This window comes from Lepisosteus oculatus, unplaced genomic scaffold (assembly GCF_040954835.1).
Source record: "Lepisosteus oculatus isolate fLepOcu1 unplaced genomic scaffold, fLepOcu1.hap2 HAP2_SCAFFOLD_90, whole genome shotgun sequence".
Taxonomy (NCBI): domain Eukaryota; kingdom Metazoa; phylum Chordata; class Actinopteri; order Semionotiformes; family Lepisosteidae; genus Lepisosteus; species Lepisosteus oculatus.
Window position 1 is genome coordinate 8,058 of NW_027168428.1, and position 70,814 is coordinate 78,871.

The window sequence follows — 70,814 nt, forward strand, 5'->3', positions numbered from 1 at the left end:
ACGAAGGACGCTTTGCCGCTGGACACAGATACCGATGCTTTTCTACAACGAGCTTTCCAGCTGAATTTTCTCGGCAGCTCCGTACTGAACCTGTTCTCCATTGCAACATAGCGGAGGCTCGTCACGTCTATAGCAAGGCTGTGTAGGACCGCATACGCCACAGTGACTTGTACACAGACCACATGAAAGGCAAGCAAAATACACTTTTAAAATTCCGAAGACTCACAAGGTCAGAGGAACAGCGATGACCTGAACAGATCTGTTACAGAAGTCTAGGTTGACCTTTTTAGAGCTGTAATTGCATTTTTGTTTAATAGAAGATCAAATCTACTCGCATGTACCAGCACCTTACAGTTTATTGATGTTAATTCTGTTTAAGTAATAAGATTGCTAACGATGTTGGACTTTAGCCGGTGTTTTTTAGAACAAATTGCTTACACTTCTGTAAGGAATACGCAGTACGTGCCTTTGTCAGTCATTGCTCACCATACCTGTAACTTTCTTATCTAACTCACTTCCTCAAATGGTGAAGGTCCACAAACATAAATGAAAAAAAAACCCTTGTTGTAGATGAGGTGCACAAAAAAGCAGCCCCTGATAGTGTATAACACATTTGTACTATTGCAGAGACACATGTAACATATATGTATACTGTATATATTTATATATGAAACAGAAATAGAAACAGAAACAGGAATCGCTTACTCACCTGGAGAATCTCTGTAGGAATATCTAGCATTTATCAATGGAAATAAAAGCTGCTTTAATACAGTGCATGTTCAAACTCAAACCCTCAGCTGCTGTTCTTGTTTGTTTTTGGACAAATTGCAACTGAGCATCGCATGAGCCGTTACGTACCCTTATCTGTTAGGGAATTTCAAGGGAGGAGTTAGGTCAGAATGGGTAGGCTGCAAAACAACAAGTAAAGATTTATTCCAAGATGAAACGTTGTGGCGGTTTTCTTATCTTTTCAGCATGGACTAAACTTTTACGTGTTCCTTATATGCTATATATGTATATATTAGCACCAATGTCGTTCTTAAAAACTAACATGAAATTGTCAGGGACATTCAGCTATATACAAAGACGAGACAGACAAAGTAATAATTCTGTATTAACGTGGCCTACATATTGACGCAATGATCGAACTAACTGACATGTTCTGATTCAGATCCCCTGCAGTTCATGCCAATTAGAACAATAGCAATGCTGAGTCCTCCTCACCCTACCGAGCACAAATTCAGCTGCTCTCCAGTTCTGTTCTGCATGTTTTTTCATTGCAATTGAGCTCGGAGCTGGAGATGATCTCCATACAGTTCTGTGTTCACTAGCCCGCACTTGCGTGCTAATTTACGGGTTGTGGCAAATGCTTTTCTATAGTTTATATACATGACGGCAACCTGTTACCGAGGAACCTGAGAGGTTTAAAAGCCTCACGAGCCAGGCAGGACTCGAACCTACAATCTTCTGATCCAAAGTCAGACGCGTTATCCATTACGCCACTGGCCCATAGAACATGCACTTGCACTCCACCACAGAGAGCTCTACACTGCTACTAGTAGTACACTTCCCCATCTAAATTTTCACAGCGAGAAACTTGTGTTTCCTACTATTTTTATCAGGTTTAAAATATCATCTCCTTAAAACAGAAAAAGTGTTGATGTGTCGTGCTGAAATTCCGATTGATTTTGAATTCAAAGAAAAAAGGTTTTCTTCCAAAACACCATGAAATTGTCACATCTTGCAGACAATAGGTGTATTCCATGTTGAAAAGAGAAGAAAGAAAACCATGGAGCCTTTTACAGGTGTGAGGCTTCTTCAGGTGTGAGAAGACCTCACAGTCAAAACGCTGTGTTTCCGTTCTTCTCTTTTCAGCATGCAATAAACCTAGTACTTGTTCCTTTGCAGCCGAGGCATGCTGACGTAGCTACCCAGCTGAACATCTTGCAGACTCTACAGTACTTCTCTCCTGTAGAAGTAAAGCAGGGCTTGCTGGGTGAGCTTTTGCTCCGGTAAATTAGGTCACGTGTCATGTTAAATCACTTCTTCTAAACACAACATTTGCTGGTGCTAGCTTTCCCCATGAAAAGAGACATTTCCCTTACAGTACATGACATATAGTTTTTATTCTATCAATAAGTATAGAAATTAAACAAAAGAAAAAATGGTGTCGCCAAAGAATGCACAGCTCTGTCGCCTTGGGGAGGTGTCAAGGGCATTGAGCTCCTTGGACATGAAAAGTGCCCGATAAATGCCATTTCTCATCATTTCTCTTGGCGTCAGTTCTGCTATTAAATGGGACGGAGGCAACGGGCTCAGAGAGCAGGTTAAGTGCACACCGAACGCAGATGTGTCCAAGTGTCTGTAAAAGCGCGGTGCTCCGCTGGCGCTGTTCCCTAGTGGCTTAAAGTGCCCGCCTAGTAAGCAGGCGATCCTGGGTCTGAATACCAGCGGTGCCTCTCTACGTGTCTTGTTGTGCCGAATGTCTCATTTCAGACAAACATGTACAGCTTGGTTCAGTTTAATGCAAGAATTCATTTCCTTTCTGGAATAACTTGTTTTTGAAGAAATCCATACAGCTTGTGAAAGATGAAATCCATTTCTTGGTTGTCAGTGGAAAAAGATTGCCGGCTGCAAGAAGCGCAAGTGATTGTTTTCTTTGACCATAAACCTGCAAATGTAGGGAGCACAAGTGGCTGTCAGTCTCTGTGGCGCAATCGGTTAGCGCGTTCGGCTGTTAACCGAAAGGTTGGTGGTTCAAGCCCACCCAGGGACGCATGTCTCAGTTTTTCCAATGTAAACATCATCACCGCTAAAGAAAATGGCGCAGAAGGCTCCACAGTCGAAACGTTGTGCTTCTTTTCTTCTCTTTTCAGCATGGAGTAAACCTTTGCTTGATCCTTTGCAGCCTACGCATGCTGACACAGCTACCTTTCTCTTAACGCGCCTCAATCATTATTCACCAAAACCATCAGCAGAATGTGTCGCCTCTGTGGTGATGTCATTCCTCTGCTTCACAAATGTCCTTAGTGATGGACCATTTCTTTCTGCCATTTTTCCGTAGCGGTTATTGATTGCTCCATCATTTCCCTCATACTTTCCATCCCTAGACTGAGAAAAAAAACAGAAACAGGCTGACAGGACGACAATCAAATTGCAAAAACTCATCAAAGCACTCAATAGAGTATTTGAATCCACAAGTAGCTACGAGCAACCTTGTCCTGGCTTACATGAAAGTCGGAAAATGTCAAAAAGAAAAAGATGGTGGCTTTTTCATATTTGTTCTTTCATTTTTAGTTCGTTGGCTCTTCTGTCCATTGTCCTCCTGCCTGGCTCTTGACCTGTGACTGTCTGAACGCACACCTTAGACTTTCAGGCGGGGGATTTGTCCTGAGCCTCTGTGAAAGACCCACCCACCCCCATAAATAACTGCTCTAGAAACACATGAATGCAAAACTAAACCACAGCTTAAAGAGGAGCTCCAACTCAGTGCCATACTAATGTAAACGAAGTAATACTAAGACATGTTCTTATGGATTTGTCTTACCTTCAGATATGTAATTGGATTTCAGGATTAACTTCCTCATTCAATGTAGTGGTGATTCTTTGCCTGGTCAGTACCTGGGTGGGAGACCTCCAGCGAACAATTAAGCTTGCTGCTGGAAGTGGTGTTAAGAGACTCTTAGGATCTTCCAGAGGTCTCTGTCCAATAGCACTAGTTGCCTTAGAGCTGGCTCAAACATTGCTCAAGAGTCTACCTTTCACAGATGCGCAAAGATGAATGATGGGGGTGCACGCTTCAAGGAGCCTTCCAACTGTAGGGACCGATTAGAGACGATCCGTAGCATGTGTTCGTTTCCATATACGCCCCGTGTCTCAACGGTAGGACAGAGTCAAATACTGCCTCGACACGTAACAGCGTTATATTAAACCGCAGGACTTGAGGGCTGTTTTGTTTGAATGTTCAAGGCATTGGTAAGAGCGTAGGTCAAGGGCCATTGGTGCATCTCCTGTAACTGGAGCAAAAATGCTATTCAAAGTGCAGTGACTAAAATCGTCGTCCACATGTCTCCGTTGTTGATTGCTTTCTGTCTAAGAACGTTCTGTTTTCATGTCCGAACGGGGAGACTTTATCATTCCAACTTGAAGCCACCCTTAAGTCCTCTGAGGTGTGTGTGTGTGTGGTTGCACGTATGGCGTAAAAGGTTTCTTAAACGGAGAGCGAACTTGAAAAAAGTTGCCTCCGCTGCCGCCGCCTCGCACTCCCTGTTCGATTGTAGCAAGAAGGCAGCGGCCGCAGCGCTCGCTGTAATCGTGGCCGAGTGGTTAAGGTGACAGACTTGAAATCCGTTGGGGTCTCCCCGCGCCGGTTCAAATCCTGCCGACTAAGGCGTCCTTTGCATTTGGTTGCGTGCGTGCGTGTAAAAGGACCAGCGCCGTTTCGTTTTCGCTGGGACCTTTAACACTCTAAATCGCCTGGACCCGCAGCCTGTGAAATCGATTCTTCGGCACCCACGAAGGACGCTTTGCCGCTGGACACAGATACCGATGCTTTTCTGCAACGAGCTTTCCAGCTGAATTTTCTCGGCAGCTCCGTACTAAACCTGTTCTCCATTGCAACATAGCGGAGGCTCATCACGTCTATAGCAAGGCTGTGTAGGACCGCATATGCCACAGTGACTTGTACACAGACCACATGAAAGGCAAGCAAAATACACTTTTAAAATTCCAAAGACTCACAAGGTCAGAGGAACAGCGATGACCTGAACAGATCTGTTACAGAAGTCTAGGTTGACCTTTTTAGAGCTGTAATTGCATTTTTGTTTAATAGAAGATCAAATCTACTCGCATGTACCAGCACCTTACAGTTTATTGATGTTAATTCTGTTTAAGTAATACGATTGCTAACGATGTTGGACTTTAGCCGGTGTTTTTTAGAACAAATTGCTTACACTTCTGTAAGGAATACGCAGTACGTGCCTTTGTCAGTCATTGCTCACCATACCTGTAACTTTCTTATCTAACTCACTTCCTCAAATGGTGAAGGTCCACAAACATAAATGAAAAAAAAAACCCTTGATGTAGATGAGGTGCACAAAAAAGCAGCCCCTGATAGTGTATAACACATTTATACTATTGCAGAGACACATGTAACATATATATATACTGTATATATATATGAAACAGAAATAGAAACAGAAACAGGAATCGCTTACTCACCTGGAGAATCTCTGTAGGAATATCTAGCATTTATCAATGGAAATAAAAGCTGCTTTAATACAGTGCATGTTCAAACTCAAACCCTCAGCTGCTGTTCTTGTTTGTTTTGGGACAAATTGCAACTGAGCATCGCATGAGCCGTTACATACCCTTATCTGTTAGGGAATTTCAAGGGAGGAGTTAGGTCAGAATGGGTAGGCTGCAAAACAACAAGTAAAGATTTATATTCCAAGATGAAACGTTGTGGCGGTTTTCTTATCTTTTCAGCATGGACTAAACTTTTACGTGTTCCTTATATGCTATATGTGTATATATTAGCACCAATGTCGTTCTTAAAAACTAACATGAAATTGTCAGGGACATTCAGCTATATACAAAGACGAGACAGACAAAGTAATAATTCTGTATTAACGTGGCCTACATATTGACGCAATGATCGAACTAACTGACATGTTCTGATTCAGATCCCCTGCAGTTCATGCCAATTAGAACAATAGCAATGCTGAGTCCTCCCCACCCTACCGAGCACAAATTCAGCTGCTCTCCAGTTCTGTTCTGCATGTTTTTTCATTGCAATTGAGCTCGGAGCTGGAGATGATCTCCATACAGTTCTGTGTTCACTAGCCCGCACTTGCGTGCTAATTTACGGGTTGTGGCAAATGCTTTTCTATAGTTCATATACATGACGGCAACCTGTTACCGAGGAACCTTAGAGGTTTAAAAGCCTCACGAGCCAGGCAGGACTCGAACCCACAATCTTCTGATCCCAAGTCAAACGCGTTATCCATTACGCCACTGGCCCATAGAACATGCACTTGCACTCCACCACAGAGAGCTCTACACTGCTACTAGTAGTACACTTCCCCATCTAAATTTTCACAGCAAGAAACTTGTGTTTCCTACTATTTTTATCAGGTTTAAAATATCATCTCCTTAAAACAGAAAAAGTGTTGATGTGTCGTGCTGAAATTCCGATTGATTTTGAATTCAAAGAAAAAAGGTTTTCTTCCAAAACACCATGAAATTGTCACATCTTGCAGACAATAGGTGTATTCCATGTTGAAAAGAGAAGAAAGAAAACCATGGAGCCTTTTACAGGTGTGAGAAGACCTCACAGTCGAAACGCTGTTTCCGTTCTTCTCTTTTCAGCATGCAATAAACCTATTGCTTGTTCCTTTGCAGCCGAGGCATGCTGACGTAGCTACCCAGCTGAACATCTTGCAGACTCTACAGTACTTCTCTCCTGTAGAAGTAAAGCAGGGCTTGCTGGGTGAGCTTTTGCTCCGGTAAATTAGGTCACGTGTCATGTTAAATCACTTCTTCTAAACACAACATTTGCTGGTGCTAGCTTTCCCCATTAAAAAAAAGAGACATTTCCCTTACAGTACATGACATATCGTTTTTATTCTATCAATAAGTATAGAAATTAAACAAAAGAAAAAATGTTGTCGCCAAAGAATGCACAGCTTGGACATGAAAAGTGCCCGATAAATGCCATTTCTCATCATTTCTCTTGGCGTCAGTTCTGCTATTAAATGGGACGGAGGCAACGGGCTCAGAGAGCAGGTTAAGTGCACACCGAACGCAGATGTGTCCAAGTGTCTGTAAAAGCGCGGTGCTCCGCTGGCGCTGTTCCCTAGTGGCTTAAAGTGCCCGCCTAGTAAGCAGGCGATCCTGGGTCTGAATACCAGCGGTGCCTCTCTCCGTGTCTTGTTGTGCCGAATGTATCATTTCAGACAAACATGTACAGCTTGGTTCAGTTTAATGCAAGAATTCATTTCCTTTCTGGAATAACTTGTTTTTGAAGAAATCCATACAGCTTGTGAAAGATGAAATCCATTTCTTGGTTGTCAGTGGAAAAAGATTGCCGGCTGCAAGAAGCGCAAGTGATTGTTTTCTTTGACCATAAACCTGCAAATGTAGGGAGCACAAGCGGCTGTCAGTCTCTGTGGCGCAATCGGTTAGCGCGTTCGGCTGTTAACCGAAAGGTTGGTGGTTCAAGCCCACCCAGGGACGCATGTCTTAGTTTTTCCAATGTAAACATCATCACAGCTAAAGAAGATGGCGCAGAAGGCTCCACAGTCGGAACGTTGTGCTTCTTTTCTTCTCTTTTCAGCATGGAGTAAACCTTTGCTTGATCCTTTGCAGCCTAAGCATGCTGACGCAGCTACCTTTCTCTTAACGCGCCTCAATCATTATTCACCAAAACGATCAGCAGAATAAGTCACTTTGTGGTGATGTCACTCCTCTGCTTCACAAATGTCCTTAGTGACGGGCCATTTCTTTCTGCCATTTTTACGGAGCGGTTATGGATTGCTCCATCATTTCCCTCTTACTTTCCATCACTAGATTGAAAAAAAAACAGAAACAGGCTGACAGGACGACAATCAAATTGCAAAAACTCATCAAAGCACTCGATAGAGTATTTGAATCCACAAGTAGCTACAGATGCAGCCATTCAAAATGGGTGAGGTATTTCACGGCATACCGCGACACGCCCACCGGGGTATCACGCGGTATCACGTGTGTCACGTGACTAGCTATCCGGCGTCGCCTTGTAAAACCGCCAGGGGGAGCTTAACCTCTCATGTACAGCATTCGAGCCTTTAATTTTGAACTGTGTATCACAGCATGTTAATCATCAGTCATTCAAATGTTGGTATATTTTATGAAAGCAAGATTGCTCAGTTGGACAAAAGTACACAACCTACCTTTATCAGAAATATTTATGCATCAAAGCCTTTACTGAAGATATTACTAATAGTATTAATAATGGATGACTTTGGACAAGCTGTATACTCAAAGTATAATTTCTTTAGCACATTTGTACAAGCACTTGGAATCTGTCCAAGCCATACTTTGTCAGGCATTTTGTTTTACTTCAACGGGGCATAAAAACTTCCTTGCTTTTAACAGGGCGTTTCATAATTTCTACTACGAGAATGATTTAAAATGCGACACCTATCATTCAACTAGAGCTTAAAATATCACAAGGAAAAATACACACCGGTATTCCATTTCTCCCTAAACATTGTAAGCTTCGAAGTCTTTAACTAACGTGATACCGGATACGTCAACAAGCATACTTTTAGAATTTGATTAAAAGGGAATATAATATGGAATCGCGTATCTCAAGAATTTAATAACGGTATGATTATATCCGTGTACTGCGGCAGAACTGTGTAGGGCTGTTTCGCCTGCCTGATCATGCGAGCTGTCTTGTAGCTTACTGGTCTAGGTGCGTGACTACCAACTGGTAGGTTGTGTGTTTGAATCCAGCTGCTGCTGGACTTTTCATTTTTATTTATTTATTTTTTAATCGCGTAACATAAACATATTACCGTATGCAAACTGTACTGTATACAGTATGTATATGTATATTTAATGTCTTAACTGTGCCCGTTTAATTGAATTAAAAAAAAATTATTTAACACGAACATTAAGCTGTTTACATCTTCCGCCTGAGAACAGTCACCCGTTGCTACCCAACGCAGAATGGTGATTGGCTGACACTATCTGACACCAGACGTGCTGGTGTGCTATACCAGGAAGAGGATTTCTTTCTATTCAAAACGTGTATTTTAAAAGTTTAAGAAGTAAAAACCTTACAGCGTACACAGATTTCTAAACTGATCAGGATCGTTATCTTTGTCTTATGCATAATAATGTTCACCGCTCTGTCCAGCAAATTAATAATAAACTTTATTTTATATAGCGTTTTAAACGAATAAGTAATTAGATTGCTCATAAACCTAATCACTTGCTTTTTCTTTTTATTTAGGCTCAGATTTCAACTATAGATCGTATTATTAATAACCATAATAACAACCAACCAACAAAAACAACCATATAAACATAATGGTGGTGCTGGACCTTCCAGTTTTATTTATTTATTTTTTAATCGCGTAACATAAACATATTACCGTATGCAAACTGTACTGTATACAATATGTATATGTATATTTAATGTCTTAACTGTGCCCGTTTAAGTATTGAATATTCATATCTAATTTTACCACTGAAGGGAAATCTTAACATAAACATACAGTATATGGCTGGTCTCGGTACTTTAAAGAAAAAAATACACACCAGTATTCCATTTCTCCCTAAACATTGTAAGCTTCGAATGAAACCACTAAATAAAGACATAAATATAGAAATCTTAAGATTTGTTTTATTTAATGTTGGTAGCAGGATGAACTGTCAGAGTGTATATTTTGTCGCAAAGTTGCTACAAGATGTTAACAGTGAAAAAGGTATTTAGAAATGAGTTATTTCAAGATGAAAAAGAAAACATACACGAAACATGGTTTCATTATGACCAGAATCGGTCTTGAGATATTTTTAACTTGATTTACAGTATTTGAGAGGTATGTCTTAACACCGATACTACAGTACTTAAGTACTGCTCACGTATATGTTTCTAGGTTTATATTATGCATTTCATACGGTCAAATTACTTTTGAGCAACTAATAAGAAGCGCGAAACGGTATGCGTTTTAGTTTCGTTTTGTGCTGGAACCCGTGGATTGATTAGAGATATCAAGTACATACAAGTCATTTTTTAAATGTTGTAGTTCGTCTTGAAAAAATGTTATGAGTACATCATCTATCAACAATTACACAGGTTCTGTTTCCATATTGCGGATTTTGGTTAGGTACAGTATTATCAAATCCAGTGGCGCTGTGTGTTACTTTACTGAGTCCCAATCTGTGATTGAAACCTGTAAAACCGGTTTAATTCGTCACAGCCAGCACTCTTCAGGTGTGAGGGTCTTCTGCTCAGAATGAAACGCTAAAATGTTTGTGTATATTCTAATGGTAGTGGGGGCAGGGTGTGTGGGAACAGGTTTGTTCTTCACACCTGAAACATTTTCTCTGAAAGGATTTTCTTCGAAGTTTAACCGATCTTGTTACAGCATGTTACAGTTTACTATTATTAACCATATTAATTTTAAATGCTTAATGTAAAATCTTGTAAAAATATATTTTCATTGTTCAAATATACATTAATATACATTAAGTCTGACTATCATATAATAAGTTAAATACAAAACTAAAGAAAAAATAGGGTTAAATATAATTCAAAATATTTTGCTAACAATGTTAACTGTTTATGAATAATAAAATGTATTAACTAAGGAGTAGGATGGCACAGTTGTTAGTATGTTTTTTGTTTTGTTTCTTTTTCATAAATACAACAGTAGTACCTGATGTCTCAGTGGCTTTCAAAATTAAATTATGCATGTAAACCTGTGAACTAGAAAGATAACTAAGATTTTAATACTAATTAAATGACCGCGGGCACTTCCCACCCCCTCTACATTCTCAGAGTAGAACAGACTAACCTTCTAATGAAAGACGGTCCACCCCCCACGGACAGGAAAAGTGCCCACAGGCACTTAAACTTAATATGGTCAGTAACGGTAAACAGTAACATGGTAAGAAGGAGCACGTACAAACGTTTTCGAAATAACCACATGTAAGACTCTGATCCTAAAAATGTTTAGGGAGAAAGTGGAATACTGGTGTGCTTCCAGAAGAATCAGTATGGCTCAGAGATTAAATAAAACTTCACAGACATTAACGAAGAGCATAACGCGTGTACTGTATACACTGCAAGTACTGTACAACCCAACTCTCTGCAGGAGTGCTGGCTGTGACGAATTGAACCGGTTTCACGGGTATTTTCAAAGTAGGAGGCGAGATTTCCAGCGAAAGACACCCCCTCAAAAACCCAGTAAATACAGTACTTACTAGTTAAAGGCTAGGCTCCCGACTACGGCGAAAGGAACCCTTCTTTCATTAGAAGACAATGAACATATTTTAGCCCTGAATGAATTAATAGCAAACATGGTTTACATAAAAGACATTTTTCCAAGAAAGTTTAGCCTTTGTCACTAATGAAACCACTAAATAAAGACATAAAAAGAAAAATCTTAAGATTTTTAAAATACATGACTTTGCTAAAATTTATTTGAAAATAAAAACAATTACAACCGCCAGGGGAAAGAGAGAACAGGGGAGGGATGTTGGTTTTGCATAAGGGGCGGGGCTATGGAAAGTAGGTATGTTTGGGAATGTGTAGTTACATGTTCTGGCTGTTTGTGAATTATCGTTGTTGAGTATGGAGTGTTGAGGTATTGATTTTGTGTAATGCTTTATGTTGAAAATTGAGGTGGATTTTGTTTATGATAAACAGGATAAACTGGGATGGGAGGAAGGTTTGGTTTTGCATAAGGGGCGGGATTATGATAATTGGAGGACTTTGCGAGTGTAAAATGGTTTGATTATTTGATTTTGTATTGTGGTCGTTATCTATGTTTTTGGTTGGTATTATGTTTATATGGTTGTTTTTGTTGGTTGGTTGTTATTATGGTTATTAATAATACGATCTATAGTTGAAATCTGAGCCTAAATAAAAAGAAAAAGCAAGTGATTAGGTTTATGAGCAATCTAATTACTTATTCATTTAAAAAGCTATATAAAATAAAGTTTATTATTAATTTGCTGGACAGAGCGGTGAACATTATTATGCATAAGACAAAGATAACGATCCTGATCAGTTTAGAAATCTGTGTACGCTGTAAGGTTTTTACTTCTTAAACTTTTAAAATACACGTTTTGAATAGAAAGAAATCCTCTTCCTGGTATAGCGCACCAGCACGTCTTTTTTCTCCAATCAGAGGGGTGTCAGATGGTGTCAGCCAATCACCATTCTGCGTTGGGTAGCAACGGGTGACTGTTCTCAGGCGGAAGATGTAAACAGCTTAATGTTCGTGTTAAATATTTTTTTTTAATTCAATTAAACGGGCACAGTTAAGACATTAAATATACATATACATACTGTATACAGTACAGTTTGCATACGGTAATATGTTTATGTTACGCGATTAAAAAATAAATAAATAAAAATGAAAAGTCCAGCAGCAGCTGGATTCAAACACACAACCTGCCAGAAGGTAGTCACGCACCTAGACCAGTAGGCTACAAGAAAGCTCGCATGATCAGGCAGGCGAAACAGCCCTACATAGCTCTGCCGCAGTACACGGATATAATCATACCGTTATTAAATTCTTTAGATACGCGATTCCATATTATATTCCCTTTTAATCAAATTCTAAAAGTATGCTTGTTGACTCCGGTATCACGTTAGTTAAAGACTTCGAAGCTTACAATGTTTAGGGAGAAATGGAATACTGGTGTGTATTTTTTTCTTTAAAGTACCAAGACCAGCTATATACTGTATGTTTACGTTCCAAAATTAATATCGTTTATGGCCTTCACACGCGTTACAGTATGCTCCTATTCTTTTTATGCTCAGCTACTAAGATTTCCCTTCAGTGGTAAAATTCAATATCTACAACGGGCACAGTAAAGACGTTTACAGTAAGTCTTTCTACGACAGACCAACGGACCACGAGTGCCCATGTCGGTCAACCAATCACGCACCGCGGTATCGCGTGTCATCTTACCTGCGGTACGTGTCTGTACCGCTTACTTTGAATGGCTGCATCTGTACGAGCAACTTTGTCCTGGCTTGCATGAAAGTCGGAAAATGTCAAAAAGAAAAAGATGGTGGCTTTTTCATATTCGTTCTTTTATTTTTAGTTCGTTGGCTCTTCTGTCCATTGTCCTCCTGCCTGGCTCTTGACCTGTGACTGTCTGAACGCACACAGTAAAATTTCATGTGGGGGATTTGTCCTGAGCCTCTGTGAAAGACCCACCCACCCCTATAAATAACTGCTCTAGAAACACATGAATGCAAAACTAAACCACAGCTTAAAGAGGAGCTTGTCATGACCGCCAGGCAGTTAAGACCAACTCATAAGCGATCTAATCAGCACCAGCAGTGGGTGATTATTAACAAACGCCGCCGCACGAGTTTACCCACCTGCACACACTCCACCTTGCGGTACGCAGTGCTATTTTTACCATCTTTACCTGCTTCCCGCTGCTCGGTATTGAGTCTGCTCCTTGAGAGCTCTACCTGGCGTTTTTCCATTACCTCGTTTATTCTGGATATTGGACTCCCCTTCTGCCTTTTCAACTTTGGACCTCGCCTCTCACCTCGGACTGTTTGCCACCAGTGTTCTCCCTGGATTACGACTTACCTTACGCCTCTTGACCACGAAACAAAGCAAAGCAGAGCAAAACAAAACGAACAAACGAAAACCCTCACATCCCGCACTTGCATATAACGCCGTTACGTGCCCAAGCGGTATTGTATGTCATCCTAGCACTGCACCCCGGGGCGTACGGTATATGGGAACGAGCACACGCCACGAATCGTTTCGAATCACTCCCTACAGCTGTAAGGAGCTTTGAAGCGTGCACCCCCAACATTCTTCTTTGCGCATCTGTGAAAGGTAAACTCTTGAGCAAACTCTGAACCAGCTCTAAGGAAACTAATCCGATTAGACGTTACTTTGACTCATCCTTTAAGGGACCCTTGTTAATTGGAGAAATCAATGATTTCGAATGAATTCTGTATGCGTTAAAAGACAGCTATACACAGAAAACATGCAGGACACTGCTCATGATGTTTCCCGAGCCGAAACACAGTGCGTTTTTCCAAGCCATTTGACAAAGCCCGCCCACTGAAAACTGCAGCAGATCGTGCAAAGGCGTTCAACTTTGTAACTACTGCACGCACAGGAAGCAGAATAAATTCCTCTTTTCAAACTGTCAAAGGTTTGCTGCAGGACATCGCACAATCTCTTTTGAACGGGGACAAACGATTTCTTATGGGGCGCAGTAAGTACAGACGTTTATAAAGCTCCACTCATGCCGACGATACAGCATGAAGAAGCGCAACCTAACGTTTGACAGACAAAAGCCGGGCGCCGCTACAAGCAATATGAAATCAAACTGACAGCACACGGCGTTTCGCGCTGACTCAAAAGTGATCTCGACAGACGCTGTTCTCTGCATAACGCTGAAAGAGCTAAAGAGCGTTTCTGTTGAAACGTAACAAGCTCGTTTCTTTCTATCATGATGTCACCATGACAAAATCTGTCTTTAAACACCTTGCTCAGTCTCTGACGAGACTGTCAAAAATTGCTTTCGCCGATTGTATTGCAAACCGGCGGAAGGGGGGTATTGGGAAAAGTTTTCAACTAGTAATAATCGCGCCTCGGCTAAACCTCACAGGCTACGATACTGCCACTGCGCAAAGCTGACGGTTGCCAGGCAACCGCGGGGATCCTACGGAAATCGTTATCAATCGTCTCATGGCATGTCGTTGCTGTAACGCTTCATATTTGTCGTCTTCTTCTTCTAGCTTGAGGTTTTGAAGAATTTCATGACAGACAAGGGCTCCGTCGGGAACAAAGGGCGTTGTGAGAAAACCGTTGCTTATTTTCAGCAGCAGAAATACAACCCTTTAAATACAAGATGACAGAACAATGACGAAGGGCATGCCGGGAGGAACTCATGCACTACAGAGGAAAGGGGGCGGGCACGTACAGTTCACATTCAAGCCACAAGTACTCTTCTCGGATGTTGCATAAACAAATCCTAACGTCCTGAAAGCATTGCAGCATGTTTGTGTCCCACTTCCCGTGGTTGCAGGACTGACACGAACGGACAAACACAATTTGTGGCGTTTAGCGTGACATAGTCTTGCAGGCATCGTGCTGTCTCACTGCAATACTATACCGCTGGAGGAAACAGCCCGGGTTCGATGAGCCTTGGAATGTGACTAGGAAAGTGAAGCCTTTTGAAAGAGGTAAAACACTGCTCAAAGGAACTGAGGGAGAATCTTACAGGGGATTCTGAGCGGTGTCTAAATAAATAAATTCTTCAGTGTCCGCGGATGGCATTTTGCAGCTTGAAACAGATGTCGACGCTTTTTGAACAGAGCACCAAAAAAGCGTCTTTTTTGAAGGTACAGGTATTGAGCATTGGTGGTTCAGTGGAAGAATTCTTGCCTGCCAAGTAAGAGGCTCGGGTTCGATTCCTGGCCAATGCAGTGGCTTTTGCATGCTCACCACTATACCACCAACACACGCCCACAGGATCCCAGCAGGACACCACCAGAGAATGCTCACGATTTCGGAAGCTGTCTCCGGGATGTTCTGATTCCACACATCCTGAATAAATCATGATATTGTTAGTTGCTGTAGCTAGACGTTCAAATGAGTTTCATGGCCAGATGGACTGTTTCCTCCAGTGGTATAGTATTGCAGTGAGACAGCACGATGCCTGCAAGACTATGTCACGCTAAACGCCACAGATTGTGTTTGTCCAAATTTGAACTTTCACAAAAGCATGCTAGCAGACAAATGCGCCTCAGAGGACTTAAGGCTGGCTGTTATATGCTGGAATTACCTTTTTTTGACGCTCTTACGAATGCGATGTCAACGAAAACAGAACAAAGCACAATAAAACCCTCAAGCCCTGCAGTTGGATAGAATGCCGTTACACGTCCAAGCCGTATTTGACTTCATCCTACCATTGCAACACGGGGCGTATATGGAAACGAACACACGCTACGAATTGTCTCTAATCAGTCCCTACAGTTGTAAGGCGCCTGGAAGCATGCACCCCCATCATTAATCTTTGCGCATCTGTGCAAGGTAAACTCTGGAGCAGTCTTTGAAACGGCTCAAAGGAAACACGTGATTGATTCCATTTGCATCTGGGGTTCATATCTTATTTACATTTAATTCAAGGGAAAGGCTTGGGTCAGTTTCAGACGGCCTCCAACAGCGAGATTCAAGCGCCCCACCTTCAGCCCAATCTGCGCCACCAGAACGCCAACGGCTCCTCTGCGCTCCGGGGTGCGGTTGTGACCCCGTAACCTAAAGTGTTGGTGGCAGACAAATGGAGACTAACAGGTGACGTCCTAGGACATGACTACATTGTGACACTCGGTGGGGATGGTGACCATTGCTTGGAAAAGAGTGCGAGGCCTCTTTAGAAAAACATTTTGTTAACAGGCATTCTGCCTCAGCCTAAACACCTATAGCTTGAAAAGCGCATGCTATTAGACAGGCACCTCTGCAAGACCTTAAGAGTCTCTTAAACTAGTGATAGTAAGGTGTTCCCAATGGGCGATGTTCGGCTTTCAAATCATCTCTCCTTGGAAGCGCCGAGATGCAGCTGTTTAAGGCTTAGAAGCACCTGACTGTTTCACTACCTAGCTGATCACTGTCAGTCAGGGAGCTCAGAGGTGAAAAGCCTGTCTGAGAGACAATTCGCCGTCGATCAGTTCAATATGTTCCGTACCAGCTCGGCGCACCTGAGATCATCTTGGTAGCCGTGTAGCTCAGATGATTGAGAGCGTGTGTGTGTGTACCACCGTGATTGGATGCCGGTCCTTCTCAGGTCACAGTAAACCTTCTGCTGCCTAACTTCCCTTATTTTTGGGGATCCCTTTGAAAAAGCAAAGGAAAAAAAAACTGGCTCTTCATCAGCGTGATCAACCTCACCCAGTGTGGCGCAGTGGCCTAATGGCTAAGGCACTGGCACTCTAAGCCAGGGATTGTGGGTTCGAGTCCCATCTGGGGTGCTCCTGTCCCCTTTTGAGAGTACAAATGTCCTTGCAATTTGCGAAGCTACAACCCCACCTTACTCAGTGAGCGGCTCTGCTTTTCTCTCACATACAGTTGGAAGAAAAACTTTTGTAAACAGCCCTTCGGAATGATGTGGATTTCTGCATGAATGGCTCCTAACATGTGATCTTATCTTTATCTAAGTCATAATAATCAATAAAGAGAGTCTGATTTAACAAACAACACACGCCCAACATTTGACATTGCTGTTTTAACAAATGTTTTAAACAATCAAGGTCATTGATGGAAAAAGTACGTGAACCCTTATATTAAGGAGCTAGTGGAACCTCCTTTATTGACAAAAACCTCAACCCCCACTTTCTGTAGCGGCTGGTCAGACCTGAGCAGCGGTTAGGAGGTATTTTGGCCTATTCCTCTATGCAAAACTGTTTCAGTTCATGTATATTTTTGGGATGTCTTGCGCTGAACGGCCTGCTTCAGATCATGCCACAGCACTTCAATGGGATTGGGGTCAGGACTCTTACTTGGCCATCCCAAAATACGGAATTTCTTCTGTTTCAGCCACTCTGTTGTTGATGTACTCCTTTATTTTTGTCATGCTGCATGACCCAGCGTCTTTCGAGTTTTAGATCACAGGCAGACACCCTGACATTCTGCTGTAGAATTTCCTGATACATCTTGGAATTCATCGGTCCCTCGATGATTGCAAGCCGTACAGCCTCCGCCATGCTTCCCAGGTGGGATGAGGTTTTGGAGTTGGTATGCAGTGTTTTGTTATCTCCAAACATAACGCTGTGCACATTTACCAACAAGTTCAACTTTTGTCACGTCTGTCCACAGAACATTGTTCCAGGAGTTGCTGTGGAACATCCATGTGGTCTTTAGCAAACTTGAGAGGGGCAGTGGTGGTTTTTTTGTTGGGGAGAGCAGTGGTTTCCTCCGTGGTGACCTCGGATGATCACCACTCCTGTTCAGATTTCTTCTTATGGTGGACTCATGAACACAGACGTAAGACAAAGTCAACCACCTGTTCGCTAGATCCCATCCCCACTCAGCTAGTCAAAGATTCCCTCGAAGGACTGGCAGGACCTATAATTAGTATGATGAATGCATCGCTTGCGTCAGGCGTTGTACCTGATCAATTTAAGGTAGCAGTTGTTAGACCGCTCCTTAAGAAGTCAAATTTGGATCCACAAGTTCTTAACAACTACAGGCCTGTCTCAAAGGTCCCATTTCAATCTAAAAGTCTTGAGAGAATAGTTGTTGCCCAACGTCAATCGTATCTGGATTCAAATAATATAATTGAGAAATTTCAGTCTGGTTTCTGAAACTGCATTAACGAGAGTCGTAAATGATATTCTCTTAGCTACTGATGCGGGGAATGCAACAGTGCTTGTGCTTCTAGATCTTAGAGCTGCCTTTGACACGGTTGACCTCTCTGTTTTGTTACACAGGCTTGAGTTTGAGGTTGGCTTATCTGGAACCGTCCTTCAGTGGTTTACTTCACATTTTACTCATCGTTTTCATTATGTTCAAATATCTTATAATTGTACTGCTTCATCAACGTCACCAGTTCAATTTGGGGTACCAGACGGATCAGTGCCGGGACCAATATTGCTCTCTCTCTCTACATGCTGCTGCTAGGTAGGATAATAAGAAAAAATAATATGAACTTTCATTCATATGCTGATGACACTCAAATAAACATTTTGTTTCCACCAAATGACAACTCTTCTATTATCACTTTAGTTAAATGCATTAATGAAGGAAAGACTTGGATGTGTGAAAACTTTTTGTAACTCAACTCTGAGAAAACTGAGGATCTGTTGATCGGAGGCAACAATACTGATAGGACTACTATAACTTCAGCACTTAACTCAGAGGATTTAAACATTTGCCTCAAAGAGACAGCACGTAACCTAGGCGGCATATTAGACACAAGGCTCTTAACAACTTGCATTGTTAAGTGCCTTGGGACAACCTTGTTGTGAAAGGCGCTATATAGAAATACATTGATTTGAACTGAATTGACAATGTAAAATGTTGTGTGTTGTTTGTTAAACAAGACTGTCTTTATTTATTATTATGCGTCAGATGAAGATCAGATCACATTTTAAGAGCCATTCATGTAGAAATCCAGATCATTCGTGTTTTAAAAGTCGCGGGAAAAGCGAAACGGGTGCTTTTCCTTTGTTGCGCAGACACACGACGACACCGTAGGCGGCAGGACTCGAAGCTTCGCAGGGAGACCCCGACGGCTTTCTAAGCCATCACCCTAACCACTCGGCCACGGCTGCAGCACGCGCTGCTTTCTTGATACAGTCTAACATAGAGTGCCGGGCGGCGGTGGAAACCTTTTTCAAAGTCGCTTTTGGTTTAACAACAACAAAAAAAAATTTCACAAAATGCATGCTAGCAGACAAATGCGCCTCGGAGAACTTAAGGCTGGCTTCAAGTTGGAATGATAGTCTCCCCGTCCGGTCAGGAAAAGGGAACTTTGTTAGACAGAAAGAAGGAAGTAACAATAACGGAGAATTGTGTGCAAGGATTTTAGAAGCTGCGCAGCCCTGCAGTTTCAATAGCCCTTTTATTCGTGTTAGATGCTGGAATTGCCTTTTTTTGACGCTCTTACGAATGCGATGTCAACGAAAACAGAACAAAGCACAAAAAACCCTCAAGTCCTGCAGTTGGATAGTTGGATAGAATGCCGTTACGCGTCCAAGCCGTATTTTCAAGACGTGATTCCCTGAGTCCCAAAAATTTGTAAGTTCTTTGGATGATCTGTGGACCGATCTTTCATGATGAAGAATTCCTTAAGAAGAATAGATCTCGGCCCACCATCCCAATGCCTCCATCTCAAAACAGCAACCTCCCACTGCCCTTAGTCTGCAAGGCAGTCCTTTCAAGTGCGATGATGACGCCGGGACCTTCGTTGCCTATTGTACGAGCTGAACTTTTGTGCTCATCAATTCAACGCTCTTTCCATCAACTCATCTTGTCTTTTGACGCTTCGTGTTTTGTGCTCCTTTGACTATCGGCATATCGGGTGACTGCAAACACTGAAGTTCTTGCTTACGGAGTGTGGAACAGTGTTTTCAAGTGATCGCTGTTCTGTCATGTTGACGCCGAGTGAATCTTTCTTTGGCAACATGGGCAGGCTGACAGCAAAAGTAATGGCAAATTTCTTGACTTATTTCTGAATATGAATGTTCTTTAGAAAAGGGATGCGGCGTTGCTTCTCCCCCGTGTAAAGGTCACGCATTCCAGACGTGGTTATGAGCGAACAGTTGCCGCAAGTGTTTGAAAAGAGCAAGCAGCCATGCCCCGTGTGAGGATCAAACTCAGGACCTTCAGATAAAGAGACTGATGCGCTACCAACTAAGCCAACGAGGCCAGCTGCAGTGCACAGCCGGAAAGTTTGCCTCATATGGATTTCAGTCGCCCGTTCCCTAATCTTCAGACGCCCTCTGCTGGATGTTGCATTTGCCTTTTGATCTCACCGATACTTTTTTGGTCTGTTTCTGTTGCGAGTCTGTTTTTCAGATCTCACCTAGCACAAGTCTCTCTGGCTGAAGTGGCCTCTCTGCTTCAGCATCGTGCCCTCACTCAGCCATTAAAAACGTCACTCGGACTTCTGACATGCTGACATGAAATGTCAAGAGAGAGTGGCGGAGACGCTTAAGGCAGAGAGAAGATGAAGAGGGGGCGTGGCTGTGAAATGATTGACAGCTGCATGACGCTCTCCATGCAAGGTGTGACCACAGGCTAAAGGACACCTTTCGGCACATCAAGCTCTAAGCACACACCTGGAGGACGTGGGAAACGATCCCGCTACCTCTCGCATGCAAAGCGAGCGCCGTACCATGCAAGCTAACCCCCCTCGCTGGGGCTCATGCCTCGGTGTCGCCTAGTGCCGCTTGTTCCCCTCTTACCGGGTGCAGTTCACTGCCCTTCGTCTGCAAGGCAGTCGTGTAATTGCGGCTTTCTTGACTTATTGATGAAGGTCTGACTGGACGAGCGAATGACGCCTCTCCCCCGTCCTCAAGCTCGCTGACAGGATAAAATAGAAAGTGCTGCCGTGGCTCATTGGTTTAGGGGTATGATTCTCACTTAGGGTGTGGGAGGTCCCGGGTTCAACTCCCGGCTGAGCCCTTGTGTGCTCTTTTTGTCCTCGTGACTGGGAACTGATATCCACATCACCTTGCAGCATCTGCTTATGGCAAATGATGGAATGTGACTAATGACTGAACGAGCCTGGTGAATACTCATCACGTGGCACAATGAGAGCGTGCAGTCAGCTGTCCAAGGCAGCAACCTCATTGCTCGTTCAAAAGAACACGTACTGAAAACTCATCACCACTATGTCGTAAATGAGCACCGCAATTGCTTGTTGTCATGCGTCCTTACTTGGGAAATGCAGAAGCAAAAACTGCCCTCTCTCAGCCACCGAAACGTGTGCGGCTCGCCTTGCACTCTCTGCGCCTCGCATATTTATGGAGCTGTCTGCTCTTCTTTCTGTTGAAGTACGCAAGTTACGGGGCGTACTGCAGACTATGATGTGCTCAATGACAGCTTTCAAGATTTGAAAACTATGAGCTTGATGGCTCAAGTCGAACGAATGTGGTTGTTACGCAATTGATGATCAAACGCACATATTCTAACGATTCGTGAGAGTATGTTCTAAAGATCCTTGGCTCGATCCCGGGTTTCGGCATTTTGTTTCATCGCTCCCTTTGTTCCTCTCTCCAGCGCCCCCTGCCTAAAATGACGCGTCCCTTTCTCAGCCCGAAACGCAAGCGATACACCAGCAGCAAACACTACAGGTTTCCGTAGTGTAGTGGTTATCACGTTCGCCTAACACGCGAAAGGTCCCCGGTTCGAGACCGGGCGGAAACAGCCTCGATTTGCACGCTCCTGTACTTCACAGAGGTATTGAGCGACCGGTCATTTGTTCCCAATGTATTTCAGGTGCCTTCATGCACTCTTGAACCAAACGCACGTTCCTTCTGTACGCGGAGCCGATCATTTGCAATTGGGCTGTGCCGACAGACCAGGACGAGCTCTGTCGGCTCAAAAGCAGCGCAGGACCTGCAAGAACAACAGAAAGATTAGCATCCAGCGGGGGCTTCTTAGTGAGCCCAAGATCTCATCAAGAATCGGCTCCAGCAACAGGGCTGGGCGCATTGTTCCATTCTCCGACCACTCTCGGTGTAAACAAGTCCCTCCTGGTCTCTGCTTGAATTGCACTTTCCTGCGTTTGCTTTGGTGTAACTGGCTTCCCCTGCATGGGCGAATGTGAAGAAGATCCTTAGTAAGTCATTGAAGAAACCCGAGAAGAGGTCGGAGTGGCCTCTGTCGTTCATCAACGATCCAGTCAGGCAGTACTCCTCTGTAAAGCGCCGTTCGTTCACATCGATTGGCTTTTTTTTGCCTTCATTCGTGCAAGTAGTAAAAGCAGACGCCCCTATTCTGCCGTGACCCCGATTCGAACCGGGGTTGTTGCGGCCACAACGCAAAGTACTGACCACTATACGATCACGGCGAGTTACCGATACACACGTGGCAGGGCGGAAAAGGCTGTGCTCTCTTCATGTGACATAATTCGGAAAAGTCCTGACGTTGCATTTCAACTGAGCCCCAGTATACATCGACCCTTCGACACTCTGAGTGACAACTCTCTTGCGTGTTTTCTAATATTTCTGTAGTTTGCTTGCATGATGCCCGGAACAGCAGGGTTGTGCGCTCCTATATGGTCTAGCGGTTAGGATTCCTGGTTTTCACCCAGGCGGCCAGAGCTGACCATCGCTGCAGGAGGTGGGAGGGTTACTCTGGTAGACAGGGCTGACCTTTGGCAATAGGATTTATACTCTCCAAGATGATATTTGCACTTTCTGGAGAGGCGATTTTCTCCACTTCAGTAGCCCGATTTCGTCGATTGCGTGGAGAGGGCTGTAGAATGTGGCGCCGCCTTTCCTGCTCCGTCCATGACAGGCGTGCTGGACTCTGGAGAGAGAGCACGGTCCATCAGCGCACACCAATAAAGGCACTGGAAGCCGCTGAATCGCATTGGCGAAGCTCAGCACTGGGCCGCTGGGCACATCTGACCACTGTTTCCGTAGTGTAGTGGTTATCACGTTCGCCTCACACGCGAAAGGTCCCCGGGTGGAAACGGACTTCAGACTTCTTTTGTCGCCACGCACAAAAGGGGATTGGGGATTCGCCTAGTGCTGTGATCGAACAGACCCACTCACCTCTTAGTGTGGCGGGATCTGCACAGTGCATGTCGCAGCGCATCCTGCTTTCACTTCAATGCGCGTCCTGATGTACCCCGGTCTCCCGCGTGACAGGTGGGGACAGGTGACAGGTCCTATACTAACGAGGAAGACATCGCTCTCTCCGACCCCCGGCATCGTGTCCCGACCCACCGTGCTGGAAAACGATGTGTGCTGTGATTCCTTTACGGAGCAGAAATGACAACCGAGGAGCCGAGAGATCATTTCAGCATTTCGCGTCTGAACGGAAAACACAAATGACCAACTCAGAATGACTTGCCTTTGACGCTTTTCAAAGCGTTCTTTGTGCACGACGACTGCGCCGCCTAGCAGATACAAATGGGTTGTACAACTTTGAACTAGCAAATGGAAGAGGGGCTAAGCCCCCTCTCTTTTAGCCCAGGTTCGATCTGTCTCCCAGAATCACCAGGGCGCACACACACACACCCGTGCCGTTGAAGTGCTCTGCTTCATTTCTAAGGGCAACTCAACATTCACTCCTACCCCGTGCAGAAAAGACAGTGTCTGCAGCAACAGCAGTCTCTGCACAGGAGCTAAGCTGCCCCCATCTCCTCTGCTCTGCGGCTCCTGCGGAGTGGAGTCCTGCCTGGAGCTGTGTTTGCAGGCGGCGGCTCCCCGCGCCCTGTCTGTGCGTCGTGAAATTAATTAATAAATTTATAAAGTTAATTTATAAATTTATAAAGTTAATAAAGTTATAAATTAGAAATTAATAACGATATAATTATATTCATGTACCGCAACACAAGAATAGTACACACTGTACATTGTCTGTCGATAATGTTTCTGTAGTGCTTTTTCAGCACTCAGCATGTGACTGTGCTGGTGGCGCTGTGGGTTAGGTTCCTGACTTCTATGTCACATGGTCTATGATTGAATCCCATGGAACTATGACTTTATTTTTTAACAAACATTTCTTTGAAAAAATGAAACGTTTCCCTTGGTCAGAGATTAAATAAAACCTCACTTTTTTTGAGGTTTTACTGTGCAGAGTGAGGTTTTACCTCACTTTTTTTTAGCAGAAGGTTTACTGTTACCTGAGAAGGGCCGGCATCCAATCACGGTGGTACACACACACGCTCTCACTCATATGAGCTACACGGCTACCAAGATGATCTCGGGTGCGCCGAGCTGGTACGGAACATATTGAACTGATCGACGGCGAATTGTCTCTCAGACAGGCTTTTCACCTCTAAGCTCCCTGACTGACAGTGATCAGCTAGGTAGTGAAACAGTCAGCTGCTTCTAAGCCTTAAACAGCTGCATCTCGGCGCTTCCACGGAGAGATGATTTGAAAGCCGAACATCGCCCATTGGGAACACCTTACTATCACTAGTTTAAGAGACTCTTAAGGTCTTGCAGAGGTGCCTGTCTAATAGCATGCACTTTGCAAGCTATAGGTGTTTAGGCTGAGGCAGAATGCCTGTTAACAAAATGTTTTTCTAAAGGTGTGTCCAAGTGGCTGCAAAAGGACAACACTCCTGGGGCGCCGTGGCTCAGCTCCTGCACTTGATTATAATGCCGATACGTGTCAAAGCAGTAATTTACGTCATCCTACCACTGCAACACGGGGAATAGAAAGAAATGAGCACACGCTACGAATCGTCTCAATCACTCCCTAGAGTCGTAAGGCGCATTGAAGGGTGCACCCCCATCATTAATCGTTGCGCCTCTGTGAAAGGAAAGCTCTTGGGCAGTCTTTGAAACAGCTCGGATGAAACACTTGATTGCTTCCATGTGCATCTGGAGCCCACTTCTTATTTTCACTTCACGCCGCCCAAAGCATTTCTAAAACAGGAGATTCGCGTTTGGGAATGCGCCCTGCCCTACAAATAAAACAGGTCTACGGGTCTGAAACCTGCTCCACGGAAAACAGCTCTGTTGCGCTTTTGATCAAAGGGAGATTCGCTGTTCTTACTTTTTGATGACATAACACCCAAAGGGGCTTCTTTGGAGCTGGATTCCAACCAGCAACCTTAAGTTTCTTGGCGGTATCCTTTACAGTCCTCTGTTCGGTCAACAAGGGACTGAAGGGGGCAGCTTTCCTCACACATACAGTGCAATGTACTGTATTGTTCCCCTTCATTGAATTCGCAGTTCTGCATCAGACCTCTAACTCGTTTCCTTAGCTTGGATTTAAGCCACGAAGCAGGCTTCTACTGTAGAAACGTCTAGAGGAATCACAAACTATTTGAGAGGCCACCATCCCAGGGGGAACTGACAAAGTCTATCCCTAAACACCTAGTGCAGTCTCTCAAGAGACTGTCAAAAACCGCTTTCTCCGTTTGCGTTGCGAGTAAGTGAAACCGCAGTCTCAACCCAGAGCCACTTGGCAGCAGCGGCACGTAAATACCGTTACTGTTACTGCTCGAGACTGACGTTAGCCTTCTATACCATGTTCAGCCACCGCTAGAAAATGTACGGCTCTAGAACCTGAGCAAACGACAGGAGTGCCAACGCTGAACGGGCACACGTGTCAGACATGGAGAACGACGAGGATGGGATTCGAACCCATGCGTGCAGAGCACAATGGATTAGTAGTCCATCGCCTTAACCACTCGGCCACCTCATCAACGACACTGGGCTGTCCGGACATGGGTTGGCGCACTCCAAATGATCTTTTTCTTTTTTTTCCCTCATACTCGAGGGTCATTTTCCTGTTCCACATGCGATTTCAACATTTTCCTTGGGAGATGTCAAGCCAGCAAGCCACTGCTGTGGTTCAGTGGCCAGTGTGGAGTTCAGTGGCCCTGTTGTACACAGAAAGCACATTGAGCTCCTTGGACATGAAAAGTTCCAGATAAAAGCCATTTGTCACCCTTTCTCTTGGTGTTGATGTTGCTATTGTATGTAAAGGTGGCAACTTGCTCAGCGAGCAGGCGGAGCACACACCGAATGCAGATGTGTCTGAGTGGTGTGTCCAAGTGGCTGCAAAAGGACAGCTCTCCTGGGACGCCGTGGCTTAGTTGCTTAAGGCGCCTGTCTAGTAAACAGGAAACCCTAGTTCAGAATCCCAGCGGTGCCTTTTTTGTTCTGTCTTCTCGAACAGAACTGGTCATTATGGACAACTGCCTACGGCTAGACTTAATTAAATGCAAGCATTCATTTCCTGTCTTGAACGACTTGTTTTTCTTAAAATGGATGCAACTTGCAAAACATGAAATACAAACCTTCCTAATCAGCGCTTGCGGCTGGCAAAAAAAAAAAGAAGTCAGCAATGTTTTTTTCTTTAACCTTAACCCTGCTAATGGAGAAGAGTTAAACGACCGAGTCTATGCAGCTTAAACGGTCCGCACGTCGGGTTCTTAGCTGAAAGGGTGGTAAATCACGCTCACCCCAGTCCTTAATCTTTTAAAGAGGATACAAAATTGAACCTAGTCGCCACATCACATACATCCTGTTCAACGATAAAAAGGTAACGTCTATCCTCGCTCCAGAGTAAATCTCACGTTGAGGGCATATTTTTTTCCACTTTACCATGAGTCCGGCTCGGCTGCACAGAGGCGAGAGCAGAGCAATGAGGTCACGGGGACAGGGGAGTCACACGCTGGCTGTTTGAACACGCGGAAGATCACTGAGGGATCCACAGTATGTGGACCCTCCGTGCGCCATCAGTCCGCACTCCGGACTCTGAATCCTGCCATCCGAGTTAAGATCTCGGCGGAACCTGAAGCGCAGTTCCTTCTTAAAATGTAATCTGGTGAGCATTTCTAGAATCGTACTTGTATAGATGCAGCCTTTAATGTGTTGCTAGGTTAAAATTGATGACTTCTTGAACTTCAGTAGGCAACTGCCCTCTTGGTTTCGGATTTAATGTCTTTATTACAGGGGCGCTTTTATGAAGACAGAGTCATGTTCAGGTACTTTGCTTGATGGAGGAAGCTCATTTCGGACTCTGTGATCTGCTCACCTGGAAAGGTCTGCTGTACTACTACAAGAGAGAAGTAGAGTCTGGAAGAAGGGACAATTTTATGATGCTTTGGAAGATATTGTTTTTTTTTCTTTGAAATCGAAATGAATCAGAATATCAGTGCAAAAGACAAACTCTTGGTTTGGTTTAAAGAGATATGGTTTTAAAACAGACAAAATGAAGAAAACAGGTGTTTCTCACTTTTAGAAAAGAATGAACCGGGGGTAATATTTTACTAGTTGCAGTGCTGATCTCACTGGGTTACAGTCCTGCAATGTCACACCAGGGCCAGTGGCGCAATGGATAACGCGTCTGACTACGGATCAGGAGATTGTAGGTTCGACTCCTGCCTGGCTCGGGTTGTTTTTAAACGCATCGGGCTACTCCCTAAGCAGTCTGTGCTACTTACGGGCCTTCAAAAAAGACGCTTTTTTGGTGCTCTGTGCAAAAAGCGTCGACATCTGCTTCCAGCTGTAAAATGCCATTCGCGGACGCTGAAGAACTTATTTGCAAGGGAGCGGGTACAAGCAATTTGGCATTTTAAAACCACCAGGAACACCGAACAGGGGCGCTTCTTTGCTTGCGCCGAAACACAACGACAGGAGGTGGACAACGTAGTTGGCAGGATTCGAACCTCTTTCTGTCTATTATATACTAAATGTTCTCTTGTCTGTCTCTTGTTTGTATAGAACTGAATGTCCCTGACAATGTACTGTTAGTTTTAATTGAAGAACGGCATTTGTGTTCAAATATATCAGACAAGTTTACGTAACTGCTCATGCGACACTCAGTTGTAATTAGTCAAGAAATAAAGTCGAACAACAGCTGCGGGTTTGATTCTGAACGTATGAGATTTCAGCGCCTTTTACTTCCATTGACAAATGATAGAGATTCGAAGAGAGATCCTTCAGACCAGCAAGCAAACCCACGGCTATTTCGGTTTTCTATCTAGGCAACGTTGGTGTCTGCAATAGCATACATGAAAGCGTGATGCAATTTCTGTGGCTACATTTGTTGCATGTCATGCACAGTAAGAGTGTTTCTAACACCAAATAAAAAGTCAACAATTAGCGATCACGCCTTCTCCTCAGTTAACCCACTGAAACCCTTGCTGTTAACAGTTCTTTACTGCGTGGTTTACGAGCACCTACATATCGTGTCGGTTCTTTCAGCTTTATTCATTAGGTTTTCAAAGGCATAAGCCACCAGAGGTGCGAACGCAAAATGTGTGGTTATCTGAAGAATTGCTTTCAATGGCAGCGGGTCCAAGCGATTTAGCGTTTTTATAGTACCGGGAAAGGAGAAACGGCACTTTGCCTTTGCCGCGCAGGCACAAGGCGACGTGCGGCAGACGCCGGAGTCGGCAAATTCCGAACCTGCGCGGGGAGTCCCCAACGCACTTAACCACTCGGCCACGACAAAAGCGAGCTCGCTGCCGCCGCATTCCTCCTATAATCTAACACGGAGTGCGAGGTGGCTGCGGAAACCTTTTTAAAGTCGCTCTCCGTTAAAAAAAAAATACCTTTCACAAGATTCGTGCCGGCAGACAGACACGCCTCAGAGGGTTTAAGGCTGGCTTCACGTTCAAATGATAAAGTCCCCCAGTCCGGATGTCAAAATGCAACTTTGGCAGACAGAAAAAACATCAACAAACCACAAATGGTTTTTACAAGCTGCACCACACTGCACTTTCAAAAGCATTTACATTCGTGTTAGACGCAGGAATTGCCTTTGATTTGCGCGCTTACGAACGCCATGGAAAACGAAACAAAACTAAAGCCCTCAGCTCCTGCACTTGATTATATTGCCGTTACGTGTCGAAGCAGGAATTTATGTCATCCTACCACTGCAACACGGGGAATAGAGAGAAATGAGTACACGCTACGAATTGTCTCTAATCAGTCCCTACAGTTGTAAGGCGCCTGGAAGCGTGCACCCCCGTCATTAATCTTTGCGCATCTGTGCAAGGTAAACTCTGGAGCAGTCTTTGAAACGGCTCAAAGGAAACACGTGATTGATTCCATGTGCATCTGGGGTTCATTTCTTATTTACATTTAATTCAAGGGAAAGGCTTGGGTCAGTTTCAGACGGCCTCCAACAGCGAGATTCAAGCGCCCCACCTTCAGCCCAATCTGCGCAGCCAGAACGCCAACGGCTCCTATGCTCTCCGGGGTGCGGTTGTGACCCCGTAACCTAAAATGTTGGTGGCAGACAAATGGAGACTAACAGGTGACGTCCTAGGACATGACTACATTGTGGGGATGGTGACCATTGCTTGGAAAAGAGTGCGAGGCCCCTTTAGAAAAACATTTTGTTAACAGGCATTCTGCCTCAGCCTAAACACCTATAGCTTGCAAAGCGCATGCTATTAGACAGGCACCTCTGCAAGACCTTAAGAGTCTCTTAAACTAGTGATAGTAAGGTGTTCCCAATGGGTGATGTTCGGCTTTAAAATCATCTCTCCGTGGAAGCGCCGAGATGCAGCTGTTTAAGGCTTAGAAGCAGCTGACTGTTTCACTACCTAGCTGATCACTGTCAGTCAGGGAGCTTAGAGGTGAAAAGCCTGTCTGAGAGACAATTCGCCATCGATCAGTTCAATATGTTCCGTACCAGCTCGGCGCACCCGAGATCATCTTGGTAGCCGTGTAGCTCAGATGAGTGAGAGCTTGTGTGTATTTACCACCGTGATTGGATGCCGGCCCTTCTCAGGTCACAGTAAACCTTCTGCTCAAAAAAAGTGAGGTAAAACCTCACTCTGCACAGTAAAACCTAAAAAAGTGAGGTTTTATTTAATCTCTGACCAAGGGAAACGTTTCATTTTTTCAAAGAAATGTTTGTTAAAAAATAAAGTCATAGTTCCATGGGATTCAATCATAGACCGTGTGACATGGAAGTCAGGAACCTAACCCACTAAAGCACTACAGAAACATTATCGACAGACAATGTACAGCGTGTACTATTCTTGTGTTGCGGTACATGAATATAATTATATCGTTATTAATTTCTAATTTATAACTTTATTAACTTTATAAATTTATTAACGTTATTAATTAATTTCACGACAGAGGAGATGGGGGCAGCTTAGCTCCTGTGCAGAGACCTGAGCTGTTGTTGCTGCGGACGCTGTCTTTTCTGCACTCGGGGTAGGAGTGAATGTTGAGTTGCCCTTAGAAATGAAGCAGAGCACTTCAACGGCACGGGTGTGTGTGTGTGCGCCCTGGTGATTCTGGGAGACAGATTGAACCTGGGCTAAAAGAGAGGGGGCTTAGCCCTCTTCCATTTACTAGTTCAAAGTTGTACAACCCATTTGTATCTGCTAGGCGGCGCAGTCGTCGTGCACAAAGAACGCTTTGAAAAGCGTCAAAGGCAAGTCATTCTGAGTTGGTCGTTTGTGTTTTCCGTTCAGACGCGAAATGCTGAAATGATCTCTCGGCTCCTCGGTTGTCATTTCTGCTCCGTAAAGGAATCACAGCACGCGTCAGCTTCCAGCACGGTGGGTCGGGACACGATGCCGGGGGGTCGGAGAGAGCGATGTCTTCCTCGTTAGTATAGGACCTGTCACCTGTCCCCACCTGTCACGCGGGAGACCGGGGTACATCAGGACGCGCATTGAAGTGAAAGAAGGATGCGCTGCAACATGCACTGTGCAGATCCCGCCACACTAAGAGGTGAGTGGGTCTGTTCGATCACAGCGCTAGGCGAATCCCCAATCCCCTTTTGTGCGTGGCGACAAAAGAAGTCTGTTTTCGCCCGGTTTCAAACCGGGGACCTTTCGCGTGTGAGGCGAACGTGATAACCACTACACTACGGAAACGGTGGTAAAACATGCCCAGCGGCCCAGTGCTGAGCTTCGCCAATGCGATTCAGCTGCTTCCAGTGCCTTTATTGGAGTGCGCTGATGGACCGTGCTCTCTCTCCAGAGACCAGCACGCCTGTCATGGACGGAGCAGGAAAGGCGGCGTCACATTCTACAGCCCTCTCCACGCAATCGACGAAATCGGGCTGCTGACGTGGAGAAAATCGCCTCTCCAGAAAGTGCAAATATCATCTTGGAGAGTATAGATCCTATTGCTGAAGGTCAGCCCTGTCTACCAGAGTAACCCTCCCACCTCCTGCAGCGATGGTCAGCTGGTCTCACACGCGAGAAGTTTCGGCTGGAAACAAGCGCCCCCTCTTCTCGCACGTTTTGCACGTTCGAGTAGTTTTAATGCGGCTCCTTCGTACACGGTGCTGATCTTTTGGAAAGCAGGAGGCAAAACTGACACGTTCCCATACCGGGAGTCGAACCAGGGCCGCCTGGGTGAAAACCAGGAATCCTAACCACTAGACCATATGGCAGCGAACAGCCCTCCTGTTCCGGGCATCATGCAAGCAAACTACATAAATATGAGAAAACGCAAGAGAGTTGTCACTCAAAGTGTCGAAGGGTCGATGTATACTGGGACTCAGTTGAAATGCAACGTCAGGACTTTTCCGTTTATGTCACACGAAGAGAGCACAGCCTTTTCCGCCCTGCCACATGTGTATCGGTAACTCGCCGTGATCGTATAGTGGTCAGTACTTTGCGTTGTGGCCGCAACAACCCTGGTTCAAATCTGGGGCACGGCAGAATAGGGGCGTCTGCTTTTACTACTTGCATGAATGAAGGCAAAAAAAAGCCAATCGATGTGAACGAACGGCGCTTTACAGAGGAGTACTGCCTGACTGGATCGTTGATGAACGACAGAGGCCACTCCGACCTCTTCTCGGGTTTCTTCAATGACTTACTAAGGATCTTCTTCACATTCGCCCATGCAGGGGAAGCCAGTTACACCAAAGCAAACGCAGGAAAGTGCATTTCATGCAGAGACCAGGAGGGACCTGTTTACACCAAGAGTGGTCGGAGTATGGAACAATGCGCCCAGCCCTGTTGCTGGAGTCGATTCTTGATTAGATTTTGGGCTCACTAAGAGGCCCCCGCTGGGTACTAATCTTTCTGTTGTTCTCGCAGGTGTTGCGCTGCTTTTGAGCCGACAGCTCGTCTTGGTCTGTCGGGACAGCCCAATTGCAAATGATCGGCTCCAGGTACAGAAAAAACGTGCGTTTGGTACAAGAGTGCATGAACGCACCAGAAATACATTGGGAACAAATGACTGGTGGTTCAAGACCTCTGTGAAGTGCAGGAGCGTGCAAGAAGAGGCTGTTTGCACCCAGTCTTGAACCTGGGACCTTTCGCATGTTAGGCCAACATGATAACCACTACACTACGGAAACCTGTACGGTTTGTTGCTGGTGTATCGCTTGCGTTTCGGGCTGAGAAAGGGACGCGTCATTTTAGGCAGGGGGCGCTGGAGAGAGGAACAAAGGGAGCGATGAAACAAAATGCCGAAACCCGGGATCGAGCCAGGGACCTTTAGAACATACTCTCACGAATCGTTAGAATATGTGCGTTTGATCATCAATTGCGTAACAACCACATTCGTTCGACTTGAGCCATCAAGCTCATAGTTTTCAAATCTTGAAAGCTGTCATTGAGCACATCATAGTCTGCAGTACGCCCCGTAACTTGCGTACTTCAACAGAAAGAAGAGCAGACAGCTCCATAAATATGCGAGGCGCAGAGAGTGCAAGGCGAGCCGCACACGTTTCGGTGGCTGAGAGAGGGCAGTTTTTGCTTCTGCATTTCCCAAGTAAGGACGCATGACAACAAGCGATTGCGGTGCTCATTTACGACATAGTGGTGATGAGTTTTCAGTACGTGTTCTTTTGAACGAGCAATGAGGTTGCTGCCTTGGACAGCTGACTGCACGCTCTCATTGTGCCACGTGATGAGTATTCACCAGGCTCGTTCAGTCATTAGTCACATTCCATCGTTTGCCATAAGCAGATGCTGCAAGGTGATGTGGATATCAGTTCTCAGTCTTGTGGACGAGGACAAAAAGAGCACACAAGGGCTCAGCCGGGAGTTGAACCCGGGACCTCCTACACCCTAAGCGAGAATCATACCCCTAAACCAATGAGCCACGGCAGCACTTTCTATTTTATCCTGTCAGCGAGCTTGAGGACGGGGGAGAGGCGTCATTCGCTCGTCCAGTCAGACCTTTAGCTTGCATGGTACAGCGCTCGCTTTGCATGCGAGAGGTAGCGGGATCGTTTCCCACGTCCTCCAGGTGTGTGCTTAGAGCTTGATGTGCTGAAAGGTGTCCTTTAGCCTGTGGTCACACCTTGCATGGAGAGCGTCATGCAGCTGTCAATCATTTCGCAGCCACGCCCCCTCTTCATCTTCTCTCTGCCTTAAGCGTCTCCGCCACTCTCTCTTGACATTTCATGTCAGCATGTCAGAAGTCCGAGTGACGTTTTTAATGGCTGAGTGAGGGCACGATGCTGAAGCAGAGAGGCCACTTCAGCCAGAGAGACTTGTGCTAGGTGAGATCTGAAAAACGGACTCGCAACAGAAACAGACCAAAAAAGTATCGGTGAGATCAAAAGGCAAATGCAACATCCAGCAGAGGGCGTCTGAAGATTAGGGAACGGGCGACTGAAATCCATATGAGGCAAACTTTCCGGCTGTGCACTGCAGCTGGCCTCGTTGGCGTAGTTGGTAGCGCGTCAGTCTCTTTATCTGAAGGTCCTGAGTTTGATCCTCACACGGGGCATGGCTGCTTGCTCTTTTCAAACACTTGCGGCAACTGTTCGCTCATAACCACGTCTGGAATGCGTGACCTTTACACGGGGGAGAAGCAACGCCGCATCCCTTTTCTAAAGAACATTCATATTCAGAAATAAGTCAAGAAATTTGCCATTACTTTTGCTGTCAGCCTGCCCATGTTGCCAAAGAAAGATTCACTCGGCGTCAACATGACAGAACAGCGATCACTTGAAAACACTGTTCCACACTCCGTAAGCAAGAACTTCAGTGTTTGCAGTCACCCGATATGCCGATAGTCAAAGGAGCACAAAACACGAAGCGTCAAAAGACAAGATGAGTTGATGGAAAGACCGTTGAATTGATGAGCACAAAAGTTCAGCTCGTACAATAGGCAACGAAGGTCCCGGCGTCATCATCGCACTTGAAAGGACTGCCTTGCAGACTAAGGGCAGTGGGAGGTTGCTGTTTTGAGATGGAGGCATTGGGATGGTGGGCCGAGATCTATTCTTCTTAAGGAATTCTTCATCATGAAAGATCGGTCCACAGATCATCCAAAGAACTTACAAATTTTTGGGACTCAGGGAATCACGTCTTGAAAATACGGCTTGGACGCGTAACGGCATTCTATCCAACTATCCAACTGCAGGACTTGAGGGTTCTTTGTGCTTTGTTCTGTTCTCGTTGACATCGCATTCGTAAGAGCGTCAAAAAAAGGCAATTCCAGCATCTAACACGAATAAAAGGGCTATTGAAACTGCAGGGCTGCGCAGCTTCTAAAATCCTTGCACACAATTCTCCGTTATTGTTACTTCCTTCTTTCTGTCTAACAAAGTTCCCTTTTCCTAACCGGACGGGGAGACTTTATCATTCCAACTTGAAGCCAGCCTTAAGTCCTCTGAGGCGCATTTGTCTGCTAGCATGCTTTTGTGAAAGTTCAAATTTGGACAAACACAATCTGTGGCGTTTAGCGTGACATAGTCTTGCAGGCATCGTGCTGTCTCACTGCAATACTATACCGCTGGAGGAAACAGTCCATCTGGCCATGAAACTCATTTGAACGTCTAGCTACAGCAACTAAGAATATCATGATTTATTCAGGATGTGTGGAATCAGCACGTCCCGGAGACAGCTTCCGAAATCGTGAGCATTCTCTGGTGGTGTCCTGCTGGGATCCTGTGGGCGTGTGTTGGTGGTATAGTGGTGAGCATGCAAAAGCCACTGCATTGGTCAGGAATCGAACCCAAGCCTCTTACTTGGCAGGCAAGAATTCTTCCACTGAACCACCAATGCTCAATACCTGTACCTTCAAAAAAGACGCTTTTTTGGTGCTCTGTTCAAAAAGCGTCGACATCTGTTTCCAGCTGCAAAATGCCATCCGCGGACGCTGAAGAATTTATTTATTTAGACACCGCTCAGAATCCCCTGTAAGATTCTCCCTCAGTTCCTTTGAGCAGTGTTTTACCTCTTTCAAAAGGCTTCACTTTCCTAGTCACATTCCAAGGCTCATCGAACCCGGGCTGTTTCCTCCAGCGGTATAGTATTGCAGTGAGACAGCAAGATGCCTGCAAGACTATGTCACGCTAAACGCCACAGATTGTGTTTGTCCGTTCGTGTCAGTCGTCCTGCAACCACGGGAAGTGGGACACAAACATGCTGCAATGCTTTCAGGACGTTAGGATTTGTTTATGCAACATCCGAGAAGAGTACTTGTGGCTTGAATGTGAACTGTACGTGCCCGCCCCCTTTCCTCTGTAGTGCATGAGTTCCTCCCGGCATGCCCTTCGTCATTGTTCTGTCATCTTGTATTTAAAGGGTTGTATTCCTGCAGCTGAAAATAAGCAACGGTTTTCTCACAACGCCCTTTGTTTCCGACGGAGCCCTTGTCTGTCATGAAATTCTTCAAAACCTCAAACTAGAAGAAGACGACAAATATGAAGCGTTACAGCAACGACATGCCATGAGACGATTGATAACGTTTCCGTAGGATCCCCGCGGTTGCCTGGCAACCGTCAGCTTTGCGCAGTGGCAGTATCATAGCCTGTGAGGTTTAGCCGAGGCGCGATTATTACTAGTTGAAAACTTTTCCCAATACCCCCCTTCCGCCGGTTTGCAATACAATCGGCGAAAGCAATTTTTGATAGTCTCGTCAGAGACTGAGCAAGGTGTTTAAAGACAGATTTTGTCATGGTGACATCATGATAGAAAGAAACGAGCTTGTTACGTTTCAACAGAAACGCTCTTTAGCTCTTTCAGCGTTATGCAGAGAACAGCGTCTGTCGAGATCACTTTTGAGTCAGCGCGAAACGCCGTGTGCTGTCAGTTTGATTTCATATTGCTTGTAGCGGCGCCCGGCTTTTGTCTGTCAAACGTTAGGTTGCGCTTCTTCATGCTGCATCGTCGGCATGAGTGGAGCTTTATAAACGTCTGTACTTACTGCGCCCCATAAGAAATCGTTTGTCCCCGTTCAAAAGAGATTGTGCGATGTCCTGCAGCAAACCTTTGACAGTTTGAAAAGAGGAATTTATTCTGCTTCCTGTGCGTGCAGTAGTTACAAAGTTGAACGCCTTTACACGATCTGCTGCAGTTTTCAGTGGGCGGGCTTTGTCAAATGGCTTGGAAAAACGCACTGTGTTTCGGCTCGGGAAACATCATGAGCAGTGTCCTGCATGTTTTCTGTGTATAGCTGTCTTTTAACGCATACAGAATTCATTCGAAATCATTGATTTCTCCTATTAACAAGGGTCCCTTTTTGAACCTGCCAGAAGCATTCTTTCAATGTAACAGATTTACTCCGGGGAAAGGCAGCATGACATTGAGAGTAGCTCAAGCTTTCAGCACCCGTATCGGACTGCGTGTATGCAGACACCGCTCAGAATCCCCTGTAAGATTCTCCTTCAATTCCGTTTTGCTCTTTCAAAAGGCTTCGCTTTGCTAGTCACAATCCAAGGCTCATGACAGCATTTGGAACCAATCGCCACTGCGTTGGCCGGGAATCGAACCCGGGTCAACTGCTTGGAAGGCAGCTATGCTCACCACTATACCACCAACGCACGCCCACAGGCACCCTGCAGGACACCACCAGAGAATGCTCACGATTTCGGAAGCTGTCTCCGGGACGTGCTGATTCCACACATCCTGAATAAATCATGATATTGTTAGTTGCTGTAGCTAGACGTTCAAATGAGTTTCATGGCCAGATGGACTGTTTCCTCCAGCGGTATAGTATTGCAGTGAGACAGCACGATGCCTGCAAGACTATGTCACGCTAAACGCCACAGATTGTGTTTGTCCGTTCGTGTCAGTCGTCCTGCAGCCACGGGAAGTGGGACACAAACATGCTGCAATGCTTTCAAGACGTTAGGATTTGTTTGTGTAACATCCGAGAAGAGTACTTGTGGCTTGAATGTGAACTGTACGTGCCCGCCCCCTTTCCTCTGTAGTGCATGAGTTCCTCCCGGCACGCCCTTCGTCATTGTTCTGTCATCTTGTATTTAAAGGCTTGTATTTCTGCTGCTGAAAATAAGCAACGGTTTTCTCACAACGCCCTTTGTTCCCAACGGAGCCCTTGTCTGTCATGAAATTCTTCAAAACCTCAAGCTAGAAGAAGAAGACGACAAATATGAAGCGTTACCGCAACGACATGCCATGAGACGATCGATAACGATTTCCATAGGATCCCCGCGGTTGCCTGGCAACCGTCAGCTTTGCGCAGTGGCAGTATCGTAGCCTGTGAGGTTTAGCCGAGGCGCGATTATTGCTAGTTGAAAACTTTTCCCAATACCCCGCTTCCGCCGGTTTGCAATACAATCGGCGAAAGCAATTTTTGACAGTCTCGTCAGAGACTGAGCAAGGTGTTTAAAGACAGATTTGGTCATGGTGACATCATGGTAGAAAGAAACGAGCTTGTTACGTCTCAACAGAAACGCTCTTTAGCTCTTTCAGCGTTATGCAGAGAACAGCGTCTGTCGAGATCACTTTTGAGTCAGCGCGAAACGCCGTGTGCTGTCAGTTTGATTTCATATTGCTCGTAGCGGCGCCCGGCTTTTGTCTGTCAAACGTTAGGTTGCGCTTCTTCATGCTGCATCGTCGGCATGAGTGGAGCTTTTTAAACGTCTGTACTTACTGCGCCCCATAAGAAATGGTTTGTCCCCGTTCAAAAGAGATTGTGCGATGTCCTGCAGCGTTCGCAAAGCAAACCTTTGACAGTTTGAAAAGAGGAATTTATTCTGCTTCCTGTGCGTGCAGTAGTTACAAAGTTGAACGTCTTTACACGATGTGCTGCAGTTTTCAGTGGGCGGGCTTTGTCAGATGGCTTGGAAAAACGCACTGAGACATCATGAGCAGTGTCCGGCATGTTTTCTGTGTATAGCTGTCTTTTAACGCATACAGAATTCATTCGAAATCATTGATTTCTCCTATTAACAAGGGTCCCTTTTTGAACCTGCCAGAAGCATTCTTTCAATGTAACAGATTTACTCCGGGGAAAGGCAGCATGACATTGAGAGTAGCTCAAGCTTTCAGCACCCGTATCGGACTGCGTGTATGCAGACACCGCTCAGAATCCCCTGTAAGATTCTCCTTCAATTCCGTTTTGCTCTTTCAAAAGGCTTCGCTTTGCTAGTCACAATCCAAGGCTCATGGCAGCATTTGGAACCAATCGGCACTGCGTTGGCCGGGAATCGAACCCGGGTCAACTGCTTGGAAGGCAGCTATGCTCACCACTATACCACCAACGCACGCCCACAGGCGCCCTGCAGGACACCACCAGAGAATGCTCACGATTTCGGAAGCTGTCTCCGGGACGTGCTGATTCCACACATCCTGAATAAATCATGATATTGTTAGTTGCTGTAGCTAGACGTTCAAATGAGTTTCATGGCCAGATGGACTGTTTCCTCCAGCGGTATAGTATTGCAGTGAGACAGCACGATGCCTGCAAGACTATGTCACGCTAAACGCCACAGATTGTGTTTGTCCGTTCGTGTCAGTCGTCCTGCAGCCACGGGAAGTGGGACACAAACATGCTGCAATGCTTTCAAGACGTTAGGATTTGTTTGTGTAACATCCGAGAAGAGTACTTGTGGCTTGAATGTGAACTGTACGTGCCCGCCCCCTTTCCTCTGTAGTGCATGAGTTCCTCCCGGCACGCCCTTCGTCATTGTTCTGTCATCTTGTATTTAAAGGCTTGTATTTCTGCTGCTGAAAATAAGCAACGGTTTTCTCACAACGCCCTTTGTTCCCAACGGAGCCCTTGTCTGTCATGAAATTCTTCAAAACCTCAAGCTAGAAGAAGAAGACGACAAATATGAAGCGTTACCGCAACGACATGCCATGAGACGATCGATAACGATTTCCATAGGATCCCCGCGGTTGCCTGGCAACCGTCAGCTTTGCGCAGTGGCAGTATCGTAGCCTGTGAGGTTTAGCCGAGGCGCGATTATTGCTAGTTGAAAACTTTTCCCAATACCCCGCTTCCGCCGGTTTGCAATACAATCGGCGAAAGCAATTTTTGACAGTCTCATAAGTCTTATGAGAGGAAAGGCAAAAACTACAGGGAAGTCCTGCCCAGGCCAGCACTCCCACGGTCTCCCAACTACAGGAGCAGTGCTCCAAGCAGCTGCTTGACCCGCCAGGTAAAGCACACCCCCTTTTCATCCCTGAAGAAGAGTGGATCTCCCTGTCCGGTAATGAATGGGAGTCCTTTCTGTGCACCCTGGTACCTCAGGGGGTCCAGGACTGCTACCCCATGGTGGTGGGAGGGGGTCCAGGTGGCAGAAGTGCAGGTTGATGATGTAATTCTTAGCCTCAGCTCTGAGAAGTCCATAATCAGTGAAGGTCTGTTCGAGGACCTGTCGCGAAGCTGTCAGGTGACCCTGGTGACGCAGTCACAGGTTCTGTGGTGGGCACCCCCATCTCATAGGTCCATTTGGAGCAAAGGAAGCTGTGTAGCTTCCATCTCCATCGGAAAAAGGAAGTTTGCTCACTACTTCCTATTGGAAGTACCTATTGGTTCGACTGGGCGCCCAGCTGGACACAGTAAACAGTGTGCTGTGGACACGGGTGGACCCAGATGCCCACTCTCTAAGCGGTGACCCCGAGAACATTCGGTCAGGTCAGACGATTCCTCAGGCCTGCCAGGTAGTAAACGAATCGGACCTGATCGTTCCTGTGTCAACAGCAGGGTTTCCAGTACGCCTTGTCCTAAAGAAGGGACAGAGAATGGACGCTGAGATGGTTTTCTTCCAACCATCAGCTCAGTTTATCAGACTGAACCTAGCAGTCTGTTGTACCCCCAGACTGGAACGGAATGGCCGAGCCACCTGCCTGTTGGTGCAGAACATAGCAAAACAAGATGTCAAAATCCCTGCTCGCACTGACATGGGACTGGTAATTGACAATGGTTTCTATGATTTCGAACTGGCCATCCCAGTACTGGGGCAGCTCCCTGGTCCCTTGGCCAGGGAGGGGGGAACCGAGCAGGTGTACTACACCTACCCCCGGCGGATGATTGCAATTATGCCAATAGAGGGATTCTGCAACCAGGAGGTGTGCAGGGTGGACCTTAGCGATAAGGATGAGATGGTTGTGTACACAGTACACGCAGGTGTTCCGATGGACCACTCAGCCGAGAGTACGACCCGGGATACCGCCATGCCGTCAAAAGCGGGGTTCCTAGAGCAGGTACAGGAACAGGTTGGCAAGGCAGATGCCCTGGAAACGGAAAGCCAGCGTCAGCAGCTGCGTCAGAATTTCCAGGATTTCCGGGAAGTGTTTGCACGGGACGCCTATGACTGCGGGGTGACGGATTTGAACACAGTGCGCATTCCAACGGCCCCTGGCGCCCGCCCAACCTATGTCAGGCAGTATCGCATTCCCCTCACGGCATACGAGTCCATAAAGCAGACGTTGGATGCTCTACTAGAGCGTCAGATCATAAGGGAGTGTAACTCCACTTATAACTCCCCACTGTGGCCGGTGCTGAAACCCAATGGTAAATGGCGTCTGACCATTGACTACCGGCAGCTGAATAAACAGGTTCCTTTGTCACGATGGCCAATGATCTACCTAGATCAGGAGTTAGCCAAGGTGACAACAGCGAAATATTTCACCACAGTGGATGTGGCCAATGGGTTCTGGACCCTTAAGGTAGAACCAACAGACCAGTACAAACTGGCCTTTTCCTTTGGAAACAGGCAGTTCACCTGGAATCGATGCCCCTTTGGGTATTCCAACTCCCCAGCGGAGTTCAACATATTTCTGCACCAAGCCATGAGTGATGCAGCCGCCAGGGGCAACCTGGTCTATGTGGACGATATTCTGATGAGGAGTCAGACCTGGGAAGAACACATGGCCGAGATCAGGCATGTGTTGACCCAGCTCTCCTGTGCAGGGGCCAAACTGTCCCTGGCTAAGGGACAGTGGTGTAGGACCCAAGTGGAGTACGTGGGACTGTTGGTTGGAGCCCAAGGCATACAGCCACAGTCCAGCAGAGTCCAAGCTATCCAGAATATGAAGTCGCCCACTAACCTGTCTGAACTGCGCAGCTTTCTGGGAGTATGTAATTATTCCCAGCAGTTCATTGAGGATTACGCTGAAATAGCAAGGCCCCTCCACAAGCTGTTGCAGAAAGACGTGCCCTTTGAGTGGGGGCCTTCCCCAGAACAGGCTGTGATGGAGCTGAAGCGCAGACTCGGTAGTGCGCCGAGCTTGGCCTACCCTGACAAAAATAAGGTCTTCTACCTTGAAGCAGGGTTCTCAGAGCACTGCCTTGGGGCTGCTCTGAGTCAGGAATATAACCAAGAGCGAAGGGTGGTGGCATATGCCAGTCGAGCCCTGAGCCCAGTGGAGCAAAAGTTCTTGGACTGCGAGAAGGCCCTGTTGTCTACGGTCTGGTCGGTAGAATACTTCCGTAGTTATGTTGGGGGACAAAAGATCATCATCGAAACCTGCCACCAACCTGTGACATTCCTGCATAGCCAGAGACTGAAAGCGGGCAGGGTGTCAAATAGCAGGATTGTGGCATGAATGATGGCCCTACAAGGCTATGAGATAGAGGTACGTTATGCACAGAGCAAGAAAATGTACCTGGGACAGGGCCTGGCTTTGGGCCAAGTGTGTCACGGCTGTGACACTGACATGGAAGCTCCAGAAACAATTCCCGCTGCTGAGCTACCGAACAATCATCGGTACTACGATGAGAACGTGGGCCAGGGCTTACCCATGGCCTATGTTGACGGTTGCTCTTTTCGCCACGAACAGCAGGTGCTAGCAGGGGTAGGAGTAGTCTGGCAAGACAATACTCCCTGTGGGCCGACCCGCTATAAGCTAGGACCAAAGACTAGTCAGTATGCGGAAGTAGCTGGGGTGCTGATCACCCTCCAGCAGGCCCTGACACATGGCCTTAAACAGTTTGTCATCTGTAGTGACTCGAACTACGCCCGACATAGCTTCGTGTCTCACGTTCCGTATTGGAAGGGTAACGGCATGAAAAATGCCCGGGGCAAGGAAGTAAAGAACAAAGAGTTGTTCCTGGCCAGTGACAAGCTCACGACCGAGGCTGGAATGATGGTTTACTGGAGGAAGGTGAAGGGACACTCCCAGGTGAAGGGACCCGACAAAGACGGGAATGATGAGGCCGACCGGTTGGCCAAATCTGGCGCCTTAGAGGGTGAACCCTGGCAGTTCCAGCAGGAATGGCTACCCCCAGAATTCGTGGCTGAGGTCAAGGCGGTCACCCGAAGCAGGGCTAGACAGGATGTCGGAGCTGACCCTCAATCTGTAGTGCTTGGGTCACAGGGTTTTAACACCGATCTTGCGGAAATGCAGAAACAGGACCCAGCAATTGGGCAAATGTATCAGCATATCGCTGACCCAGTGCGTCAACCTCTTTCGGAGCAGGTGCTGAGCCAGTCTCTGGAGCTGAAGGAGCTGGCAGAGGTGAAAGACAACCTAAAAATTATAAAGGGGTTGTTGGTTTGTGTACCAGTTGCACAAGGTGTCCCAAAGTGGGTAGTTCCCCACTGTCATCGGGGGGTCATGATCCAACATGCTCATGACGAACCCTGTGGGGGTCACCGGGGAATCAAGGCTACATACGACACTATTCAGCAGGTGGCATTCTGGACTCACATGGGCCAAGACATCGCCGCGTATGTAAAGGGGTGTCTGACGTGTAGCCAGTTCCAACCATCACGGCCCTTGCACCGTGCACCACTCCAGAAAAAGGGCATGACATTCACCTGGTCCAATCTTCAAATGGATTGGGTGGGGCCGCTGGTGAGGTCATCCAGAGGGAACAAATATTTCCTCACTGTTACGTGTGCATTCACAAAATGGATTGAGTGCCTCCCAGCACCCAACGACACGGCAGAGACAACTGCAGTGCTGTTGGTGAACCATGTGTTCAGTCGATGGGGATTCCCCCTGACCGTGGTCTCGGATCGGGGAACCCATTTCACAGCTACAGTAATGGCAACCCTGTGGAATATGCTTGGGGTCAAGACCCAGTTGCATATCTCCTACCACCCTCAATCCTCGGGCCAGGCAGAAAGGGCAAACCGAACGGTGGTTAGTATGCTCAAAAAGTTTGTCTCCAACAGCAGTAGGGACTGAGACATTAAGCTGCCCCTGGTTCTGATGGCCATCCGAGCTACGCCCCATTGCTCTACGGGGGTCCCACCTTTTGAGATGATGACAAGTCGGAAGATGACTCTTCCCCTACACTGTCTTTATGGGGTGGAGGACCTGAGCACGACGGGGGCTGCTACGGCCCATCAGTATGTGTCAGACCTGCGAGCACATCTGCAGGCAACCTTTGCTTTTGCCCAGAACAATCTGGGAAGGAGTGCAGAGGGTAGGAAAGCATACTATGACTGAAAGGCAGTTAACCAGGAACTCCAAGTAGGAGACAAGGTCCTGTACTTCCAATTTGCCAAACCCACAGGGGTGGCCCGGAAGTACTTACCCAGTTGGACAGGACCCCACGAGATTGTCGATAAGGTATCACCGGTAGCTTATCGAATTCAGATTGAGAAGGGAAGGCAATCTCTGGTCTACAAGTGGGTGCATCGCAACCACCTCCGGTTGTATCGCCCACCTCAAATGGCGCCGGAGAACACAGAATAGGGTTAAACGTCCAAACCCGATCAAAGAGGGGGGTGCCCCTTTGTAGCTGCAGGCAGTTAGGTACTGTACTGTAGGTCCTGCTAGGAAAATATATTCAAAATTATAGTGGAACTGTACCATGTGCCTCATCTATGTTCCAGAATGGGAATCCTAAAACTGCCATGGCTGGTCCTGACAGTACTGTGGATCGCCTCGACACAGCCCCTTGAAGTTGTGGAACCTGGTCCTCCTACCGGCATAGTCCTGCAGGAAACCATAGTCCTCTCCATGGAAATCTTTATGGTACAATCTTTTTTTTTTCTTATAAAATATACTTTATTCCGAAAAAAAACACATCTCAAAAGGAAACATCTCACACGATAACACTCCACAAAATTAAAACACCGGCGGAACGGCGGTGATTGTCCGTTATCAATCCTTGCAAGGGTGGGCGTATTTGCGCTATTATGAGAGTCCCTCCAAACCCTACCGCTTGCTGTAAACCATTAATCCCTGTACAGGGTCCATAGGCCTTTCCAGCGCTCCTTTGCCGTGGGGAAACCCCATTTAGCAACGTCGCGCTTCATCCTCCTCCTGAGGTCCGCCAGGATCCTCTCTTCCAGCTCCCTCGCTCCCCACTTGTTGTTGTGCCGGATGAGATTGTTCCTCGCGTCCCACAGGCCTTTCTTTGTGAGGGACAGCAGCAGCCGCATCAGGAACTGCGTCCCCCTGTCCAGTCCGGTAGGTGCCAGCCCCAGCAGAATGTACTGGTAGCTGAGCACCGCATTCGTTTCCAGGAGTTGCATTATGTTGTCCATTCTGCCCCACGCCGCCTTGGCGAAGGGGCAGCTCCTTCACTTTATTAAGATACTGAAGAAAGATGTGGAGACGGGGGTTTGAATTTAATCCTTTCTGTAGGGGGTTTAGACTTTCAAGTCACAAGCTGGGGTTTATGGCAGGAAAGGGGGGTTAACTGATAAGGATTGCAGATGCAAGCTAGGAACCCCCCTGGGTGTAATGTTAAACTGACCATTTGTCCAGAACATCGTAAACTGGCCAAATACCATGAACCCCCCTCTTTACCATCAGACCGAGTGACGTCAGAAACGGAGAAGAAAACACTATATAACCCAAAAGTTTGTAACAGTACGGGGAACAATACTTCGGTTTTGTTGTTTCTTGCGGGAAACAAGACTTCGGCTTTATTGTTCCTTGCATGCAATAAACTCATCTGTTTTACTTCATCTCGGGATCAAGAACCTTATTTCTTCTGTTACAACAAATTTGGCGTAGTCGGCGGATGCTCCAGAAGGCGCAGAACTTCCCATCGGCAGGAGAGATGGTCAGCGCGCACATAACTAAGAGGTAAGGACTCCTCTTTTATTTAAAAGTCCTGACTCTCTCTGACCGATTGGGAAATCTCTGCTCCCTGCGAGAATCGCCCGAGATGACGGAGTAAACGTGAGTTTCTGAATTCCTCTGGCCCGGGGAAGACACCGGTGTATGTAATGGGTTGTTTGCTGTAAGCCCAGAATTTGGTCTGGCAGGGGTTCCGCGGTATTGTGTACAGGCGTTCGAAGCTGGTATATGCCTTAATTGCGCGTGGAGTTTTTGAACGGGTTTTGGACCCTTACCGTGAAGTTCAGGACTGGTGTGGGCCTTAATTGCGCCCGGAGTTCTGAAGGTCAGAACTGGTTTGGGCCTTAATTGCGCCCGGAGTTCTGAGGCTCAGGATCGGTGTGGGCCTTAATTGCGCCCGGAGTTCTGTGGCTCGGGATCGGTGTGGGCCTTAATTGCGCCCGGGGTTCTGGAGTGGTGCATTAAATGCACGTATAATCCAGGATTGGTGTGGGCCTTAATTGCGCCCGGGGTCCTGAGATTAGCTACGCCTTGATTGTGCACAGATTGGCGTGGCGTGGTTTTTTTGTTTTAAAGGAAACAGGAGTAGAAGAGATATATATATATATGTATGTATGTTTTTGGTGTTTTCCTTGTTTGTGAAATACATATACACACGCACGACACTAACATAAACACACCTCATAATAAAAGAGCAAAGCATTAAGTAGCAGGATTTAAAGGACGTTGAGACCCGAGAATCGCCCTGATTGAGCTCAGTGCGTAAGTCCACCCCGGGGCAAAAGCAGCGATGCTGGCGTTCTGGGGATGGTGAATTACTGATCAAGAAAGGGGGTTTTCGAGGTCTCGTTTCTTACCTGTGAATAGTGCGGTGTAAGCCCTCTCTAAAGTCTCGGAGAGGCATTTAGATCTGGAGGTAACAGACGCCCTTAGCTGAATGAGTGCAGTAATGCACAGGTTTTTCCAAGTGAAAACATCCCCCTACTGAATGAGCTGTTACCTCACACACGACAAAAGTAAATCTTAAAGAAACCAAACATGTGTGCTAATTGGGTGTTTGAGAAAGTGGTGGAAGTATCTGATTACATATCGGAAAAGTGTAAATTGACTGAAAGGGAAGAGAAATATAGGAAGAAGCTGAGTCTGTCAGAAGGAGTTTGGGGCGAAGATGCCTGTAAAAAAGCGTATGAACATTGGAACAAAAACAAAGATTTAGCTGCAGCCCTGGTGATCGGCCGACACCTGAGGTGGCAGATTAGCATGAAGGAGAAATCAGAATGGGATAAAAAAGAGAAGGAGTTCACAGAAAAAATAAAAGCGTTAAATGAGAGGAAAGATAATTTATTTGCGGCAAAAGAGGTACTAGAAAAAAAGCTAAAAGAGGGAGTACAGGAGAATGAGAAACTAAAGAAGGAATTAACTCCTGGTCACGCTGCACTGGTTAATGTGCTACAGCCGGCGACTAAGTTATATCCTGCTCTCCCACAGGGGAACAAACAGGCAGGAAACGAAAATAATTGGGATCAATTCCCACAGTGGCCATATGGAGATGGGGGGTCGGATTGGGATAACACTTGGTATGAGTGTGATAAAGACGGATCAGAGTCTCCCCTGTTAGAGGGAGGGCGCCCGTAGGTCTGTACTCTCACTCGAAGTGGGAAAGGACTTGATGTAGCAGGGGCTGGCGCCGTTGATGACAGCGCCACTCTAGCTCCGTCTCGCACCCCGCCGAGGGGGTCCGTTCTCGCACCTACCTTCCCTGAATCCCCAATACGATCAAATCCAAAACCGGAGGATATTGACCGGTGGGCTAGAGAAGTACCGCACCCAAAATTAGGGATGCAGCGAACCTGGAGTGCGCTTCAGGAATTAAAAGATACTTATGGTATCTCCCCCCTGACTGCCGCTATGATCCTCAGAAGGACAGGGGAAAAGCGTGTCGGAGAACTTAAACAATTGTGTGAGGATAACGGCAGGGGAGGGCGATGGGAATGGGTTTGGCGATGGCTTAAACAAAATTATCCACCAAAGACAGATTGGAAAAAGATATCTGCGCGTCAGCAAAAAGAAAGCGAGGATGTGGCTGACTTCACTGACCGCTTCGTCACACTCTGGCTGGAATGCTCAGGACTAAGTGACGAAGATGATGTGAATAGCGACGCCTCTGCTGTGATTAAACAAATTTATTTGGGCGGTCTTAAGCCTGATATAGCCAAAGCCCTTCAGTTAAAAGAGCCCGAAATAGGGCAAGATACGACTAAACAATTTGAGGAAATAGTTAAAATGGCACGGCAAATCGAGAGAAATATGTATGCTAAGGTGCGGGCAATACAAACAGGGTGGACACCCCCCATACTGAAGGGTGGAGCTGGCCCTGACACCCGACTAAATCCAAAAGGCGAAATTACAACTCGGTGCCATTATTGTAAAAATTTCGGACATTGGCAAAAGAATTGCAAAAAGCGATTAGCCAGTGAGGGCAGGATTGGAAGATACCGAGATCCCCCTTTCAATCCCTCGAATCGAGAGGGGCAAAAAAACCTGTTGTCACAATTACAGGATTTGAGCGAAGCAGACAAACGCGCTATCATCGAGGCCATCTATAAGAACGGACAGAGCCGACTTTACTTCTTGAGGAGGCTCAGGTCCTTCAATGTGTGTAGTAAGATGCTACACATGTTTTATCAGTCGGTGGTAGCGAGTGCCATTTTCTACGCAGTGGTGTGCTGGGGCTCTGGGATTAGAGCAGTAGATTCCAAAAGGCTGAACAAGCTCATCAGGAGAGCGAGCTCTGTCATTGGGTCTGACCTGGACCCCTTGGAGGTAGTGGCTGAGAGGAGAATGATGTCCAAACTGGAGGCCATCATGGACAACTTCTCCCATCCCCTCTATGACAGGCTTGCAGGAATGAAGAGCACGTTCAGCAATAGACTGATTCATCCACGGTGCGACAGGGAGCGCTACAGGAGGTCATTCTTGCCGTCTGCCATAAGACTGTACAACGCATCCACCTTGCGTCTTGGCAGAGGCAACAGCGACAGTGACCTGTTTCTGGACTAAACGCATATACACATATACTGCTACATCTGTTCTCTTTCTTTTTCTTTTTCTTTTTCCCGTTTACAACCACTTTTGTGCAATATATGCCAGGGACCTGTGCAATACATTTATATTTATATTTATATCTATGGTTACATCTATATTTATATTCATACGTGTGATACGATTTTCTGTGTACTGTTCTGTTCTAGTTTCCTCTTGTGTGTCCGGACTGTGAGTAACTCTTGTATTGTATTGTATGTATTGTACTATTAGTATATAATTCGTTACACTGTGGCTGTGTTGTGTGTGTTAAGCTGCTGTTGCACTGCAATTTCCCTCACGGGATCAATAAAGTATCTATCTATCTATCAGGGAGCTTTTAAACTAGGACTCCCCCTAGTGGCCTCCCTACGCCTATCTCAGGAACTGAGTGAAAAAGAGCTCAAATTACAATGCACGATTAATGGGATTCAAATGTCACTTTTATGGGACACTGGGGCTCAATTATCGTGTTTATCTGAACAGTCAGCCAAACGGTGTGGTGTCATGTTCACAGGGAGGGAGCTGGAGGCCACTGGTGTAGGGGGTAATCGAATAACACTCAGAGAAACTCAAAAACTCAAGATTAGACTAGGAGATGGGGAGGTAACATTTAATGCTGTCATGTGGGTAGGATCTACCCCAGATCTGTTGGGATGGGATGCTCTGAAATACCTACAAGGGGTTACATTAACCATACATGAGGAGAGGGTGGAGGTAAACATCTGGTCCCTCCAAAAAGACGAACTAAAAGGGCATTCAATTTGGACTATGGATAAGGACGAATGCGGGCTTCTGGATATGGAACCCGCCACATTTACTGGGAAATCCCCGCCATACACAAAGCCATATAAAATCAACAAAGAGGCGGAGGAAGGGGTTCGACCAGTAATACAAAAACTATTGACTCAAGGCATTGTACGAAAAACACATAGTACAAGCAACAGTCCAATATGGCCCGTAAAGAAAGCCAGCGGAGCATGGCGATTCACAGTTGATTACTCAAAAGCTAATCAACACATCAACCGTCTCACCCCCTTGGTAGCAGACCCCTCTGCTATTTTTCAACTACTGACCCCTGAGCACCAGGTGTTTTCAGTAATTGACATGGCTAATGGGTTCTGGTCTGTTCCTCTACACCCAGAGTTACAAGATTGGTTCGCTTTTGTTGTAGATGGAGAACAATATACTTGGACCAGGTTACCACAGGGGTTTCATAACAGCCCCACCGTGTATCACATGGCACTTCGGAGGCATCTCCAGGAGCTGCCTCAAGTGTCCTCCGTCGTTATCCAATATGTGGATGATATTTTAATCGCGTCTCCTGACGAGGAAACCCACAAGAAGGACCTCCAAATTATTCTCAACCAACTGGTTAAAAAAGGACACAAGGCTAGTTATAGCAAAGCACAGTTATGCCTAGACACCGTAATTTACTTGGGACAAAAGATTAGTCAGGGAAAAAGGGAATTGACAGAAGATCGGGCCTAGGCAATCCGAACACACCCTAGTCCCAATACGGTGAGAGAGCTCCGATCATTTCTGGGTCTGTGCAATTTCAATAGAAATTGGGTTGATGCTTTTTCTGAAAGGGCCAAACCACTTACAGACCTATTAAAGGGGGGAGGGAGGTCCCTTGATCCTATTGCTTGGAGTCCTGAAGCTGAACATGCTTTTAATGATTTAAAACAAGCTCTGTTACAGGCTCCTGCATTGGGGTTTCCTCAGACAGATCAACCATTCTACCTCTACGTAAGTGAAAAGAATGGATTTTGGACAGCTGTACTAACACAGGAACATGGGGGTAGGTACCGCCCGGTAGGGTATTACTCTGGATCCTTGGACGAGGTAGCCAGGGGCTGGGGTCCATGTCTACGAGCCGTTCAGGCCGTCTGTCTAGCAGTACAGGCAGTCAATAACATAGTACTAGATCAACAACTGATTGTTCGATGCCCACATGCGGTACACACCCTCATGTCCCTGAATCGGGTCAGTCAGGTTAATGCGATACGATGGAGCAAGTGGCAGGTCTTGTTAGAGGCTCCAAATATTACCATTGAATGTGAAGGAGCTCTAAATCCAGCCACATTGTTACCTGACCCATCAGAAGCCTACATGTTAGAACACAGCTGTGATGTTTGGGCAATGGGAGAAGATGAGGGCATCAAAATAGCCGAGCAACCACTAAGGAATGAAGACCTCATCCTCTTCACTGATGGAACTTAATTCACAAATTCTAGTGGGGAGAGGAAAGCGGGTTGGGCTGTGACTACAGAACATGATATCCAATGTGGGGGAAGATTTGAGGTACCCACGTCAGCACAGTGAGCTGAACTGAAAGCTTTGGTGGAAGCCTGTAAATTAGCAAAAGGCAAGACCACCATAATATACACAGACTCACGATACGCATTTGGAGTATGCCATGACTTTGGAAGGTTATGGAGTAATAGGGATTTTTTAACCTCTGCTGGCACTCCGGTAAAGAATGCAGATCTGGTGTCTGAGCTGCTTGCGGCTCTCCAACTCCCAAAGCAGGTAGCTGTAGTCAAATGTAAGGGCCACAGCAGAGAGGACACTCCCGAGGCCAGGGGCAATAAGCTGGCAGACTGGACAGCACGTCAAGCTGCCCTGGGGCAATGGGAGGAGTGGGCTATAGAAAAACCTCTTCAGATTATTTCAGTTTGCACAGTGAACATACAGGCACTCCGGACGGAACAGCTCAGCGAGCTCCAGGCCCAGGCCCTAAGGATTGAGAAATGGACCTGGATGGAACGCAATGTGGGGCTGCAGAAGGATGGGACCTGGAGGTGCCAGCGTACAGGCAGACCCGCCTGTCCCAAGCAACTAATGCCCTACCTGGCACAGCAAATACACTCCACAGGGCACCCAGGTGTTAGCCAAATGACTCGACACTTTGCTCAGAGCTGGGTGGGCACAGGCTTCACACCCTTCACAGCTGATGTGGTACAACGCTGTGGCGAGTGCCAAAAAGCCTCTGGAGCACCGCCGGTTCGGGCTCCTAATCTTCGACGTCCTGCACCCGAGGGGCCCTTTAGACACTGGCAAATAGACTATTGTTCACTGCCACCCTGTAAAGGGAAAACAGGTCTCCTAGTGATGGTGGACCAGTTTTCTAGATGGGTGGAGGCTGTCCCTGTCAAACGAGAGACTGCGCAGACAACTGCCAAATATCTCGTGACAGAAGTAATTCCCCGATGGGGACTCCCGTGTCGCATAGACTCAGACCAGGGCACACATTTTATTGGAAAAGTGTGTCAGGTGGTGGCAGACCTACTAGGGATCAAATGGGACCTGCATTGCCCTCATCACCCGCAGTCCTCCGGCATGGTGGAACGGGTGAACCGGACTTTGAAAGCTAAATTGACAAAGTACCACCTGGGAGGGATCCCCTGGGTGGATGCATTGCCCGCCGTACTGTGCAGCATCCGGGCTGGGACAAATCGAATAGTGGGGCTGAGCCCGTTTGAGGTGATCACGGGGCGTCCCATGAGACTGAGTGACTCTCCAGGACATGACAGAGTAGGCTTGAGTATACTAACTGATTCTCTGTTACAGTATTGCAAGTTGCTGACAGAGGCCACCCAAGGAGCCCGCGAGCAGGTCCTGGAGGCGTGGGGACCACAACCTGAAGGAGGGCACGACCTCATCCCAGGAGAGTGGGTGTGGATCAGGAAATTTCCTTCACAGGTTCTCCAGCCCAGGTGGGACGGACCCTACCAGATCCTGTTGACAACTGAGTCTGCGGTTCGAGTGGAAGGAAAAGATCGCTGGATCCACGCGTCACACTGCCGACGAGCCTCATCCCCATTTACAGACTCAGAATGAAATCATTTCTGTCAATAACGATAATTGTTGCTGTAGGACTATGTTCCGCAGGGATTAATGATCATCTCTCCCACAAAGGAGAACATGGAATTAATTCCTTTTTAGGCGTCTCCTATCTGACAGCTAAGAAAACCAACCAAAGTGCCTGCTGGGTGTGTGCCGCATTACCCAAATATGTACAGGAAGGACTTCCTATGGGGGCCATTCCTTGGCGTCTCGAGGAAGTCATAGGCACGATCATTTGGAGGGATAATTTAGGAGATTTTATATGACAAACTATGGGGGTTGCCATAACACGACTTTAACCTGCACAACATTACAATATCTACAGGAGCGAGGCTTAGAGCCCACGAGTTTCACAGGCTCTTACGCTCCTAAATATAACAGAAGCCATACACCACCATACCTGACTCTAAATAAGGAACGTGAGGGAAACATATGTTTTCAGCACACTAATGGTCTGCACTTGGTTGGATGGAGTCGTTGCAACCTTACCATCGCTGCAAATATATCCACCTCTACCTTCCAAATTCCAGGATGGGATCGGCACACCCCACAATTTGGTATAAGCTTCTTATTTTCAGAGGCATGGGGAGCGCCAAACGGAACATATTTCAGTTGTGGAAAACGAGCCTACCCATGGTTGCCAGCCCAGTGGTCTGGCTCATGTTATTTAGGATATGTGGTTCCTCATATCCGTGTTCAAACCCACAGCCCCTTCGGACCTAACCACAGACCACAAAGAAAATTGGCTGATTGGAAATATTATTTAGGTATAATATTTCCACAAGCCGGCATGAACTTTCTGAGTCGAGAGTTAATTCAAATGGCCTCGACTTTAGAAGAATTAGCAAATTCTATCTCATCTAGTCTGAAGGCTGTTAATGATGAGATGGTAGCCCTCAGAACAGTGGCCATGCAGAACCGACTAGCTTTAGATTATGTACTGGCGGCCCAAGGAGGAACTTGTGCAGTAATTGGCACTGAATGCTGCACATATATCCCTGATAATTCTGAGCACATCTCAGATCTGGCCCAACACATTTACAATGAGGGACAGAAATATCAGGACTATTATACTGAAAATTGGGGAATTGGGTCTTGGGTAAAGTCTGTGTTTGGGGCCTGGGGTGGAACCTTTTTACAGTGTTTATTTGTAGGAATAGTATTGTTTATGTGTATAATTGTAATCATCACGTGCACAAAAACATGTATCACATCTTGCTATAACTGTGGAACGTACAATGTCATGGCAATACATACCTGTTCGCCAAGAAAGGAAAGATCTGCCCTGACATTGTATGTATAAAAATAGGCTACACTGACGTATGCCATATTTTATAAGGGGGGAATGAAGAAAGATGTGAAGACGGGGGTTTGAATTTAATCCTTTCTGTAGGGGGTTTAGACTTTCAAGCCACAAGCTGGGGTTTATGGCAGGAAAGGGGGGTTAACTGATAAGGATTGCAGATGCAAGCTAGGAACCCCCCTGGGTGTAATGTTAAACTGACCATTTGTCCAGAACATCGTAAACTGGCCAAATACCATGAACCCCCCTCTTTACCATCAGACCGAGTGACGTCAGAAACGGAGAAGAAAACACTATATAACCCAAAAGTTTGTAACAGTACGGGGAACAATACTTCGGTTTTGTTGTTTCTTGTGGGAAACAAGACTTCGGCTTTATTGTTCCTTGCATGCAATAAACTCATCTGTTTTACTTCATCTCGGGATCAAGAACCTTATTTCTTCTGTTACAACAATACTTAGAAGACAAAGATACTGTATCAATTTATGTTGCATTAGCCTGATTATGATTAAAAAAACACATATAATTAAACACGCGTTTACGATTTAAATCAAAACACGATTTAAATCAATATAAATGTTTATATTGTAACGCATACTGTCCAGCCTCCATTTCTCTATAAAAATTTACTCTATTACACACACACACACAATAGAAGCAGGAAGCAGAAGCAGTGACCGTTGTCAGAAGGGAAGAAGGTGACTATTCATTGTTATCAAAAATGACTTAGAATCGATCATGTTGTGATATTTTGAAATATAAAAGTCAATTGATTGTCCATAATATTGCTATTCTATTTTTTTGAAGAAATGTTTGTTAAAAGAAGAGTCCAGCACCAGCTGGATTTGAACACACAACCTGTGAGTTGGTAATCGCGCACGTAGACCAGTAGGCTACAAGGGAAGTCGCATGAAGATGGAGGCGAAACAGCCCTACACAGCCCTGTCGCAGTACACGAATATAATCATATCGTTATTAAATTCTTTAGATACGCGATTCCATATTATATTAGCAGAAAAGCTTAAAACTACCACTTTTTCACACGCTATTTCACATGCTAGTTAAATACTTCGATGCTTAAAATCGTTAGGGAGAAATGGAATACCGGTGTGTATTTTTCCTTTAAAGTACCGATTCCTGGAATCTGACTGGCTGACACCCTTCTGAAGTGGTTCCATAAAATCTGGTATACGGAAAAGAAAGCGTTGATAAAAAAGCCTGGATTCTCATGTATCTCATACAAGTATCTTTTAAAATAGTCTTTGCTGTGCTCTTGAGGATCCTTGTGATATTTTGAGCTCTAGTTGAATGATAAGTGTTGCATTTTAAATCATTTTCGTAGTTAAAAATTATGAAACGCCCTGTTAAAAGCAAGGGAGTTTTTATGCCCGTTGAACTAAAACAAAATGCCTGACAAAGTATGGCTTGGACAGATTCCAAGTGCTTGTACAAATGTGCTAAAGAAATTATACTTTGAGTATACAGCTTGTCCAAAGTCATTCATTATTAATACTATTAGTAATATCTTCGGTAAAGGCTTTGATGCATAAATATTTCTGATAAAGGTAGGTTGTGTACTTCTGTCCAACTGAGCAATCTTGCTTTCATAAAATATACCAACATTTTAATGACTAATGATTAACATGCTGTAATACACAGTTCAAAATTAAAAGCTCAAATGCTGTACATGAGAGGTTAAGCTCCCCCTGGCGGTTTTACAAGGTGACGCCGGATAGTTTCCAGCATGACGTCAAATGACGCGATTAACCGCGTGATACCGCGTGATACCGCGACACACCGACCGGGGTATGCCGCGAAATACCCCACCCATTTTGAATGGCTGCATCTGTATACAGTACAGTTTGCATACAGTACTGTGTTTATGTTCCTAAACTGATCTCTTTTATGAGCAGGTGAAAGGCATGGTGAATAGGAGATTTTCAAAAATTACTGTGCTTTGCATGATTGGAAACAAATGCGTGATTGAGAAATGCTGTGGTGTTACTTTTACAAAGATGGTCGATGAAAAAAAGAATGTGGACCAGGGCAATACTTTGAGTTTACAGCTTGTCCAAGGTCATTCATTATTAATACTATTAGTATTATCTTCATTAAAGACTTTGATGGCGACAGCTCAAACATGAGAGGATGAGCTTTATTAGCTCCACCTTGTGGAAATTCCGGATACTATTATTTTAGTTGCGGTACTATAGGAGAATTTACGGTAAGTCGTGGTAGACTGAGTAAAGCGCACCGCAAAATATTGCGGTATCGCCCGCTTGTTTTGAATGGCTGCATCTGTAAACCACAGCTTAAAGAAGAGCACCATCTCAGTGCCATACTAATGTAAATGAAGTAATACTAAGACATGTTCTTATGGATTTGTCTTACCTTGAGATATGCAATTGGATTTCAGGATTAACTTCCACATTCAATGTACTGGTGATTCTTTGCCTGGTCAGTACCTGGGTGGGAGACCTCCAGTGAACAATTAAGCTTGCTGCTGGAAGTGGTGTTAAGAGACTCTTAGGATCTTCCAGAGGTGTCTGTCCAATAGCACTAGTTGCCTTAGAGCTGGCTCAAACATTGCTCAAGAGTCTACCTTTCACAGATGCGCAAAGATGAATGATGGGGGTGCACGCTTCAAGGAGCCTTCCAACTGTAGGGACCGATTAGAGACGATCCTTAGCATGTGTTCGTTTCCATATACGCCCCGTGTCTCAACGGTAGGACAGAGTCAAATACTGCCTCGACACGTAACAGCGTTATATTAAACCGCAGGACTTGAGGGCTGTTTTGTTTGAATGTTCAAGGCATTGGTAAGAGCGTAGGTCAAGGGCCATTGGTGCATCTCCTGTAACTGGACTAAAAATGCTATTCAAAGTGCAGTGACTGAAATCGTCGTCCACATGTCTCCGTTGTTGATTGCTTTCTGTCTAAGAACGTTCTGTTTTCATGTCCGAACGGGGAGACTTTATCATTCCAACTTGAAGCCACCCTTAAGTCCTCTGAGGTGTGTGTGTGTGCTTGCACGTATGGCGTAAAAGGTTTCTTAAACGGAGAGCGAACTTGAAAAAAGTTGCCTCCGCCGCCGCCGCCGCCTCGCACTCCCTGTTCGATTGTAGCAAGAAGGCAGCGGCCGCGGCGCTCGCTGTAGTCATGGCCGAGTGGTTAAGGTGATGGACTTGAAATCCATTGGGGTCTCCCCGCGCAGGTTCAAATCCTACCGATTACGGCGTCCTTTGCATTTGGTTGCGTGCGTGCATTTAAAAGGACCAGTGCCGTTTCGTTTTCGTTGGGACCTTTAACACTCTAAATCGCCTGGACCCGCAGCCTGTGAAATCGATTCTTCAGCACCCACGAAGGACGCTTTGCAGCTGGACACAGATAACGATGCTTTTCTGCAACGAGCTTTCCAGCTGAATTTTCTCGGCAGCTCCGTACTGAACCTGTTCTCCATTGCAACATAGCGGAGGCTCGTCACGTCTATAGCAAGGCTGTGTAGGACCGCATACGCCACAGTGACTTGTACACAGACCACATGAAAGGCAAGCAAAATACCCTTTTAAAATTCCAAAGACTCACAAGGTCAGAGGAACAGCGATGACCTGAACAGATCTGTTACAGAAGTCTAGGTTGACCTTTTTAGAGCTGTAATTGCATTTTTGTTTAATAGAAGATCAAATCTACTCGCATGTACCAGCACCTTACAGTTTATTGATGTTAATTCTGTTTAAGTAATAAGATTGCTAACGATGTTGGACTTTAGTCGGTGTTTTTTAGAACAAATTGCTTACACTTCTGTAAGGAATACGCAGTACGTGCCTTTGTCAGTCATTGCTCACCATACCTGTAACTTTCTTATCTAACTCACTTCCTCAAATGGTGAAGGTCCACAAACATAAATGAAAAAAAAACCCTTGTTGTAGATGAGGTGCACAAAAAAGCAGCCCCTGATAGTGTATAACACATTTATACTATTGCAGAGACACATGTAACATATATATATATACTGTATATATATATATGAAACAGAAATAGAAACAGAAACAGGAATCGCTTACTCACCTGGAGAATCTCTGTAGGAATATCTAGCATTTATCAATGGAAATAAAAGCTGCTTTAATACAGTGCATGTTCAAACTCAAACCCTCAGCTGCTGTTCTTGTTTGTTTTGGGACAAATTGCAACTGAGCATCGCATGAGCCGTTACGTACCCTTATCTGTTAGGGAATTTCAAGGGAGGAGTTAGGTCAGAATGGGTAGGCTGCAAAACAACAAGTAAAGATTTATTCCAAGATGAAACGTTGTGGCGGTTTTCTTATCTTTTCAGCATGGACTCAACTTTTACGTGTTCCTTATATGCTATATATGTATATATTAGCACCAATGTCGTTCTTAAAAACTAACATGAAATTGTCAGGGACATTCAGCTATATACAAAGACGAGACAGACAAAGTAATAATTCTATATTAACGTGGCCTACATATTGACGCAATGATCGAACTAACTGACATGTTCTGATTCAGATCCCCTGCAGTTCATGCCAATTAGAACAATAGCAATGCTGAGTCCTCCCAACCCTACCGAGCACAAATTCAGCTGCTCTCCAGTTCTGTTCTGCATGTTTTTTCATTGCAATTGAGCTCAGAGCTGGAGATGATCTCCATACAGTTCTGTGTTAACTAGCCCACACTTGCGTGCTAATTTACGGGTTGTGGCAAATGCTTTTCTATAGTTCATATACATGACGGCAACCTGTTACCGAGGAACCTGAGAGGTTTAAAAGCCTCACGAGCCAGGCAGGACTCGACCCTACAATCTTCTGATCCGAAATCAGACGCATTATCCATTACGCCACTGGCCCATAGAACATGCGCTTGCACTCCACCACAGAGAGCTCTACACTGCTACCAGTAGTACACTTCCCCATCTAAATTTTCACAGCAAGAAACTTGTGTTTCCTACTATTTTTATCAGGTTTAAAATATCATCTCCTTAAAACAGAAAAAGTGTTGATGTGTCGTGCTGAAATTCCGATTGATTTTGAATTCAAAGAAAAAAGGTTTTCTTCCAAAACACCGTGAAATTGTCACATCTTGCAGACAATAGGTGTATTCCATGTTGAAAAGAGAAGAAAGAAAACCATGGAACCTTTTACAGGTGTGAGGCTTCTTCAGGTGTGAGAAGACCTCACGGCCGAAACGTTGTGGTTCCTTTCTTCTCTTTTCAGCATGCAATAAACCTATTACTTGTTCCTTTGCAGCCGAGGCATGCTGACATAGCTACCCAGCTGAACATCTTGCAGACTCTACTTCTCTACTGTAGAAGTAAAGCAGGGCTTGCTGGGTGAGCTTTTGCTCCGGTATGTTAGGTCACGTGTCATGTTAAATCACTTCTTCTAAACACAACATTTGCTGGTGCTAGCTTTCCCCATGAAAAGAGACATTTCCCTTACAGTACATGACATATCGTTTTTTTTCTCTCAATAAGTATAGAAATAAAACAAAAGAAAAAATGTTGTCGCCAAAGAATGCACAGCTCTGTCGCCTTGGGGAGGTGTCAAGGACATTGAGCTCCTTGGACATGAGAAGTGCCAGATAAATGCCATTTCTCATCATTTCTCTTGGCGTCAGTTCTGCTATTAAATGGGAAAGAGGCAACGGGCTCAGAGATTATGTTAAGTGCACACCGAGCGCAGATATGTCCAAGTGTCTGTAAAAGTGCGGTGCTCCCTAGTGGGTTAAAGTGCCTGCCTAGTAAGCAGGCGATCCTGGGTCTGAATACCAGCTGTGCCTCTCTCCGTGTCTTGTTGTGCCAAATGTATCATTTCAGACAAACATGTACAGCTTGGTTCAGTTTAATGCAAGAATTCATTTCCTTTCTGGAATAACTTGTTTTTGAAGAAATCCATACATTTTGTGAAAGATGAAATCCATTTCTTGGTTGTCAGTGAAAAAATATTGCTGGCTACAAGAAGTGCAAACGACTGTTTTCTTTGACCATAAACCTGCAAATGTAGGGAGCGCAAAAGGCTGTCAGTCTCTGTGGAGCAATCAGTTAGTGCATTTGGCTGTTAACTGAAAGGTTGGTGGTTCGAGCTCCTCTGGTATGCGTGTCTCAGTTTTTCCAATGTAAACATCATCACCATCGCTAAAGAAGATGGCGCAGAAGGCTCCACAGCCGAAACGTTGTGCTAATTTTTTTCTCTTTTCAGCATGGAGTAAACCTTTGCTTTATCCTTTGCAGCCTAAGCATGCTGACGCAGCTACCTTTCTCTTAACGCGCCTCAATCATTATTCACCAAAACGATCAGCAGAATAAGTCGCCTTTGTGGTGATGTCACTCCTCTGCTTCACAAATGTCCTAAGTGATGGGCCATTTCTTTCTGCCATTTTTCCGGAGCGGTTATTGATTGCTCCATCATTTCCCTCTTACTTTCCATCACTAGATTGAAAAAAAAAACAGAAACAGGCTGACAGGACGACAAATCAAATTGCAAAAACTCATCAAAGCACTCGATAGAGTATTTGAATCCACAAGTAGCTACGAGCAACTTTGTCTTGGCTTGCATGAATGTCGGAAAATGTCAAAAAGAAAAAGATGGTGGCTTTTTCATATTCGTTCTTTTATTTTTAGCTCGTTGGCTCTTCTGTCCATTGTCCTCCTGCCTGGCTCTTGACCTGTGACTGTCTGAACGCACACAGTAGACTTTCATGCGGGGGATTTGTCCTGAGCCTCTGTGAAAGACCCACCCACCCCCATAAATAACTGCTCTGGAAACACATGATTGCAAAACTAAACCACAGCTTAAAGAGGAGCTTGTCATGACCGCCAGGCAGTTAAGACCAACTCTTAAGCGATCTAATCAGCACCAGCAGTGGGTGATTATTAACAAACGCTGCCGCACAAGTTAACCCACCTGCACACACTCCACCGTGCGGTACGCAGTGCTATTTTTACCATCTTTACCTGCTTCCCGCTGCTCGGTATTGAGTCTATTCCTTGAGAGCTCTACCTGGCGTTTTTTCCATTACCTCGTTTATTCTGGATATTGGACTCCCCTTCTGCCTTCTTGACTTTGGACCTCACCTCTCACCTCGGACTGTTTGCCACCAGTGTTCTCCCTGGATTACGACTTACCTTACGCCTCTTGACCACGAAACAAAGCAAAGCAGAGCAAAACAAAACGAACAAACGAAAACCCTCACGTCCCGCACTTGCATATAACGCCGTTACGTGCCCAAGTGGTATTGTACGTCATCCTAGCACTGCACCCCGGGCGTACGGTATATGGGAACGAGCACACGCCACGAATCGTCTCGAATCACTCCCTACAGCTGTAAGGCGCCTTGAAGCGTGCACCCCCAACTTTCTGCTTTGCCCATCTGTGAAAGGTAAACTCTTGAGCAAACTCTGAACCAGCTCTAAGGAAACAAATCCGATTAGATGTTACTTTGACTCATCTTTTTACGCTCAGTGCTGGATTGCTCAAACTCCAGCTAGGGTTAGGGTTAGCATTCCCACGCTACTTAGACACTTTGTTTATGCTCAGTGCTGGATTTTGGGAACTTCAGGACGAGTGGGAATTTTCTCCTATCTGTCAATTCTGTTTTGTTTTGGAGACTCTTGGCTGCCTATGTTGTACAGTGCAGCGTGAAGGAAACATTTTCCAAAACTGTGTCAGCTCAAAAGTTGTAAGAAAACCTCTCCAGCTACTTTAACTCTCTTCATTTTTGTCATTTAATGTGACACTCGATGTATAACTGGAGCCTCACATATGCAAATGGTGAGGCTCCAGTTCGACACCCAGTTCGACACCACTTTACAGTATATGACAAAAGCATGGCAGACTGTGCCGGACCGGCAGATAACTTCCGCTTATTTTTACCATATTAAACATTGGAAATCCTCCCACTTGCATTTGTGACACTTGATTTTGGCTCCACCTAAGACACTCTTAAATCTTCAAACACTTTTCTCTTCTCCCGCAACACACTTGTCTGTCGGCACTATGTGGCAGCGTTGCATGACAACCCCTCTCACCACGGAAAGGAACCTAACAGCTTTGGTAAGAGAGTAGAATTACCTGAAGAACTGCTTTCCATGGAAGCAGGACCAAGCGATGTAGCATTTTTATAGTACCAGGAAAGGAGAAACTGCACTTCGCCTTTGGCGCACAGGCACAAGGCAACGTGCGGCAGACGCCATAGTCGGCAGGATTCGAACCTGAGCGGGGAGTCCCCAATGGATTTCAAGTCTATCGCCTTAACTACTCGGCCACAACTACAGCGAGCTCGCCGCCGCCGCATTCCTCCTATAATCTAACACGGAGTGCGAGGTGGCTGCAGAAACTTTTTTTAAGTCGCTCTCCGTTAAAAAAAAAAAACCTTTCACAAGATACATGCCGGCAGACAGACACGCCTCAGAGGGTTTAAGGCTGGCTTCACGTTCAAATGATAAAGTCTCCCCGTCCGGATGTCAAAATGCAACTTTGGCAGACAGAAAAAACATCAACAAACCAAAAATGTGGACAAGGATTTTACAAGCTGCACCACACTGCACTTTCAAAAGCATTTACATTCGTGTTAGACGGAGGAATTGTCTTTGTTTTGCGCGTTTACGAACGCCATGGAAAACGAAACAAAACAAAAGCCCTCAGCTCCTGCACGTGATTATAATGCCGTTACGTGTTGAAGCAGGAATTTACGTCATCCTACCACTGCAACACGGGGAATAGAGGGAAATGAAAACACGCTACGAATCGTCTCAATCACTCCCTAGAGTCGTAAGGCACATTGAAGGGTGCACCCCCATCATTAATCGTTGGGCCTCTGTGAAAGGAAAGCTGTTGAGCAGTCTTTGAAACAGCTCGGATGAAACACTTGATTGCTTCCATGTGCATCTGGAGCCCACTTCTTATTTTCACTTCACGCCGCCCCAAACCATTTCTAAAACAGGAGATTCGCGTTTGGGAATGCGCCCTGCCCTACAAATAAAACAGGTCTACGGGTCTGAAACCTGCTCCACGGAAAACAGTTCTGTTGCGCTTTTGATCAAAGGGAGATTCTCTGTTCTTACTTTTTGATGACATAACACCCAAAGGGGCCTCTTTGGAGCTGGATTCCAACCAGCATCCTAAAGTTTCTTGGCGGTATCCTTTACAGTCCTCTGTTCGGTCGACAAGGAACAGAAGGGGGCAGCTTTCCTCACACATACAGTGCAATGTACTGTAGTGTTCCCCTTCATTGAATTCGCAGTTCTGCATCAGACCTCTAACTCGTTTCCTTAGCTTGGATTTAAGCCACGAAGCAGGCTTCTACTGTATAAACGTCTAGAGGAATCACAAACTATTTGAGAGGCCATCATCCCAGGGGGAACTGACAAAGTCTATCCCTAAACACCTAGCGCAGTCTCTCGAGAGACTGTCAAAAATCGCTTTCTCCGTTTGTGCTGCAAGTAAGTGAAAACGCAGTCTCAACCCAGAGCCACTTGGCAGCAGCGGCACGTAAATACTGTTACTGCCACTGCTCGATACCGACGTTAGCCTACTATACCATGTTCACCCACCGCTAGAAAATGTAAGGCTCTAGTACTGGAGCAAACAAAAGGAGGGCCAACGTCGAACGGGCACACGTAGAGAACATCGAGGATGGGATTTGAACCCATGCGTGCAGAGCACAATGGATTAGCAGTCCATCGCCTTAACCACTCGGCCACCTCATCGATGAAACTGGGCTGTCCAGACATGGGTTGGCGCGCTCCAGATGATCTTTTTCTTTTTTTTCCCTCGTACTCGAGGGTCCATTTCCTGTTCCACATGCGATTTCAACATTTTCCTTGGGAGATGTCAAGCCAGCAAGCCACTGCTGTGGTTCAATGGCCAGTGTGGAGTTCAGTGGCCCTGTTGTACACAGAAAGCACATTGAGCTCCTTGGACATGAAAAGTTCCAGATAAAAGCCATTTGTCATCCTTTCTCTTGGTGTCGATGTTGCTATTGTATGTAAAGGTGGCAACTTGCTCAGCGAGCAGGCGGAGCACACACCGAATGCAGATGTGTCTGAGTGGTGTGTCCAAGTGGCTGCAAAAGGACAACACTCCCAGAGCGCCGTGGCTTAGTTGGTTAAAGCGCTTGTCTCTTAAACAGGAGATGCTGGGTCCGAATCCCAGTGGTGCCTTCTTTGTTCTGTCTTCTTGAACAGAACTGGTCCTTACAGACAACCGCCTACGGCTAGACTTAATTAAATGCAAGTATTCATTTCCTGTCTTTAACGCGACTTGTTTTTCTTAAAATGGATGAAACTTGCAAAACATGAAATACAAACATTGCTAATCAGCGCTAGCGGCTGGCAAAAAAAAAGAAGTCAGCAATGTTTTTTTTCTTTAACCTTAACCCTGCTAATGGAGAAGAGTTAAACGACCGAGTCTATGCAGCTTAAACGGTGCTCACGTCGGATTCTTAGCTGAAAGGGTGGTAAATCACGCTCACCCCAGTCCTTAATCTTTTAAAAGGATACAAAATTGAACCTAGTCGCCACATCACATACATCCTGTTCAACGATAAAAAGGTGACATCTATCCTAGATCCAGAGTAAATCCCACGTTGAGGGCATATTTTTTTCCACTTTACCATGAGTCGGGCTCAGCTGCACAGAGGCGAGAGCAGAGCAATGAGGTCACGGGGACAGGGGTCACACGCTGGCGGTTTAAACACGCGGAAGAAAACTGAGGGATCCACAGTATGTGGACCCTCCGTGCGCCATCAGTCCGCACTCCGGACTCTGAATCCTGCCATCCAAGTTAAGATCTCGGCGGAACCTGAGGCGCAGTTCCTTCTTAAAACGTAATCTGGTGAGCATTTCTAGAATCGTACTTGTATAGATGCAGCCTTTAATGTGTTGCTAGGTTAAAATTGATGACTTCTTGAACTTCAGTAGGCAACTGCCCTGTTGATTTCGGATTTAATTTCTTTATTACAGTGGCGCTTTTATGAAGACAGAGTCATGTTCAGGTACTTTGCTTGATGGAGGAAGCATATTTTGGACTCTGTGATCTGCTCACCTGGAAAGGTCTGCTGTACTACTACAAGAGAGAAGTAGAGTCTGGAAGAAGGGACAATTTTATGATGCTTTGGAAGATAATGTTTTTTTTTTCTTTGAAATCGAAATGAATCAGAATATCAGTGCAAAAGACAAACTCTTGGTTTGGTTTAAAGAGATATGGTTTTAAAACAGACAAAATGTAGAAAACAGGTGTTTCTCACTTTTGGAAAAGAATGGACCGGGGGTAATAGTTTACTAGTTGCAGTGCTGATCTCACTGGGTTACAGTCCTGCAGTGTCACACCAGGGCCAGTGGCGCAATGGATAACGTGTCTGACTACGGATCAGGCGATTTCAGGTTCGACTCCTGCCTGGCTCGGGTCGTTTTTAAACGCATCGGGCTACTCCCTAAGTAGTCTGTGCTACTTACTGTATTGTAATCGTACCCAGTAAGAGATTTCCTTCATGTAAATGAACTGCACCTGACAGCTTTAGAAAAACACCTGGGCTCAGTACGGTGCTGAGAGCTCAGCGTTGCTGTTCTAATTAGCACGCACTGCATCGGCTATGAACCCGAACTTTTCAATTATTCCGATCAGTAAGTCAACACGTAGTCCACATGAACGGTAGAAATATTCTCTTGTCTGTCTCTTGTTTGTATAGAACTGAATGTCCCTGACAATGTACTGTTAGTTTTAATTGAAGAACGGCATTTCTGTTCAAATATACCAGACAAGTTTATGTAACTGCTCATGCGACACTCAGTTGTAATTAGTCAAGAAATAAAGTCGAACAACAGCTGCGGGTTTGATTCTGAACGTATGAGATTGCAGCGCCTTTTACTTCCATTGACAAATGATAGAGATTCGAAGAGAGATCCTTCAGACCAGCAAGCAAACCCACGGCTATTTCGGTTTTCTATCTAGGCAACGTTGGTGTCTGCAATAGCATACATGAAAGCGTGATGCAATTTCTGTGGCTACATTTGTTGCACGTCATGCACAGTAAGAGTGTTTCTAACACCAAATAAAAAGTCAACAATTAGCGATCACGCCTTCTCCTCAGTTAACCCACTGAAACCCTTGCTGTTAACAGTTCTTTACTGCGTGCTTTACCAGCACCTACATATCGTGTCGGTTCTTTCAGCTTTATTCATTAGGTTTTCAAAGGCATAAGTAGAGCACCAGAGGTGCGAACGCAAAATGCGTGGTTATCTGAAGAATTGCTTTCCAGGGCAGCGGGTCCAAACGATTTCGCGTTGTTATAGTACCAGGAAAGGAGAAGCGGCACTTCGCCTCTGCCGCGCAGGCACAAGGCGACGTGCGGCAGACGCCGGAGTCGGCAGGTTTCGAACCTGCGCGGGGAAGCCCCAACGCATTTCGAGCCCATCACCTTAACCACTCGAGCACGACAAATGCGAGCTCAATGCCGCCGCATTCCTCCTATAATCAAACACGGACTGCGAGGTGGCTGCGGAAACCTTTTTAAAGTTGGTCTTCGTTAAAAAAAATACCTTTCACAAGATTCGTGCCGGCAGACAGACACGCCTCAGAGGGTTTAAGGCTGGCTTCACGTTCAAATGGTAAAGTCCCCCAGTCCGGATGTCAAAATGCAACTTTGGCAGACAGAAAAAACATCAACAAACCAAAAATGTGGACAAGGATTTTACAAGCTGCACCACACTGCACTTTCAAAAGCATTTACATTCGTGTTAGACGCAGGAATTGCCTTTGATTTGCGCGCTTACGAACGCCATGGAAAACGAAACAAAACTAAAGCCCTCAGCTCCTGCACTTGATTATAATCCCGTTACGTGTCGAAGCAGGAATTTACGTCATCCTACCACTGCAACACGGGGAATAGAGGGAAATGAGCACAAGCTACGAATTGTCTCTAATCAGTCCCTACAGTTGTAAGACGCCTGGAAGCGTGCACCCCCATCATTAATCTTTGCGCATCTGTGCAAGGTAAACTCTGGAGCAGTCTCTAAACGGCTCAAAGGAAACACGTGATTGATTCCATGTGCATCTGGGGTTCATTTCTTATTTACATTTAATTCAAGGGAAAGGCTTGGGTCAGTTTCAGACGGCCTCCAACAGCGAGATTCAAGCGCCCCACCTTCAGCCCAATCTGCGCCGCCAGAACGCCAACGGCTCCTCTGGTCTCCGGGGTGCGGTTGTGACCCCATAACCTAAAGTGTTGGTGGCAGACAAATGGAGACTAACAGGTGATGTCCTAGGACATGACTACATTGTGACACTCGGTGGGGATGGTGACCATTGCTTGGAAAAGAGTGCGAGGCCCCTTTAGAAAAACATTTTGTTAACAGGCATTCTGCCTCAGCCTAAACACCTATAGCTTGCAAAGCGCATGCTATTAGACAGGCACCTCTGCAAGACCTTAAGAGTCTCTTAAACTAGTGATAGTAAGGTGTTCCCAATGGGCGATGTTTGGCTTTCAAATCATCTCTCTGTGGAAGCGCCGCGATGCAACTGTTTAAGGCTTAGAAGCAGCTGACTGTTTCACTACCTAGCTGATTACTGTCAGTCAGGGAGCTCAGAGGTGAAAAGCCTGTCTGAGAGACAATTCGCCGTCGATCAGTTCAATATGTTCCGTACCAGCTCGGCGCACCTGAGATCATCTTGGTAGCTGTGTAGCTCAGATGAGTGAGAGCGTGTGTGTGTGTACCACCGTGATTGGATGCCGGTCCTTCTCAGGTCACAGTAAACCTTCTGCTGCCTAACTTTCCCCAGTGTGCCCCAGTGGCCTAATGGATAAGGCACTGGCCTCCTAAGCCAGGGATTGTGGGTTCGAGTCCCATCTGGGGTGCTCCTGTCCCATTTTGAGCGTACAAATGTCCTTGTGATTTGCAAAGCTGCAACCCCACCTTACTCAGTGAGCGTCTCTGCTTTTCTCTCACATACAGTTGGGAGAAAAACTTTTGTAAACAGCCCTTCGGAATGATGTGGATTTCTGCATGAATGGCTCCTAACATGTGATCTTATCTTTATCTAAGTCATAATAATTAATAAAGAGAGTCTGATTTAACAAACAACACGCCCAACATTTGACATTGCTGTTTCTTTATTGACCAAATGGTTTAAACAATCAAGGTCATTGATGGAAAAAGTACGTGAACCCTTATATTAAGGAGCTAGTGGAACCTCCTTTATGACAAAAACCTCAACCCCTACTTTCTGTAGCGGCTGGTCAGACCTGAGCAGCGGTTAGGAGGTATTTTGGCCTATTCCTCTATGAAAAACTGTTTCAGTCATGTATATTTTTGGGATGTCTTGCGCTGAACGGCCTGCTTCAGATCACGCCACAGTACTTCAATGGGATTGGGGTCAGGACTCTTACTTGGCCATCCCAAAATACGGAATTTCTTCTGTTTCAGCCACTCTGTTGTTGATGTACTCCTTTGTTTTTGTCATGCTGCATGACCCAGCGTCTTTCGAGTTTTAGATCACAGGCAGACACCCTGACATTCTGCTGTAGATTTTCCTGATACATCTTGGAATTCATCGGTCCCTCGATGATTGCAAGCCGTACAGCCTCCGCCATGCTTCCCAGGTGGGATGAGGTTTTGGAGTTGGTATGCAGTGTTTTGTTATCTCCAAACATAACGCTGTGCACATTTACCAACAAGTTCAACTTTTGTCACGTCTGTCCACAGAACATTGTTCCAGGAGTTGCTGTGGAACATCCATGTGGTCTTTAGCAAACTTGAGAGGGGCAGTGGTGGTTTTTTTTGGGGGGAGAGCAGTGGTTTCCTCCATGGTGACCTCGCATGATCACCACTCCTGTTCAGATTTCTTCTTATGGTGGACTCATAAACACAGACATAAGACAAAGTCAACCACCTGTTCGCTAGATCCCATCCCCACTCAGCTAGTCAAAGATTCCCTCGAAGGACTGGCAGGACCTATAATTAGTATGATGAATGCATCGCTTGCGTCAGGCGTTGTACCTGATCAATTTAAGGTAGCGGTTGTTAGACCGCTCCTTAAAAAGTCAAATTTGGATCCACAAGCTCTTAACAACTACAGGCCTGTCTCAAAGGTCCCATTTCAATCTAAAAGTCTTGGGAGAATAGTTGTTGCCCAACGTCAATCGTATCTGGATTCAAATAATATACTTGAGAAATTTCAGTCTGGTTTCTGAAACTGCATTAACGAGAGTCGTAAATGATATTCTCTTAGCTACTGATGCGGGGAATGCAACAGTGCTTGTGCTTCTAGATCTTAGAGCTGCCTTTGACACGGTTGACCTCTCTGTTTTGTTACACAGGCTTGAGTTTGAGGTTGGCTTATCTGGAACCGTCCTTCAGTGGTTTACTTCACATTTTACTCATCGTTTTCATTATGTTCAAATATCTAATAATTGTACTGCTTCATCAATGTCACCAGTTCAATTTGGGGTACCAGAAGATCAGTGCTGGGACCAATATTGCTCTCTCTCTCTACATGCTGCTGCTAGGTAGGATAATCCGAAAAAATAATATGAACTTTCATTCATATGCTGATTGCACTCAAATAAACATTTTGTTTCCACCAAACGACAGCTCTTCTATTATCACTTTAGTTAAATGCATTAATGAAGGAAATACTTGGATGTGTGAAAACTTTTTGTTACTCAACTCTGAGAAAACTGAGGATCTGTTGATCGGAGGCAACAATACTGATAGGACTACTATAACTTCAGCACTTAACTCAGAGGATTTAAACATTTGCCTCAAAGAGACAGCACGTTACCTAGGCGGCATATTAGACACAAGGTTCTTAACAACTTGCATTGTTAAGTGCCTTGGGAAGCCCTTGTTGTGAAAGGCGCTATATAGAAATACATTGATTTGAACTGAATTGACAATGTAAAATGTTGTGTGTGTTGTTTGTTAAACAAGACTGTCTTTATTTATAAAAAAATAAAAGGAATTTGCTAGGAATGCAAACGTTAGGTTGCGCTTCTTCATGCTGCATCGTCGGCATGAGTGGAGCTTTTTAAACGTCTGTACTTACTGCGCCCCATAAGAAATCGTTTGTCCCCGTTCAAAAGCGATTGTGCGATGTCCTGCAGTGTTCGCAAAGCAAACCTTTGACAGTTTGAAAAGAGGAATTTATTCTGCTTCCTGTGCGTGCGTGCAGTAGTTACAAAGTTGAACGTCTTTACATGATCTGCTGCAGTTTTCAGTGGGCGGGCTTTGTCAGATGGCTTGGAAAAACGCACTGTGTTTCGGCTCGGGAAACATCATGAGAAGTGTCCTGCATGTTTTCTGTGTATAGCTGTCTTTAAACGCATACAGAATTCATTCGAAATCATTGGATTCTCCAATTAACAAGGGTCCCTTAAAGGATGAGTCAAAGTAACGTCTAATCGGATTAGTTTCCTTAGAGCTGGTTCAGAGTTTGCTCAAGAGTTTACCTTTCACAGATGCGCAAAGAAGAATGTTGGGGGTGCACGCTTCAAGGTGCCTTACAGCTGTAGGGAGTGATTCGAGACGATTCGTGGCGTGTGCTCGTTCCCATATACCGTACGCCCGGGGTGCAGTGCTAGGATGACGTACAATACCACTTGGGCACGTAACGGCGTTATATGCAAGTGCGGGACGTGAGGGTTTTCGTTTGTTCGTTTTGTTTTGCTCTGCTTTGCTTTGTTTCGTGGTCAAGAGGCGTAAGGTAAGTCGTAATCCAGGGAGAACACTGGTGGCAAACAGTCCGAGGTGAGAGGCGAGGTCCAAAGTCAAAAAGGCAGAAGGGGAGTCCAATATCCAGAATAAACGAGGTAATGGAAAAAACGCCAGGTAGAGCTCTCAAGGAGTAGACTCAATACCAGCGGGAAGCAGGTAAAGATGGTAAAAATAGCACTGCGTACCGTACGGTGGAGTGTGTGCAGGTGGGTTAACTCGTGCGGCGGCGTTTGTTAATAATCACCCACTGCTGGTGCTGATTAGATCGCTTAAGAGTTGGTCTAAACTGCCTGGCGGTCATGACAAGCTCCTCTTTAAGCTGTGGTTTAGTTTTGCATTCATGTGTTTCTAGAGCAGTTATTTATGGGGGTGGGTGGGTCTTTCACAGAGGCTCAGGACAAATCCCCTGCATGAAAGTCTACTGTGTGCGTTCAAACAGGTCAAGAGCCAGGCAGGAGGACAATGGACAGAAGCAGCAACGAACTAAAAATAAAAGAACGAATATGAAAAAGCCACCATCTTTTTCTTTTTGACATTTTCCGACTTTCATGCAAGCCAGGACAAAGTTGCTCGTAGCTACTTGTGGATTCAAATACTCTATCGAGTGCTTTGATGAGTTTTTGCAATTTGATTGTCGTCCTGTCAGCCTGTTTCTGTTTTTTTTTTCAATCTAGTGATGGAAAGTAAGAGGGAAATGATGGAGCAATCAATAACTGCTCCGGAAAAATGGCAGAAAGAAATGTCCCGTCACTAAGGACATTTGTGAAGCAGAGGAGTGACATCACCACAAAGGCGACTTATTCTGCTGATCGTTTTGGT

The 70,814-nt window shown here is 45.7% G+C and overlaps 17 non-coding genes and 1 pseudogene across 17 annotated transcripts; 9 read left to right on the top strand and 9 right to left on the bottom strand.

Moving 5' to 3' along the window:
• Window positions 1–1,436: 1,436 nt before the first annotated feature.
• Window positions 1,437–1,509, bottom strand: trnaq-uug (transfer RNA glutamine (anticodon UUG)). Its single transcript has one exon. It is a non-coding gene; the product is annotated as a tRNA-Gln (tRNA).
• Window positions 1,510–2,702: 1,193 nt separating this feature from the next.
• trnan-guu (transfer RNA asparagine (anticodon GUU)) lies at window positions 2,703–2,776 on the top strand. Its single transcript has one exon. It is a non-coding gene; the product is annotated as a tRNA-Asn (tRNA).
• A 3,173-nt stretch (window positions 2,777–5,949) lies between these two features.
• trnap-ugg (transfer RNA proline (anticodon UGG)) lies at window positions 5,950–6,022 on the bottom strand. Its single transcript has one exon. It is a non-coding gene; the product is annotated as a tRNA-Pro (tRNA).
• Window positions 6,023–7,162: 1,140 nt separating this feature from the next.
• Window positions 7,163–7,236, top strand: trnan-guu (transfer RNA asparagine (anticodon GUU)). Its single transcript has one exon. It is a non-coding gene; the product is annotated as a tRNA-Asn (tRNA).
• Window positions 7,237–14,258: 7,022 nt separating this feature from the next.
• On the bottom strand, window positions 14,259–14,400 carry LOC138236489 (U4 spliceosomal RNA). The gene has a single exon (XR_011188663.1). It is a non-coding gene; the product is annotated as a U4 spliceosomal RNA (small nuclear RNA).
• A 7,162-nt stretch (window positions 14,401–21,562) lies between these two features.
• On the top strand, window positions 21,563–21,635 carry trnav-aac (transfer RNA valine (anticodon AAC)). The gene has a single exon. It is a non-coding gene; the product is annotated as a tRNA-Val (tRNA).
• A 3,884-nt stretch (window positions 21,636–25,519) lies between these two features.
• On the bottom strand, window positions 25,520–25,601 carry trnas-acu (transfer RNA serine (anticodon ACU)). The gene has a single exon. It is a non-coding gene; the product is annotated as a tRNA-Ser (tRNA).
• A 1,623-nt stretch (window positions 25,602–27,224) lies between these two features.
• On the top strand, window positions 27,225–27,297 carry trnar-acg (transfer RNA arginine (anticodon ACG)). Its single transcript has one exon. It is a non-coding gene; the product is annotated as a tRNA-Arg (tRNA).
• Window positions 27,298–30,680: 3,383 nt separating this feature from the next.
• Window positions 30,681–30,753, bottom strand: trnav-cac (transfer RNA valine (anticodon CAC)). The gene has a single exon. It is a non-coding gene; the product is annotated as a tRNA-Val (tRNA).
• A 452-nt stretch (window positions 30,754–31,205) lies between these two features.
• Window positions 31,206–31,277, bottom strand: trnae-uuc (transfer RNA glutamic acid (anticodon UUC)). Its single transcript has one exon. It is a non-coding gene; the product is annotated as a tRNA-Glu (tRNA).
• A 4,301-nt stretch (window positions 31,278–35,578) lies between these two features.
• LOC138236496 (U4 spliceosomal RNA) lies at window positions 35,579–35,720 on the top strand. The gene has a single exon (XR_011188670.1). It is a non-coding gene; the product is annotated as a U4 spliceosomal RNA (small nuclear RNA).
• An 825-nt stretch (window positions 35,721–36,545) lies between these two features.
• On the bottom strand, window positions 36,546–36,617 carry trnag-ucc (transfer RNA glycine (anticodon UCC)). Its single transcript has one exon. It is a non-coding gene; the product is annotated as a tRNA-Gly (tRNA).
• Window positions 36,618–37,267: 650 nt separating this feature from the next.
• LOC138236469 (U4 spliceosomal RNA) lies at window positions 37,268–37,409 on the top strand. Its single transcript, XR_011188645.1, has one exon. It is a non-coding gene; the product is annotated as a U4 spliceosomal RNA (small nuclear RNA).
• An 822-nt stretch (window positions 37,410–38,231) lies between these two features.
• On the bottom strand, window positions 38,232–38,303 carry trnag-ucc (transfer RNA glycine (anticodon UCC)). Its single transcript has one exon. It is a non-coding gene; the product is annotated as a tRNA-Gly (tRNA).
• Window positions 38,304–38,953: 650 nt separating this feature from the next.
• LOC138236479 (U4 spliceosomal RNA) lies at window positions 38,954–39,102 on the top strand (annotated as a pseudogene).
• A 17,317-nt stretch (window positions 39,103–56,419) lies between these two features.
• Window positions 56,420–56,501, top strand: trnas-uga (transfer RNA serine (anticodon UGA)). The gene has a single exon. It is a non-coding gene; the product is annotated as a tRNA-Ser (tRNA).
• Window positions 56,502–62,911: 6,410 nt separating this feature from the next.
• Window positions 62,912–62,996, bottom strand: trnas-gcu (transfer RNA serine (anticodon GCU)). Its single transcript has one exon. It is a non-coding gene; the product is annotated as a tRNA-Ser (tRNA).
• A 4,069-nt stretch (window positions 62,997–67,065) lies between these two features.
• trnar-ccu (transfer RNA arginine (anticodon CCU)) lies at window positions 67,066–67,138 on the top strand. Its single transcript has one exon. It is a non-coding gene; the product is annotated as a tRNA-Arg (tRNA).
• The last annotated feature ends 3,676 nt before the right edge of the window (window positions 67,139–70,814 follow it).